Source organism: Nicotiana sylvestris, chromosome 12, assembly GCF_000393655.2.
Source record: "Nicotiana sylvestris chromosome 12, ASM39365v2, whole genome shotgun sequence".
Lineage (NCBI taxonomy): Eukaryota > Viridiplantae > Streptophyta > Magnoliopsida > Solanales > Solanaceae > Nicotiana > Nicotiana sylvestris.
The window spans coordinates 57,554,988-57,627,076 of record NC_091068.1 but is presented as its reverse complement, the minus strand read 5'-3'; positions in this window follow the sequence as shown (position 1 = coordinate 57,627,076).

Sequence of the window (72,089 nt, the reverse complement as noted above, 5' to 3'; positions counted from 1 at the left end):
TCGGTAGGCAAAATGATATCTCTCGTATGTATGTCACCAAAAGTCTACCTCCGAGATCCCAATTGAGCACACTCCACAGCCCGAGTCAATTTCAACTCGGCCTCCTCGGGCGCCCTCCCATCTTGAGCATTTGTCACAATAGCATCCTCTCTATGCAAAGATATAAGCTCCTCAGCATCATCTTTGATCCCGAATAATACAACTACCAACTCAAAATGGAGGCCTCTGTACTTGTCACTATCCTCTCTCGCGTCACTAAGCTCATGCCCAACTAAGGTCACCTTCTCCTAAAGGGAATCCCTTTCGGAAGTTCTCTCTCTCACGTGTCGTTTGAGTTCGGAGACTCCGGAGTCTCTGGCCCAAAGCTCCTCCCTCAGCAGGGCACCTTCCTTCTCAAACTGCACGAATCAGGTCCAGGATGTTAAAACACTAGGACCTGGCAAAACATTCAGATAATGGCAAACGGGGACTAGTTAACCTGTTCAGTAAGGTGAGCCTTCTCGCGCTCATGACGGGTCACCTTGACCTGATACCAGGTGAAAGTCTGAATGTAAATCACCTTGTCCTGAAGCCACGTAAAAAGACAAGTTAGAATGACAAAGGTCAGAGCAACTGAGGCCTGAGCAACATATAGAATTCGTAAAAATTACCTACTCACAAAGCTTGCTCATCTCACCAAAGACGAGTGAAGCATTGATCTCAGGGATTCCCTCAGGAACGGTTGGATGCCTTTTGAGCACATTTCCACCTTTGACGGGCATCCCCACATCAGAAGATTCTTCAAGTGGGGTGCCTCGCACTCTCTTAGGAGGTAGGGTCGTTCCTTTAAGGGAATCAATCACGACCATCCCTTGTCCATTCAGGGCCCCAAAACTAGGCCCCTCCGAACCACCCACCAAAGGCACCCTAGCCCGAGGCAAATTTTTTCCACTGGCCAACTTGGGGGTAGAACCTGATACTCTTCAATTGTCTCTCCGCTACGAATTCGGACCGCAACGACATCAGACTCCGGCTCGAAAGCCACCATCTATACGGCCCAAGGATTAGCCAGGTTTATCCCTCCCTCGGGCGCTATCGAGAAGCTATTTTCCCCCTCACCTTCAACTAGAGGGTTTCCCGCCTTTTCAAGAGTTAGGGCTGCCGGGTCGGCTTTAGTTTCTTCCACCTTAATCTTCTTAGATTTCGAAGGCCCATCCGACGAATCCCTTTGTCTCTTCTTCCATTCATCGGGTACCAAATCACTCTCCCCGCCAGGTAATGCTCCCTTCATCAAGGGGACTTCCCCCAGACCTATACAGATACAACAGGTAAGAACATGGAATGAGAGCGCTGCCAGTAGCAATTTAGGACGAAAAAAATGATTACAGTAGGGGTAGAGGCTCACCATGATACTTAGCTTCCCACCGAGCTTGGGATAAATCATGCCACACTCGCTCAGCATACGAGCAAATCAAATCTAGATGGTTGAACCCAATTCCGGAGGTTCGGAACCACGCTAGGATAGATTGATGGAGCTGTATTAGCAAGAAAAATTAAATGCCTAGAAGAACATAGTCAAAAAGAAGCAATGCAATGCTAGATAACGTGTCTACTTATGTTGCACATTCCACCTATCGGGAAACGACATCCTTTCCACCGGGATCAGGTCAGAAGTCCTTACTCGGACAAAACGGCTTATCCAACCCGCATTCTCGAGCTCCTTGGTATAGGCGAAGAGGACCCTCGTGGCTTGATAGTGGTGTTTGATTAGACCCCCACATAAGAGACAGGGGTTGTACATCCTGATTAGATGGTCGAGGGTGAAGGGAATCTCCTCGATCATGTTCACATAGTACCTAATCATGTAAACAACACGCTAGAATGAAGGATAAATTTGGCCAAGGGTCACTTGATACCGTTGGCAGAAGTTTAGAATCACTGGATCGATCGGAGGCAAAGATGGCCCCATCGGCCCTAGGGTAAACATGTAAGTATACACACTGTGAAAATGGTCTTTGTATGTCGTAATATCCTCTTCCCAAGTAGGGATCTCCACAAGCACCGCATGCCCCCAGCGGCAATCAGCTCTCACTCTTTCGACATCTGTTATCGAGCTAATATACTGAGTCACAGGCTCACAGCGCCCGACTTCGAGAAAGGCCTCTTGGACTTGAAATCATAAGCCATCGCAAAAAATCCTGCAACGCATTCCTCAGCACGAGGAGGCATTGCCGCTTCACCTTGAGATAAAAAAGAAGAAGATGAGGCCACATTCTCCTAAGAAATAGAGGCAGAAGTTTTCATCATTACTGGAAAATTCCGGAAGATAAAGGGAAGTCCCCTCCCTAGGAAAGAACAAAAGTTAAGGAAGAAGGAACCTTTTTTGGGGCTTGGAAATGTAGTGGGTTGGAATGAACGAGAAGGGGAGTATTTATAGAAGCCCCGCGTGCACGTTGAAGGAGGCCAAGGGGCAGCTAAATTCCATAATCAATGTGGAGGCCTTCTAGGGTTGCGCGTGGATCTTCTTTTGGCACCTTATGACTGTCGTCGTTACAAAAGTATCAGAGGGGCAAAGGTTCAAGGTCGTTTCTTGTCACTTTTACTCCAAGAAACGCAGAGACTATCTGTGCACAGTAAAATCGGAGGGTCCAATTTCCTCGTCATTATGATCCCCGCGAACACACTTCCCAAGGATCGAGACTGGGGTGGAGATTCAACTTCGAGGGCTGTCGATGCTCCACCTTAAGGCAATGCAGGCCAACGGCTATATTGGAAAAGAGGGGAGTTTCCAAAGGGTGCAGCTAGAGCCGACAAAGTCTGTCAGGCTAGTCTGAGCCCACATAATGACGTCGACTAGCTGCCCCATCTCCATATCTTTGTAATAAATGTGTTTGTACTATGATAGGATCCCCCAGTTTTCTATATAAAGGGGGTCCTTGCCACATTGTAAGGATTTATTGCTCCATATTAAATAAACAAGAACATACTCTCTACTATCTAATAAACTCTCTTGATATTATTACTTCCATTTATTATCTTCATCATTGTTCTTCATTTATCTCTTATCATTGGCCGTACAGAGACTTTGTTGATTTTATTATATCTGTTAGACATACTCCGACCACCTTCGATAGCTCACAGTCGAGCTCCGGAATCGACCTCCAGATCCCCGAATCCACAAGCTCGAGGCCCCGACTATTAACCTATCAGTTTAGTTATCGCTTTACTCATTACTCTTATCTCGTTTCTAAACCTTACACATAGCATCATCTGCTTAACAACTAGCTTAAAAATAGATCAGATATTTTTAGAGTCCCATAATCAAATTTAATTGTTATTACCATTTTCATGGTAAACAAGAATGGTGTGGCTTTGAGTCGTATTTTAAATGAAAATTAGTATACCAATTGGGTGAGGAAAACTCGATATGCCTAATACTCCTAATTGCTCCTATGTGTACCTAATGTCATCATTGAGTATGTCTTATAGTTGATAATCTTTAAAGATATTTAAAAATGAAATAAGTAAACTGGGGAAATAATGTGTGGCCAATGTACCAAGAATATAAGTTATAATTGTGGCTAGTGGTACCAAGGAAATGAGAAGATGGGAGAAAGTTTATAAAATGAGCCTTGACTCAACTGGTTTAAAATGTCTTCTAAAAATAGAATTTGTCTAAAAGCTCTTATACTCAATGTAAGCCCATAAATAGTTGTTTTTAACAAATGACTTGCCTCATAAATATATCCAATTTTATTCGAGCCCTTACACACTCCAGTGTTGAAATCGTGCATTGTCGTGATTGGGAAAGAGTAATTCAAGAATAATTGGTATAGTGCGTTTTATGACTTTGATGTGTGTTTCTAATTTTTGGTTGGCATATCCCCTTCTTTGGGAAGAAACCTTTGTGTTTAAAGTTTCCATTACTAATGAACTTGAGGTATATGATTTCTGAAATATTCTATATGTTGGTATTTGGTGGTGATCCTTGAAATTACAAGAAGTTAATGTATAGAATATAAAATGTGGCTATCGTTCCATGAATAAAGAATCTTGTGAAAGGCTTAAAGAGCTAAGGAAATATTGTTAATGCGATTGGTTGAAAATACTAATAAAGATCTATACAATGTAAAATATTCTGAGATAAATCTCATGGAAAACGAATTTGGGCCATGCGCAATCGAAATCGACTTATTTTGTTCACCATGCACGCGTTAATATAATCTCAAACATGTAGCTTGAGTTAATATATAGTCTCGTGCATAATGAGGTGTTCTGTGAACCCTATGGATGGGCTATGAAACACGTAGGTGTATAATATAATATGTGAAACCTATGGACGGTCTATGAAACACGTAGGTGTATAATATAATATGTGAACCCTATAGACGGGCTATGAAATGCATAGGTTTATAATATAACATGTGAACCCTATGGACGGGCCATGAAGCGCATACGTGTATAATATAATATGTGAACCCTATATATATATATATATATGTGTGTGTGTGTGTGTGTGTGTATGTGTGTTTGTGTGTGTGTGTGTGTATGTGTGTGTGTGTAATATAATATGGGAACCCCATGGACAGGATATTAAATGCATAGGTGTATAATATAATATGTGAACCCTATGGACGGGCTATGAAACGCATAGGTGTATAATATAATATGTGAACCCTATGGACGAGTTATGAAACACATAGGTGTATGATATAATATGTGAACCCTATAGAGGATCTGTGAAACACATATCCAGTATGAATAATAGATGCATTGTTCCATTGACCTTGTTTGTACATGTTGTTACATTTACATTATATTTTTTGTCTCACGCATAGTTCATATGGCACACTTGATCCCAAAAGATGATCAGAATGAAGTAAGTATAATAACTCTCCAAATGTGATTTAATGGGATGTTTCATAGTTTCTTGATGTACTTCATTTGCCTCTTATTTAAGTTACTGTATTTCCATATGTGGACATTTGGATATTGTAGATTGTGACGTGTTGTTTCTATGGTTTTCCTTTATTACATGGTCATTCTATTTTGAAAGAGGACTTGTAGTTATACATACTAGTTCTATTCGATGGCAATAATGTCCCTTTTGCCGGGGGTGCTGTAACTTTGAGTGATATAGGTGGTTCCACAGCAAGCGGCATCGACCAGTGATAGCGGTATACTCTTTTCAGCTGACTCGGTGAGCCCCACTTAATTTCGGGGTCTTGTATATTCGTTTCTCAAATATCTTTAACTCATTTCCTTATCATGTTTTGTGGTATAGCCGGAGCATTGTTGCATGCATTCCCTTATTACTCTTCAGTTGTACTTAGAGGCTCCGTAGACAGTTTGTGGGTGGTGGTTGCTATTTTTCATTATATCTATAAACTTGTAATATTTTGGAAACTATGATTGAAGTTTCTAATTGAAATTAAATGGAAGTCGTAATGCAATTTTTTCCGAATTTGATTAATGGAGTACATCTCCTCTTTATTCATGAATTAGTTTGGGGTATAAGGAAATCTAATAGGCTTGCTCGGGCGGGTTCACTCGGTTGAGTGCCAGTCGCGCTCCCTGAGTTTGGGGTGTGACATGAGTTTAGCCAACATACCTTAAATTCACCCCTTAATGATATTATACTGGTCCACCATACTAAGCAACTTCAATCTACAATAATGCACAAAATTGTACCAATATTAGTAAGGATGTTTTACATTTTGCTCACTTAGGCATTATGTCAAGCATCTAGTGTGTACATTTCTCTACCACCTTCATCAATGACATTTCATCGTTCAATACCCACTCTTTACCCCACTAATTCATACCACAACCAACTTTAAATAGTTTAGGACTTCCAACAACATATTCATGTCTTACCATCCACTCTCAGCCAAGCAATTCATTAAACAAATCACTTTTTATTCTCTTCAAATTCTCAAAATTCTAATTGGTGAACTTATGGCTTCCAATCACCATCCCATAAGTTATATTTCTAATTTCCAACTCATATATTCATTTTTAAGCCATGCATGCAAGTCCAAGGAGATTGAATTACCTTTTGGGAGTAAATCTTTCAAATTCCTCACTTGAGCTCTTGGAAAGATTCCTTGAAAATATAATGGTTCCATGGGGATTGAATTAGTTATACGGTGGAATTGATTGAATGAAATATCAAATTAGTAGGAATTACTCACCTTGAATATGGGAGGAGTTGGGGTCTTGAGAGAGTGGAGAGGAGCCCCAAGAATTGGCCAAGAGGAGTGGGAGAAGTGAGTTACCAAAATGCCATTTATAGAGGCTTTAGGCCTAGCTTGTCCATCCTCGCGCATCGCACGGACATGGGCGAGCTCTCATTCAAGTTCGCATGCTAGGGCAATACTTCACTATTTGCTGAAATAGCTGGGGGTCTTGGCTCGTTCAAACCTGCATGGCGCATGACTTCAGATGATCCCCCCAGTTGCATCCTTCTGTATTTCATGTTTTCCAAGTTACCCTCCGTCGATACCTTGCTATGATGTAGACCCCAATTCACATCAAAATTTTCATATAAGTATGAAACCATGATTATATGATTTTACCCTCATCCTTGTCCATTTGGGGTACACAAGCAAAAATAAGAGGTCTCGAGAGCGATTTAAGGCCTTAAACCCTTAGCAAAACTCTCCTTGTTCTGTTTGCCTTACTTTTGTAATGTGATCATAACATTTTGTAGAAATATCCAAATGATAAATTGTTTGATGCATTGAAAACTACACTCGAAGGACTATGATTGAGTGAAACTATTCAATTAAATTTCTTTGTATCATAAGATTTGTACCCATTCAAAAAAGGTTATGTGCAGATTAGGTCATCTTTTCCCCTTAATATTCCCAACTCCTTCCAACCAACTTTTTCCCACTCACAAACTTCCTTAATACGTTCCAAAACACCTTAAACATATGTTTTTATTTCAAAATAATTTTGTTCAATCCCATAGATCTCCTTTAATACTCGAAAAGATTATTCCCAAATACTGTTGGTGCACATTAAAATCTTAAATCATTAGAAATGTTTTATAGGGCCTTACAGGGGACGAGGCCGATGTAGGGCTAGAGCATGCACTGCAACTAGAACCCCTATTTGTGCAGCGGCTGTGGAGCAACCAGTAGCTCATATTGAGGAGCAGGTTCATGATTATGTAGAGCCAAAGATTCCTAAGGGTTTTTTGTCTTGCAAGTTTTTAAGGACCCTTTGATCCGCATGGTTGTCTGTTCGAGAGTTTGACTCAGGCCAAAGCATTTCCTATAGTACCAACTACTTCCCAGGTAGGGGACAGAGTAGACTCCATCTACTCGTACCCTAGAGTAGATGGACCATGGTTATCAAAATCTCATAGTGTTACAAGTCGGGGGAATTCATCCTACCATTGTTGCGAAGCCTGAGGATAGGCCTGCAATGTGAGCTGATGAGCTAAAGAGGTTAGATGAGTTCACAAAGTTTCATCCTTCTCACTTTAGTGCTACACCTTCAGAAGATGCTTATGGATTCTTGGACCGTTATTATGAGATTTTGTGCAACTTGGGACTAGTAGAGTCTAATCGAGTTGACTTCACTGCTTTCCAGATGCAGGGTCCAGCCAAGAGGTGGTGGAAGGTTTATGAGTTGGGGCAGATCAGTAGGATCACCTCCTCTGACATGAGCTTACTTTTCTAGGGTCTTTTTGGAGCAGTTTGTGCCACACACCAACACAGAGTAGCTGAGGAGGCAAGTGGAGTACCTCCAACAGGGTCATATGTCCTCTGATCACAGAGTTGTCTCGCCATGCTACTACTTTGATTCCCACTAAGGAGGAGAGAGTGAGGAGATTAATTAATGGTCTTCACTAAATTATTCGCTTTGTTATGGCTAGAGAGACCAATAGTGGACTTCATTTCACCAGGTGGTAGAGTAAAGTGTAATGTCAAGCGAATATGCAGTGAGACTGGGGATATGTTGTAGGGTAGGGACAAGAAGTCCCGACATTTAGTAGCTTGAGTGGTGTCTCATCTAGAGGCCAAGGTCAATTTGGGAGAGGCCATTATAGCAGGACAGTTTATCATCCACCACCTAGTCGGGGAGCTTCTATGCAGGGTTCATTCAGTGCAATTCTCACAAAGAGTTCTTATCACGCTACATCTGTTCAGGGTTCGTCGACCGAGTTCTTTTAGTGGTAATATTGGTTCACGGGGTCCCACTCAGGCCCTACAATCATTTTCAGTCAAAGGTTGATATGAGTTTGGAGAGTTGGGGCTTGTCAAGAAATACTGCCCTCCTCTTCCAAAGGTCCAATACATCATAGAGGTTAGATTATGATTCCCACACTAGTTGTTACACCACTCGCTCTACCAGCTAAAGGTAGAGGTATCCAGGATATGGCTGTCATAGAAGGGGACCTCAGTCTTATGGAGGCTGGGCTAGATGTTATGCATTCCCAGGGAGGACCGAGGTTGTTGCTTTTAACATAGTTATTATAGGTATTGTTTCTGTGAGCCACAAGGATACTTCAGTGCTATTTGATCCTTGTTCTACATATTCATATGTGTCATCATACTTTGCTTCTTTTCTGGATATGTCTCGTGGTTCTCTTGATGATCATGTGCATGTATCCATACTTGTTAGTGATTCTATTGGGGAGGATCGAGTTTATCGATGATGTGTAGTCAATATTTGTGGTTTTGATACGAGGGTGGACATTGTATCAGTAGATATAGTGGAATTTGATGTGATCTTGGGTATGGATTGGTTATCTCCATATCATGTTATTCTTGTCATGACCCAAATCGATGGGCTGCAACGGGCACCCGGTACCTTACTCAACCGAGTACCTACATAACGTATCTTTCATATCATTCAATCATAGGTAAATGAATCGAAGTAAAGAATGATGGAATACAAACTTATACATACGAAGTACGAGCCTATAAGGCCGGCATGATTCTTTATATACTCGAAACATTGGCCGACAAGGCCATACAAGTATCCGTATACATGACATCTATCTACAAGCCTCTAAGAACACATAATATCATAAAGGTCGGGATAGGGTCCCGCCATACCAATCAATACATATACTAATAGTATCGATCAAAGAAGCAACTCCGGAGCAAATGGAGCACACCAACACCTTCCGCTGAGCTGATAGCCTATGGGCATAAAACACAGCATCCCCAAGCAAAAAGGACATCACTACAAATAATGTACCGAGTATGTAAGGAATGAAAATCAGTAACTAGTATACATGAGAGAAACATGGAGTAAAAGATTCAACATGTATATCTGAATAACTCCGTGAATCATTTAATATTATAATATGTTGCATATGTGTATGAATGTCATACCATGCATGGGCATATGCTTTCATAACATCATCAAGCTTCTGAGGGCATTATTTACCATAAAAATGGTAATAACAATTAAATTTGTTGATGGGACTCTAAAAATACGTGATCTATTTTTATGCCAGTTCTTAAGTACTTGATGCTAGATAAATGAATATAAAAGATGAACTGCGAGCTAAAATGGAATTGTAATCGAACCGGGGATTTAGCAATTCGAGCCTCGAACTAACCGATGAGAGGCCTCGAGGCTGATGCTTGGGCTCGCGCTCGAGCTATTGGGGATAATCGGGAAAGGGCTAACAGTTAGGATATGATTAAGGGAGGCTCTTTATGGCCAATGACAATCAATAAATGAAGAACAAGTATGAAGGCAATAAATATGAGCAATAATATCGAGAGAATAAGTTAGAGAGAAAAGAGAGAGAGAGAAAGAGAGACTCATTATTTATCTCATGTAGAATAGTTGGAGCAACAACCGGAAAACATACAAAATGGAAAGGATCTCCTTTACATATGAGGGGAATCCCAACATAGTACAAAATGTATTAATTGTAAAGGTATGGAGATGGGACGGCTAGACGTGACACCAAGCTCTGTTAATTCTATCTGCTTGTCTTGGGAACTCCACGTCCCCAGCATCGTCGCTGGGTCGGGCGTAAATGGACGTCGAGGGAGAGAACTCGACTGCGATCTTGCAGCCTCAAGATCTCGAGATGGCGTCCCAAAATGCCTTAATGACGTGGGAATTGGACTCCCCGATTTTACCGTATACAGATAGTCTTTGCGTTTCTTAGAACGAAGTAATAGGAAACGATTTTGAGCCGCCATTCCAAGGGCATTATTTCCATGTTTTCAGCCTGCAAGAGCATTAAATGCCATGCCCCAGAAAATCGTGCAAGGGTCGCCGTCAAATACAATTATCAAGGAACCCACGAACCGCAATTGGCTCGCCCTTTCCGCTGCCCAAGCGGTTCCTATAATTATATTGACTGTTTGATAATCCATATCTTCATAGCATCTTCAAATTCACGAGTCCATACCCATCGTCTTTTACACTCTTCTATCTTGCTTTCTGAGAGAAAATTTTACCATTGCTATGGCCAAGGCTTTTAAAACGAATCCCCGGCAGAATGAAGCTGCATCTTCATCTCGGTCATCTAAGGAGCGAGCCAAAGTGATACCCACTTTAGAATAGTGCACTCCCTTCAAGCTTGATATGTCAAAAGATTTTACCATCGATGCCACTTTATCTGCATCGCGAAGATGTGAACATGTGTCCCGATACAATAGTGTTGTGACCAATATAGACGCGGTGAGGACAGACTGCCGATGGAGCGAGGCAGTGGAGGTGGAGATCCCTAGCCCCGATAAAAATATAACGGATTACAAGTCCGGCTTCCTTCATGTGTATACCTACCCATTCACCTTGGGTCCTGATGATTCCTCTGAATCCCCATCCCCGGTAATAGATCCGATTATCCTTGATTTTTATGGCAAGTATCAAGTGACGCTCAGCCAGATCTATCCTTCTGTTTGGAGGATAGTATTGATTCTTCATAATTTTAATGAAGGGGTTGTTGGCGAGATTTTTACCCTCAGCCATTTGATTAGGTTGTACAGACCTCAATTTTATTGAGGTTTGATCAGGCTCCATAATCGATCCAAAAAATCATTTTTCTCAAGCTTCGACGAGGGGAGGGATCAAGGATGGATGAGCAGGTTCGTCCGGGTAAAGACCTCAGACATCATTCCGGCCCAGAGGATGCCTTTATCGGAGAGATGGAACACACAGCATAAGCGGTTTTCCCTTAACTATGTTTTGTAATTTTCTTCCCTTTCCCCTGAAATAATGACCTCTTTGCCATTTCACGCAGCCGCCGCTTGGTACCTCGATATGGTTTTGGATTTGCCGAGGTGTATCAAACAGTTGGACACTGCGTTCCCGTAGTACATCTGGTCTTGGACCGACCTGGCCAAGGATCAATAGGTGGCCAAGAATCATGGTAGAACTTCTTTGTCGTCTATATCTTAGATTTACGTTTCTCCCCGTGTCCCTTATGCTGACAAATTATGGTTATCACGCTTGTCTAGGCCTCAGTGAGAATATGGAGATGAGGTCGCCCCATGGTGGTAAAACGGAGGCTTCGGAGCCCAGCAAGAGCAAGAAGAGGGAAGGTAAGGCATCTACCGATCCTCCTATGGCTAAGAAACCCAAGTCGTTTGAGCATCAAACTGCTACTAGGACCTCTGCTTCAACTTCAAGGGGAAAATCCCGGCGCTGAGGATGGGGATGACGATGAAGGCCAGTTAGTGCGGAGGATGAGGTCGAGTGCGGGAGCCTCACAGGTACCTCGAGCGGAGGTTACTAAGTCTGGAACGGCCGACTCAGGTCGGGCCTGTAGACCGAAGACCCTTAAGAAGGGTGTTAATGTGACCTCAGATCGCATGACCGGGTTTGGTGCAGTTTTTGTTGGCTGGACCGTTGTTATCGATCTTGAGGGGTTGGGGAACGGAACTTTTCAAGAGAAGGGGTTGCCTCTTGGGGAAATTGGCGACATGTATGATTTCATCTCGTGCTGTCAGGTCTCGTCAGGGAAACTGAGGGATACTCAAGAAGTGAACGCCGCAAAAGCGGGGATTCCTCTCAAAGGGGGAGGCTCACTTGCCAACATCTTTGAGGGTGTTAGCGACAGTGTCGGTCTTGATGTTCATGGCACCATCAAGGTGGTGGAGAGATTAATGTAATAGGTGATATATATCTTTCATGTATTTCTTTTAGACTTGGGCATCACTCTTCGTTTTCTAACTCTTCCGTTATGCCACAATGCAAGGATATGTATGATTATGCCCTCTTTTGGCTTCGCAGGGAGATTTCTTATCATGAAAAAGAGTGTACGAAGCTTACCTTGATGCTGCGGGATTTGGAGGCTCACTCTACCAAGGAGAGGAAGAATTAGGGGAGCTCTGAGCTATTTTGGAGAGAGCATTCCGGGAAAAGGCTGATCTCATTGTGCAGGTATTTCGCCCTGATTGTACCCTACTTTGCTCCCATATTTTAACATTGGTTGGCTTACCTCTCTTTTGTAAGTCGAGCAAGATGGTTTGTGGATTAGTCGACTGAACGCGGGGATCCTCGGGCTGAGTAAGCAAAGTGAGGTAGTGATTGAGGAGTTGGCGTTATCCCATGATCTTCTCAAGAATGCTCGCAAGGAGATTGCTGCCTTGGCCGCGGCCAAGTCCGAGATTGAAAGAAATGCTGCCACTTATCTGGATGATATAGCCTCGGTGCATAAAATAGCTCATGACATATCGATAGCAGTTGAGCAGAAGCTAGTTCGAGCTATTAAACATTCTAAGGCAGAGTAGAGGAGAGAAACCCTAGAGGAGATCGGAGTCAGGGGCGTCGATCTGTCAGTTGATCTCGAGGAAGCCCGCGAATTGGAGAGAGAATTGGCGCTTTAGGTTATTCCAGATGAGGGCGAAGATAGCGATGATGAAGAGTAGTCCCCACATCATTTTGCATCTTTTCCTTTTCCTTTTGTATGCAATCACGGGGGGGGGGGGGGGTGGATTTTGTAAATATGCCTCTTGTGGATATGTTTTTTGGCAATGTAAAAAGAGGGACTTTTTCTTCTTTCAGTTTTTTCGTTCCTTTGCTTTCGCGGATTTAACCTTTTCACTTTTGACGTTGTCCTTTCAAAATTCGTTCTTGGAGAGACCGTGACCCTCAAATTGGGCCATGCCTCGAGGTTAAATCGACAACTTCTAATGGTCCGGTGTCGGCGATATCGAGGATCCCCCGAGGCCCCGTAGTTTCTAGAATTCTATAGGGTAGCAGCATTTGCTCAATCTGGTAAAGGGGACCCTAAGCAATTATATCAGTACGTTTCCCTAAAAGAGGGTGATGTTAATGCAGCTAGCATTAATTGGCCTCTTGGGTAGGCGGGCAGTTGCTGCTTTGCTCCTATATATTCATTCACATGCCCTTCCAATGGTGATGCTCCTGCTTTGAGGGACTACCTCTTCCACATAGCCTTATGCTTTGTGCTAGTTCTTCCGTTGCTTCAACTCAAATTTTTTGCTCAGATCCCCATATTTCTCCTCTAATTTTATCGCAGTCATGACTGCTATGTCAACGTTTGACCGCGAAGGAGAGGGGAGTTCTTCCTACGCTCTGCATTCTGTTGGTGATAGTGATGCACCGCCGGTGCCTAGTGAGCGGGTCTCGAGGTGTCTTTCCTCGAGGAGAGCCATCATGCCGGGGAGGCCTCCCAATGTTACGGGTCACTGGGAGCACGTGTCGAGGATCATCTCATCAGTGGGAGAGGGAAACTTCGAAATGAGCAGACAAGATTGCGGATGGGGAGAAGGTGTGGTATTACAAGTACCTTCTTTCGAGGCGAGCATCATGACATACATTGAGGGGTTTTTGAGTGTATACATGTGTATTTTTGCGTCAGGTCCCACCGACCGGGTCGTGCTTGATTTCTATCAAGATATCGGGTTACCTTGGTGCAGGCTCACCCCTTCCTTTGGAGATGGTGAGATATTTCGCCGATAAGGCTAGGATAGAGTTTATCCTTAGCAATCTTGTGAGGTTATATCGGCCACTGCATTATCGGGGTTTGATCGCTCAGCAGCGTCGATCCACCCGAGCTCCTGTCATTGGTAGTGAAGAGGACAAGGACCGTGGATGGATGAATCGATTCGTTCAAATTCGAATTACCGATGTCATCCCTAAAGAAGTTTTGCCATTTCCTGAGAAATGGAACTTCACAGGTAAGTGTCTCACCCTAACTATCATCGTTTTGACCGGAGGCAAGATCCGTAATGATATTTTTCCGTCCCATATGTGTAGCAACTCATTGGTCGCTGGATGAGGTCCCTGATTTAGCCGAGTGGTCTCGTAAGTTGGCTTATTAACTCAAATACTGTAGGTATCAGAGATATTTTCGAAATGAAGCCGTGTCCTTTGGGAAAGGATGAGAGATTACCGACCTCGGTATCGAGGATCGATGACAAACGAAAAGGGGCTCCGGGGTGTGAAGGGGCTTGCAGTGGGGAGACTCATTCTCAGCGGTTAAGAAGAAGCAATTTGATTGGTCGGCTATCTTTTGAAGGCATTAAGCCATGGGATATTGGCTCGGATTTTGGTGAGGCCCGGCGGCTCGGCCTCATGGTGAGTCTTTGATCACTATAAGATTATTCTAGTACCGTGCCTTTCGTTTTTCATTTAGTTTTCTTTCATAAGCCTTCGACAAGCTCAAATCCGAGTTGTTTCCCTATGAGGCTTCGTTGCGGGAGGCCTTGGATAGGAAAAAATCCCTTAAACTTCTCTGTGCGGAAAAGGAGAACGAGCTGCTTTCCCTATGGTGCGAGGTGGACCGGACCTGGAGCCGTGAGAGCTTCCTAGAAAAACAGTTACCCTGCATTCCATTCTAGTTTGCACTCCCCTTTTCATCTGGGCGGATTAATGTTTTGATAATTCAGTTGGAGAACAAGGCGGAGGAGTTGGGATAGCTCTAGGGCAAGGTTGGTCGAGCCAAACGCAATTTCAATGAGATGAAAGCACATGTAAGTACCCCTTTTGTAGACAAAGAAAGTTCTTTAGCCATGGTATCTGCTCTTGAAGTACAAATTCGGATCGTTCATGCGAATGATTCTGCACAGGCAAATATGATCGCGAGGCTTTCGGCCGAGCTTTTGAAAGAGAAGGCCAAAGTGGTGAATGTCCGGGCCGAGGTCGTGATGAGTAGCACCAGGGTGGGACAGAAAGCGACAGCCTATTCGAAAAATGCTGCCATTTCTAAAGCTGAACTAAAAAAAGCCCTCGATCGTACAAGTAGTAGCAAGGAGTATGCGAAATGCAAATCTCAGAGGGAAATTCTCGAGGATATTTATGCCAGGGGCTTTGATCTCTCGGAAGAGATCGAGCAAGCCAGGGGGAGAAGTATGATGCCAAGTTCCTTCTGTCAGTTGTTGAAGATGGCGAGGAAGGGGCTGTTGGGCCATAGTCACGGAGGGAGGACATTTATTTCATGCCCTGTTCTTGTGTATATAGCTTTCACAGTATGTAGTAAGTGGAGCTTGTATTTTATCACCTGTATGTATAAGGGGGTAAACCTAGCAATTTGTGTCCTCTGTTTGTGAATATTTTAACCAGGTCGATTCGACCTTTGAGCTAGTAGAAATCTTTAGATTCGTGATATGGCCCTGAGGCTCGTTAGTATGGCGACAACGGCTCTTACACTTTGCCTTTGGGCATATACATTTTAACTATTTTGGGCTCGGTCTCCGAGACGGGTTTCGACTCGAGCTCAATCGACCCTCAAGTTTTGTATTTGTGCGGGCTGGCGACAATGGCTCTTATGCCTTGGGTCGAAGCAACTTTTTATGTGTGTGGCCTTGAGACTCATTAAGCTGGGGACAATGGCTTTTACGCTTTGCCCTTAAGCATGTATAGTTAACTATTTTGGGTTTAGTCTCCGAATCGGGTTATGACTCGAGCTCATTTTTCTCTCAAGCTTTCAAACTTTAAGTTGTCAATAGTGGCTCTTACGCTTTTGGTCGTTGCGACTTTTTAGTGTGTGCGGCCCTGGGGCTCATTAGGCTGGCGACAATGGCTCTTACGCTTTGCCCTTAGGCATATGTAGGCTTTGTTTTCCTCTCGTTAAGGACTTTTTGAAATGATTTTGCCTGACTTGTTGTCGGTTCGGGAAGAACCTCGATTTCAAGTCGTTTGTAGCGATGTTTGAGCACCTCAGAAGGTTTGGCTCGTAGGCTGAATAGCTCGAAGCCTTGTGATTTGGAGCTGACATTGTTGAAGCTCTTTTCCCTATCGAGGGTAGCCTGTTTAACTGGTTCTTTTCGAAGTAGAAGGTATGTAAGGTGGTTCTATGTGGGTAACTAGATTCCAATGAGGCTAAGTGGTTTGAAAAGAAACAAAGTGCAAAAAGAAAGACAAATATGAGTAGTGTTCAAGGTGGGTCAAGTCACTTGTATCCAAATGCATATACGACCCTTTCTTAAACCTACATTACAAGGTTAAAAAGTCCTTATGGGATCTCCAACCGAATGTTCTTTATTAGGCGCTGAATTAAAATAAGGGCAAGCTTATGGTATGAGATGTTGTAACACTTGAAATTCTTTGTGAGAGCGAGTGTCTTTGTAAACTTGTCCCTTATGTTGTATTGTAAATATAGTGATTTTGGGACTTTCTTTCTTGTGAGGGCACATGAATTAGGAAGGATTGGTAAAATTGAGTAAGTTGAGCATATGCAGTGGACTAGTGCTTTTGAGTCACTTCTTGAGGCTTATTCTTGTCATTTGATTATCTTGAAACTCCCTTGCACATTCTTGAAGTGGTTTTTAAATGAGGGAGTCATTCGGGAAAGATACACATACTTGAGCCTAATTATTAGTACCATCCAAATCCATAAGTATGGTGCTTAATTGGAGAATGTGATTTGTAAATAATAGCAATACCACTTGTGCTTTATATGGTAAATCCTCATTGAATTATTTGTTTTGATTTGCTTGAGGACAAGCAAAAGCTTTAAGTTGGGGGTGTTGATGAGTGGTGATTTTACCACTCATTCTAGTCTTTTTTCTTTAGCTTTTATGTCCTCTAACTATAATATGAGGTTGTTTATGGTGTGTATTGTTAGATTTTCAGGTAAATGATGCCATGAAGTGATTTGAATTCAATTAGAGTGAAATTGAGCAAAAAAGGGTAAAAACATGCAAAAACTCCCCAGTGATTCCGCATTTGCGGAAGGATGGTTGCAGAAGCGACCCCGATTCTGCATGAAAAGTTCCTTCTCTGCGAAGTTGTATGAGATTTCAAGGAATCACATTTGCGGTTAGATTACCGCTTTTGCGGTGGCGCATCTACGCCTGGTGAACCGCATCAACGGTAATAGAGATTTAGCTGGCAAATCGCTTCTGTAATGGGATCTCCGCATCTGCGGAGTTGCACCTGCGAGGATTCTTCCGCTGGTGCGGTAAACGGGCATCAGATCTGGGCAAATTAGGAATTTCCCATGTTCTCATTTCCAAATCCACAAATATTCGACCTAGCAGAATCTTTGGCATATTTTCAGTTCATGGGCTTGGGAGAAAATGGTTGGAAGCTAGGGCTTTTCACACACACTTTGGTCTTGATGATTTGAAGCTTTTGATTGAGAATTTCTTACCCATTTATGTTGCTTTCTTCACTTCCTTGATTTGTATTGTATATCTAAGTGTGTAGTATTTTATTCAATACTTGAATCTTGTTTATGGAAATATTCATGTTTAAAGTGTGGATTATTTGGGAAATATAATTTGGGGTTGGGAAAGATTAATTAACAAGAACTTGAGGCTTTAAACCTCATTTTGTAGATTCTACCTAGGGATAGGATTGAACTACTTGTAGCCATATCCGGTTGTGCTTAGTCTCTTAATTGGGTTAGGAATAATTCAATTAGAAAGTCTTGTTAGTCTTCGGAAGAAGCTAATTAAGAATTATTATCCGTAGCTAATTAATATAAACTCGCTCATATTTGTAAAATCATGAAATACATTGGATCATTGCTTGAGTGTAATTCCCGATGCATCCATACTTGTAGCCATTGATCATTTTACTTGCTTTCTAGGTTATTTTACATTTCCGCATTTAGATAGAAATATTTTCAAAAAAACAATTCTAAGTGTTTGGCATTGTATAATAAGTGATAATTCTGTCAAATTCCTAATCGCCTACATAATGTTCTCTGTCGGATTCGACCCCGACTCATAGTTGGGTAAATTATATAGCATGCGACCATGTCCATTTACTTTTTAGTAGTGGACTTGGACGTCATCACTTGGCCAGAGCTATTTTTGATCTCGAGTGAAGTAGTTACAATGTCTATATCGAGGGTATGCCTTTTAGGGGTCTTACAAATTTGATATATAGCCTTAACTTTGAGATCGGGTTTACGCCTTTGGTAAGGTCTTACAGTTTTTAGGCACTTGGTACAAGTATGGTTCATGCATTGCTAAAGGTTTTACAAATGCTATTGTTGCCTTATGCAGGTCTTACGAGACCGAGTTTGCCAGCTCGGGGTCTTATGGCCTCAGGTTCTTTAATGAATGGTGATGAACGGCAGTCCCTGAGTTATCGAGGGTATCTTGGCTCGAGAGCCGTTATTTGTAAACTTGGTATTGCCTCATTGAGGGCTTACAATATTTGTGATTCCGACCCTGAGGTCATGCATTTTTTTGAGATTTTGGAGTCAGTCTCCGAGTGTTCGGGACACCTTCAATTTTGGAGACGTTTTATGATCTTGATGTTGCCTCTTTGAGGGCTTATGAGTTTGGAGTTTCGATCTGGGGGTCGTTCAGATGTCGAATTGTTGACACCAGTCTCCGAGTGTTCGAGACATTTTTGATAGAGGAGTCCCTTTCGCTAAAATGTCAAGTTTCTTTTGAAGAGTGAAATGTTTTGATGAAAAGTGTTCTTCAATTACTTGGTACAAGTATGCACGTTTTTGCTGTTAAGGGCTTGGTTGCTCTATATGGGCACGGTTCGTTTGACCGTTTGGCCCGGTACATTACTTTTCCAATCGAGGTCCCATTTGAGGTATCTTGGCTTTCCCAAGTAGATGACCTTTCGGGGGGATGCCCCCCCAATATTCGAGGTGGATTGCAAAAGAAATCTTGAATACTTTGAGTCTCCTTAGGTAGCATATGGTCGTTGCCTCGTTAAAAACCTTGCAGGCAAAACCCTTTTGGGGATAAAATCCGATCAAAGGAAAAGAGTGCAACGCATGCTCGAGGGTGTTTTCAGAATTTTCAATCGGATTCCCTAGAAATAATATCGTTTTAGCATTGATATGTTCCAGTTTCTCCGATGTTGTTCGCCCTCAATAGTACCGAGTTTGTAAGATCCTTTGCCAACTACTCGGAGGACATGGTACAGTCCTTCCCAATTTTGGCCTAGCTTTCCTTCGTTAAGGTTTCGGGTGTTAAGAGTGACTTTCCTCAGGACCACGTCCCCAACTCCGAAATATCGGAGGTTTGTTCTCCTGTTATAATATCTTTCGATCCTTTGCTTTTGGGCGGCCATCCGAACCAGCGAGGCTTCTCATTTTTCATCTAGTAGTTCGAGGGCTGTTGTCAAAGCCTCATTGTTCGACTCTTAGTGGTGTGTTGGAATCTGGCACTCGACTCCCCGACCTCTACTGGTATTAAAGCCTCGGCACCGTACACTAGAGAGAAAGGTGTTTCCCTTGTGCTTGATTTCGAAGTTATTTGGTATGCCCACAGCACTTTGGGCAACATTTCTCTACACTTTCCTTTGGCACTTTTGTTTTATTTGTGGACTCGGCTTGTCCGTTCGTACATGGGTGGTAGGGAGTCGACAGGATTCTCTTGATTTTGTGATCCTCGTGGAATTGTGTTACCTATGCTTCCAATGAACTGTTTCCCGTTATCGCATGTTATCTCTGAAGGGATCCCGACTCGGCACATAATGTCGTCCCAGATGAAGTTGATGACTTTTTTTTTCTCTTACCTTCTCGAAGGCCTGCGCTTCCACCCATTTTGAAAAATAATCAGTCATAACTAAAATGAATTTAGTTTTACTTGGTGCTGTTGGCAGGGGCCCGATGATGTCCATCCCCCATTTCATGAATGGCCATGGCGATAAGACCGAATGTAGTTGTTCGCCGGGTTGGTGAATCATATAGGCAAATCTCTGTAATTTATCGCATTTTTGGAAAAATTCCTTAGTATCTTTTTCCATGTTATCCCAGTAGTAGCCTGCCTTGATTATCTTTCGGAACAAGGAATCGGTGCCGGAGTGATTTCTGCAAGTACCCTCGTGAATTTGTCGGAGTATATAATATGTATCCCCTGGACCTAGACATACTGCTAGGGGGCCAACGAAAGTTCTTATGTACAGAGTCTTGTTTTCATCGAGCGAGAACCAGGCTGCTTCAGTTTGCAAGGCCCTCGATTCCTTTGGATCCGCGGGCAATTGTCTATCTTCAGATAATCAATATATTTATTTCTTCAGTCCCATGTTAGGCTGGTGGAATTAATCTCCGCATGACCTTCTTTGATCACCGATTTAGATTGCTGAATAACAGCCCCAGGGAGTAGGTCATCTTCTTTAACAGATGATCCCAGGCTTGCGGGGGCGTCAGACTCGCTATTCTTCTCTCAAGGTACTTGGACTAAAGTCCATTCTTTGAAGCGACGTAATGCGACATGGATTTTGTCCAAATACCTCTTCATCATGTCTTCTCGGACCTCGTAGCTCCCATTTACCTGGCTTACTACCAGGAGTGAATCGCATTTCGCTTCGATTGTCTCGACTCCCAGGCTTTTGCCCAGTTCTAAACCTGCAATCATAGCCTCGTAATAGGCTTCATTGTTAGTCAATTTTGCAGTTTTTATAGATTTTCTTATCTTGCCGCCCATAGGTGGATTTAGGACTATACCGAGTCTGGATCCTCTCACGTTTGTGGCGCCGTCAGTGAACAGGGTCCATACTCCGGAAGACATACATGATTTTAGTAAAAGTTCCTTCTCTACCTCGAGAAATCGGCGATGAAGTCCGCCAAAATCTGGAACTTATTGGTCATTCGAGGTTGATATTCGATATCATATCCCATGAGTTCGATGGCCCATTTGGCCAATCGACCCGATAGTTCGGGTTTGTGCAATATTCTCCGAATGGGGTATGTCGTTAGAACAAAAATATGGTGTCATTGAAAATAGGGCTTCAATTTTCACGACGAGCTTATTAATGCAAGCATCCCCTAGGGTTCGGCTTACATAATAAACATGGAATTGCGTACCTTGCTCTTCTCAAAGTAGTACGCCGCTTACCGCTATCTCGGATACGGCCAAGTATGGATATAGCGTTTCATCCTCCTTTGGCGTGTGGAGCAGAGGTGGGCTAGTCATATATCGCTTCAGCTCTTCTAAGGCGTGTTGGCATTCTGGAGTCTATTCGAAGTTGTTTTTCCTTTCGAGTAAAGAGAAGAAATGATGGCTCCTGTCGGTTGACCTTGATATGAATCTGCCAAGAGCCGCTATTTGCCCTGTTAGCATTTACATGGCCTTTACAGTATTTACCATTGTGATTTCTTCGATGACCTTGATTTTATCGGTGTTAATATCGATCCCCCTGTTTGATACCACGAAGCCTAAGAATTTGCCTGAACCCACTCTGAAGGCGCATTTCTTGGGGTTGAGCTTCATGTTGTAACTTCTAAGGATGTCGAATGTTTCCTGCAAATGAGTTAAATGGTCCTCTGCGTGTAGGGACTTAACTAGCATATAATGAATATAAACTTCCATGGATTTTCCTACTTGATTCTCAAACAATTTATTAACTAGATGCTGGTACATAGTCCTTGTGTTTTTTAGTCCGAAGGGCATTACATTGTAATAGTAGGTACCATACTTTGTGATGAATGAAGTCTTCTCCTTGTCTTCGGGGTTCATCTGAATTTGATTGTACCTTGAGTAGGCATCGAGAAAGGTGAGGGTCTTGTGGCTGGCCATAGCATCGATCAGACAATCGATGTTAGGAAATGGGAACGAATCTTTGGGACATGCCTTATTTAAGTCTTTATAATCTACGCACATTTTTAGCTTATTTCCCTTTTTGGGTACCACTACTATGTTGGCCAGCCATTCGAGGTACTTTAAGTCTCTAATGGACCATATTTTAAGGAGTTTTGTTACCTCATCCTAGATGAATGCGTGTTTTACCTCGGACTGGGGTCTTCCTTTTTGCTTCACCAGTTTAAACCTGGGGTCGACACTTAGTCAGTGGGAGGTTATTTCCGGCGGGATACCTGTCATATCTAAGTGGTACCAAGCGAAATAGTCGATATTATTAATATGAAAGTGAATGAATTCTTTCTTGAGATCGGGGTTTAATCATCTTCCCAGGTGTACCTTACGATTGGGGAAGTGTTCGATCAAAAGAGCTTTCTCCAGCTCTTCAATTGTTGATTTTGGTGCATCTGACTCTTCGGGGGCAACGAAAGTTCGAGGAGCGAGGAAATATGCTTCATCGTCCTCAGGGGTCTGTATGCTCTTCGACACATCTGAGGTCGGGAGTATGGGGATCGACTCCTCCTGGTAAACTGCGAACATTTCTTTCGCCGCATGCTGTTCTCTATATATGGTTGTTATGCCATCCTTTGTTGGAAAATTGATCATCTGGTGCAAAGTTGATGGTACTGCCTTCATGTTGTGTATCCACGACCTGTCAAGCAATGCATTATACCTTACGTCGCCATTGACGACTTGAAACTTGGTGTTCTGAACCATGCCGGATGTGTCGACTGGAAGGGTGGTTTCTCCTTTTGTTACTTTGCCGGTCATGTTGAAGCCATGGATGACCCGGGAGGCAGGTATGATCTGATCGAGCAACCGAAGCTGTTCTACTACCTATGACTTGATTATGTTGGCCGATCTGCTTGAATCCACGAGCACACACTTAACTTGAATTCTATTTAAAAGAAATGAGATTACCAGCACGTTGTTGTGTTGTTCTGCCAAGGTCTCGAGATCCTCTTCGCTGAATGCGAGGGTGTCTTAAGCCATGCGGTCTCGGATTGGTCCTTTTATTGCGGCAAATAATTTTGTCCATTTGATCATGGGCCCTTGGGGAATGTCAGTCCCTCTAATCATCATATGAACGACATGCCAAAGAATCTCTTTTTTTGCCCAGGTTGGACTTTGCTAGGTTTCCCGCAAAACTTTTCGGCTCGCTTTCTGGTGAATGTGATGAGCAGTGCTAATGCATTGGCATTGCGTGAGGTCGTACCCTTGGAGGTCGGCTCCGGTGCGTTCACAGGGTTCCTTGGTGGTATACCGACACCAAGAACAGCCACACCATTCTCTCCTCGGTTCTCGAGGTAGTTGTTTTCATCTCTATTTACTGAGTTAGGCATTTCAACCTAAAATTTGAAGATCTTGGACAAGAACAGGTGTAAAAGATAACTTGCGTTGTGTCATGAAACCAGCAGGAAAATAATCACTATTCTTTTTAGCCCCACGGTGGGCGCCAAACTGTTTACCGTGAAAATGGTAATAACAATTAAATTTGATTATGGGTCTCTAAAAATACGTGATCTATTTTTATGCTAGTTGTTAAGAAGATGATGCTATGTGTGAGGGTTAGAAACGAGATAAGAGTAAGGTGTAAAGTGATAACCAAACCGATAGGTTAATAATCGGGGCCTCGAGCTTGTCGATTCGGGGATCTCGAGGTCAATTCCAGAGCTCGACTATGAGCTATCAAAGGTGGTCGGAGTATGTCTAACAATTATAATAAAATCAATGAAGGCTCTTTACGGCTAATGATAAACAATAAATGAAGAACAATGATGAAGATAATAAATGGAAGTAATAATATCAAGAGAGTATGTTAGAGAGCAGAGAGAACATTCTTATTTATTCAGTATGGAGCAATCAATCCTTATAATGTGGCGAGGACTCCTTTATATAGAAAAATGGAGGATTCTATCATAGTACAAACACATTTATTACAAAGATATGGAGATCGGACATCTAGTCGATGTCATGATGTGGTCTCAGACTAGCCTGACAGACTTTGTCATCTCTAGCGGCATCCTCTGGGAACTCCCCTCTTTTCCAATATAGCCGTTGGTCTGAATTGACTTGAGGTCGAGTATCGACAGTCCTCAAAGGTGAATCTCAACCCCAATGTCGAGCCTTGGGAAGTATGTTCGCGGGGATCTTAATGACGTGGAAATTGGACGCTCCGATTTTACCGTGCACAATTCTAATAATCAAACCATACTTTGAACATCTATCTTTCGATATAAGGGTCATTTGGAATAAACAAGTTTATTGGGAATAACCCGGAATATATAGAAATTAGGGATTTTGAGCCAACCATACTTGAACTTATGGAAACACTATGGAATTCAATTCTGAGAGAGAAAGTTTGGCCAACATACCTTGTTTGAGATTTCCTTTAATTACTATAATGCATCAACACTTCTAGCAATAACAATCTATCGGAATATAGCAAAAATCGGTTAATAATTAGAAGGATCCCCATGGTGTAACTCTCCTAGAAATTTTGTCAAACACATATCATGAAAAATAGACTACAAGGACCTAAAATTGTAATCCCTTCCTCCTTCAACAAATTTTAACAAGAGACTAACCACAATGGTTCATAAATTGCACATAATACAACCTAGTGCCACATGCATGGCCTATTTCTGACCCCACAATATATTTGGACTCTTAACCTCTTGCATGAAAGCATAGAAGTAGGACTTACCCAGATAGATGATAATGTAGTGGCTAGTTTCCTTGATTCTTGAAGATTTGAGCAAAATTGGATGATCGGAATGCTAGGTTCCCTCTTTCTCTCTGTAAATATCGCTTACCTCTATCTAAAATAATCAGATAAACATCCAAGAATAAGCCCCAAAGGCTATTTATGAAAATGGGTCGGGTTATAAAGATAGAAGAATGGACCCTCCAAATTCTGGACTGGGCTACAGACCAGGCAAGGCACGCTCTGTAGCGAGCTACAAACCAGGCTAGGCACGGTCTATAATAGCTATAGACTAGGCCTCACGAGGGATATAGCACGGCCTAATATGCTACAGACCTGGCCTTACGAGGGATATAGCTCGGTCAAGCGCGCTACAAGCTAGGCGACGCGAGATTGAAAAATTTCAACTCCCCAACGCACAATTCAACCCAAAACTCCGAAAATACAATATATTATCCTACCTTAGCACCACAAAACCTTAAATTTCTTAGCGAAATTTTTCGGGGCCTTACAACTCCCTTTCTAGAATCGGAATCCATGAGTTACTCGTAAGTTTCAAATGTGGTTTGTTCAAACTTCTATTCCTAACGTTTCATATTGCTTCCGATCATTGGTTTACTTAAATGCTTATGTACTCGAGTTATATTGAAATTTCCACTATCATATTATGCTCCCACTTCGTGGGAAAATGTTCAAATATGGTTGTTGTAGCTAATACATATGATTTGAACCCATGTTTCAATTGTAAATCACCATGATCTCCCTTTTATGTATTTCCAATGTATTTGAGTCCTTACCTACTCATGAGTTGAAGCTATAGATGTCATGATCCCCTTTTGGGAAAAGTATTCCAAGAATAAATGGTGTATTAATCGCTTATGTTTTTAATTTGTGCTTTGATTGCCAATCTTTATGCTCCACTCTTTGAAAGAAATTGAATGTGATTAAGTCACTCATTATTAACGAGCTCAAAGCTTTGATTTCCAGAATGTTCTATATATTTATGTTTATGATAATGATCCTTGGAATTAAAGAAATAAAAGTGTAAAATATGAAATGTGGCCATCGTGCCATTGAATAACAATATGTATGGCCAATAATGCCAATGAAATGACAATGTTGTGGATGGTTAAAAGTTCTAATGAAGTGACAGATAGAATGAAAGGCTATGAGATGAATACATTTACATTTCTATTTACTTTATATACAAGAAAACCTTTTTTGGGAGTATCATTAGCAAGCAGAGGAAGGGTGGGTTGTAAAGGCCCACACCCGAAACTGCACGTGCCGATTAGGAGTTGATTAAGGGATGAATACCCGTGGTATATTGTATTGAGATTATTTCCTTTAATTGGGATGAGCTTGTTGCTGGCATTGGTTTATGTTCCCATGTCGACTCACACGGCATATGTGGGGAGATGACCTAGCTGATTGGGTGTCGATCGGACACCATGTTGCGATAGTGGTGGTTCCTCTTTCTTATATCATATTTGCATCGCATGTCGATCTATATTCATTCATGGAGAGATGGCTTAGTCGATCGAGCTATGATCGGACTCCATGCCTCGTGCATGGTGTGATGATCGGTGACTAATGGTATCCCAACCAAAAATGATAATGCTTATTTGAAGATTTATTTTGTTTTAACATGACATTTAGATATTATTGATTTTTCCTTAATGCTTTCATGCTTCTCTTGTCATGAACAAAAATTCATTAAAAGTCGTGATGGAGCCTAACACCGCTATCAGGCAAGCCAAAAATAATTTATTAACTCGATTATTCATTTTAGTATTTTGAAATCATAATTTTCCTTCAATTAAATAATCAGAAATAAAATTTACAGAGAAAATGTTAATATTTTCCAACTACACTACTAAAAACTCATAAATTCCCCCAAAGCCCAGTGTCACAAGTGCATGAGCATCAACTAGCAAGGTAAAATAAAGTACAACATCTATCCATAACACAAATTACACAGGAAGATATATAAATAACTCTGAAGGAGACTCTGCTGGCTGCAGATCGAAATATGGAAATGCAGCTCACTAAGTCCATGCAAATAACCACACCTCTGCTCTCACAGCGCCACTATACACATATGTACCTGCACAAGAAATATGTGCAGCAAGTGTAGTATGTGTACGTAAATCAACGCGTACCCAGTAAGTATCCAGTCTAACGTCGAAGAAGTAGTGACGAGGGTCAACTCTGACACTTACAATGGTCTAAAAATAAAATGCCAATAATATAGTTAAGCATGGAATACATAACATAGCTGAAAATTCAATAACCGGAAATAATCGACAATTCTTTTTACTGACAGAAATTCCCAAATTTCATTTTCGTCATTTAACAATTTACATGTCAAGCCAATAAAGCAACATAAATTATTATTATTTCCAAAGAAATATCATACGCAAGTCTTGCTGAGGTCGTACGACCTGATCCAACATATAAATATAAATTGTGCACTGCCGAGGGTCGAACGGCACGAACCAACATATAAATATAAAATGTGCACTTCCAAGGGTCAAGCGGCACGAACTATAGATGAATATATTTAACCTTCCGAGGTGAACGGCCCGCTCCCATGAGAGTAGTGGAATTTAACCCCGCTCGCAGAATATAGTTGTGACGCGGTTGAACATAGATTTTCTCAAGTTATTATAGTATTTATCCATTCTTTTTCAAAAATACGAAATTCAATTGAATTTTATTTTTAAATCTCAAATTCCTCAATTATTTCTCTTTTCAAAGCAATTTAATAAGCATACTTAATCTCAACTCTTTTCAAGGCAAACATAAGTATAATCAAATAATAATATAAACAAGGTATGGTGTAAACCTATAACTACTTGGGTGTCACGCCCCAAACCTGGAGAGGTGTGGCTGGCACCCGGAGTCGTGCTGGCTCGAGCAAACCACTTTGCAACTCATTCATTCCTTTTGTAATTATCATGGTCCAACATGGCCACAACTCATAATGTATAACTATTAGTGGGCAACACTGTATCACTGACCATTTTTTTTAAAACATAAACACATATAGGCCTTCAAGGCCTCTGACATACTAGACAAAATGAACCTCTGTCTACAAAGCCTATAAGATCATTTAACATCACACAGGATAGGGTACCGGCCTACCTATAAGTGTGTAACAAAATGCTGACAAGATGACTTATAAAATTTGGCTGCACTCCGAATTAGGTGAAGTCTTACCGATCCTTCGCTGAATGTTGACCTCGTCTACTATGAGGGCTTGTCAAACTGATTGTCTATACCTGCAGGAATGAATGCAGCGTCCCCAAAAAAAGGACGCTAGTACGAATAATGTACTGAGTATGTAAGGCGTGTAAATCAGTATATAAAGAACATGGAAGAAACATGTAGTACATGACTCAACCTGTAAGTCAGGATATTAGCTTATAACTTAGCAGTTAGATAAGATTCTCCTATAACATCCAATTTGTTTTACAAATTGGAAGACATAAATGACATAAAATTTGAAACTAAAGAATAATTTTATATTTATCAAGCATTGATGTATTAAGAAAATATGAAAAACACAAATGACATATTTCATCAATTTTACAGATTCTAGTATCCCAAATATATATATATATATATATATATATATATATATATATTCAACTCTTTCCACTTGAGAACAAAGTTCAAAAATTATTCATTGGCTTATTGTTTTCAAGATTTGGAATTAGATGCCAACCAGAAATATTTTGGCAAAATGAATGAGTGGGGGTCAGTGTCCTATCACATAGGATTGACACGGTAGCTGAATTTCAATTATTAAATAAAAGGTAGGACATAACAGTGGTGTTCGGCATGTTGAGAACTAAGTCATGGTATTCAAGTGAAGGTTCATCAGTTTAAGTAAATAAGTAATTGTCACAACCCCAAATACCCGGCCATGATGGCGCCTATCACATTATTAGGCAAGCCAACCCAAACCAACAATCACATCTAATTTCTTTTATAAAACCATGTTTCCAACATAGAATTAAATACCGGTTTTCATAAGAAGTGTTTCAAACAGCTAAAATAATGCGGAATCCAACAAAAACATAAGACAACACAACCCCAAATATCTGGTGTCACGAGTATAGAATCTCTACTATATAACTGACTGTCTGATACAACGAATGTCTAGCAAAATGCGGAAAAAGAGCAAGATAAGAAGGAAATAACAAGGCTGCGGACGCTATGCAGCTACCTTGAAATCTCCGGCAACCTCTGAATCAGCTGAGGACCCTCGCTCTGCCACTCAGGCACCTAGATCTGCACACAAGGTGCACGGAGTAACGTGAGTATGCCAACTCAATAAGTAACTAAAGTAAATAAGGACTGAAAGTTTTGACGAGCAATTCGAATGAAACATATAGCTGAATACTTAACAGAATATCGGATCAAAGTTATAGTTTAAAAACCAATTTTGTCATAAATCAACATTTTCAGTTTAAAACACTTGAAATCATATACTTAGCAATATTTCCAATAGAGGCTTGTTTTAAAGAAGAGTGAAATCAGTGAAATCATCATAAACAGGCCCCTCGGGCAAGGAATTACTCAGAATACGGCCCCTCGGGCACCCTCTGTCACTCGTGAATTAATCCTCGTCACTCAGTACTCACTCTCAGCATTCGGCTCATTAGTATCTCATAATAATAGAAGTCATAATTACCGCTGCGGCGTGTAGCCCGTTCCATAATTTACAGTCAACTATGCTCACTTGGGGTGTGCAGAGTCCGGAGGGGCTCCTACAGCACAAGCGTCATATCGCTGCGACGGGCAGCCCGATCCAATATACATATCACTTCGGCGTGCAGCCCGATCCATAATGTATACATAACATATCCTAACTATTAGGTTCTCAACCTCTCTCAGTCATTAACCTTACAGCCTCTCGGGCACAACAATAGAAATTAGGGAACTCAGCCCAAACAGTCCTCACAATTAGAAATGAAAAGATAAAACCAGCTTTAAACATTTAAACAGGTAAAACATGACTAAGTATATATTTTTAGCAATTAAATTGAGGAAAAATAGTCAAAATACTCCTAAGGGTTTCTACAGGTCGGCACAAGGCACCAAACATGGTATACAACGCATAATACAAGATAAATATCCAAAATATGGAATAATATAATATTTCCAAATCAAATACGTGGCTTAATAGTCTCTACGAGATGAACCAAGGCACAATCCTTACCGGTGCACGCCCACATGCTCGTCACCTAGTACGTGCGTTACCGCATTTATCGAAACAAGTCAAATACCGGGGTTTGTACCCTCAGTTCTAGATTTACAATGGTTACTTACCTCAACCCGGTGAAAATACTACTCCTTGACGCCTTTGCCCCTTGAATCGGCCTCCACTCATGTCGAATTTAACCAAAATCAGAACGAGGACGTCAAAATAGGCCAAGGGAATGAAGCCTAAGCGAAAACAATCAAATAATACCAAGAATCCCAAAATTACCAAAACCCGACCCCCAGATCCACGTTCCGGAATTCGATAATTTTTACATAAACGGAATCCTTATCCTCCCATGAGTCTATACATATCTAGAACACTAAAGTCGGAGTCTAAATGACCCCTCAAATCCCCATTTAAAGGCCTCTTAATCTCAAGCCCTAATCCCCAATTTTTCTTCCTTAATCTCCACTAAAAACATGATTAAACAATGGAAAAATGATCTTAAAACCAAGTAATTAAGCTTAGGGAACTTAACCAACTGATATCCTTTGATTCCTCTCGAAATCCTATGCCTTAGCCTCTTTCCCGTCTTCAAAAATGATGAACTTAGCAAAATTTCGCGAAATGCAGGACATTATCGTGAGGGGATTATGACTTTTGTTGCTGGTGATCAAAATTCTGTGACGCAAGATAAAATATGTATGGGTAAGATGGATTATACAGGAGCTCGAACAAATTTAAAAGAGGCCTTGAAAAGGCCTGATATTGTAGGAACTGTTCCTACTGTTGCATCAGGGGAAGAGGGTGTAGCAGGTTTTGGGCAGAAGGATCTTGAGGTGCAGAAAATTGAGAGAACTAAGGGTGGAGGATCATCTAAAAATCCTAGAGATACAAAGGGTGCAACTGGTGCATCAGGGGTTGGAACTGATAGAGCAACCAGTGCTAAGCATGCAGCTAATATGCTAGTGTTTGATCGAGGTTCAGCTAGTGTTTGTAAGGGTCCAGGTGCCGGGCAAAAAAGTTTAGCTGATGTTGAACTAGCTGATAAATAAGCAGTAGCACTGTCAGAACTGGACAAAGCAGGAGCAGAACCAGTTGATGTTACTGGTGGTAGACCAAATTTTGAGACTGCTTAAATTACTGCTGCACTTAGTGCTAAACCTTCTGTTGCTGCTCAAGTTGAACCTACTGCACAAATTGAGAAGGCAAAGAAGGATCGAGGAGTCTCCAGTAGTACTCAAGCTGCTGGTGTTTTGAATGCAATTGCTGCAAGGTTTGATGCAATAGAAAAACCTGCTGATATATCAACAGGTGTGGAAGCCACTATTGAGGAAAACCATGTAGATGTTATGGAGTTGGAGTATGCAGCTTCAGCAGGGTATAAGGTGGTCAATGTAGAATCCAAACAACCTCAAGTCTCAACTGGAAAGGAGCAGGCTACACCTGGGATTGTGAATCCTACTGCGTCATTGGACACTACTGTAGAGCGAACAACTTCGAGGGCTGATCATTTAATGACTAAAGGTGCTGGCCAGACACTTCATACTCCAAGACTATCAGTCACAGCTCGAAGCAAGATTGATACAAAGAGTAACAACTGGACAATTGTGAATAGATCACCTAGTAAGAAGCAATCTCAACGCCTGCAAAATCAGATTATACCATCTAAAGTCATTGGGGTTTCAAACTCCTTTGATGTGTTGGTGAATGATGGTGAGCATGCTATGAATGTGGATGGAAACAAGGAGCAACAGAAGGATGATGAGTCACAATCATTATTTGCTAGCTCTACATATCGTGAAAAGCAGCAGAAAAATTCAAAGGACGAAGGACTTGCGAACGTTACTGTTGGTGACCACACTGCAGGGGCTGACCAAGTATCTAATGCAGCCTCACCAATTTTACACATCTCTAATCCAGATCTTGCCAAAATGGTCAAGGATGCTCAGGCAGCGATGTGCATAAACACCACTCCAAAAATCAAGGCTCCTTTAGTTACTTTGAATACATCGGTTCATGAGGTTCCATCCAAATCGATGGAGTCTTTTGGTGAGCAAGGAGGTAATTCCGGGCAGCAATTGATATCTACAGGAAACAATCAATAAACCTTAGTAATGATATCTCCAATAACAAAAATGGGAAGAGCTAACCATACAAGACAAGAACATGAAGGCATAATAGGTGAAGCTGAGCTAAGTGATGAACCTGTCCAGTTTTTAAACGATCTTTAAGAGGTAATTAGCTTTAAGCGTAAGCTATGGGCTGACCAAACAGAAGAGTATGAAGAAAATGAAGTTTATGTTGGTGATTCCAAGGAACAAAACACTTGAGAAACATGTTCATCAACACAATGAGGGGATAACACAAAGGAATGGGCAGTAATTGTTTTTGAGCAGGTTTCCAGTAATCCACCAAATGTGCAAACCAAGACGAAACTAAGTCCTAATGCTGCTGCGTTTGTACCAACTGGACAGAATAGAAAAACAGCAACTGCTTCAACATCTCACCATAGTCCTAAAGACATCAACATGTCGTTAATTCAGGGTGGGCAGCAGAAAAAAGCAGAGGTGAATGATGCTGAAATTACAGAAATGTGCAATACAGTAGCAAATGAAAGAACAGCTGGATCAATTTCATTGACTACAAAATTCAACCTGACACCTACCAATATTCTCCATGCTCTTGTTACACATGACATGGATACATTGAGAGCTCTTGATAATCCGAGGAAGGACCATGGTGCATTAGTGATGGCCGGATACAATCAAAGTGACGCGTTTGGAATGGACATGGGTCGAGATTTCTACGAAGAAGGGGAGGAAGAGGAACTACTGGATGTCTCCTTCAAAAATATAGCTAGGGTGGGAGACCTTTCCCCTCGACACATGAGAAGTGGATCAAATAAAAACAAAAATAAGGCACATGAACGGCAACACAGTTGGGATGGAAAAGAAACACAAGAGGTTGTCATTAGGAAGCCGCCAATGAGAAATGCAAAGCATAAGGTGAGTGTATCTACCACCTCCACAAGGTCAAACAAATCAAAAAAGAAATGATAAAGTTTGAAGAATATTTGAAGACGGTGGAACAAGAAGCCAAAGAGCTACAAATTAAAGAATGCACAATATCCAAGAAAGAGGGACAAGATACAATTTTTTACATATTCTTATTTTATCATTTTTTAAGTATTATCATGTGTAATATCATCACAGAATATGTTATAAATTTTATGATGATCATAGAATATTTGGTACGTTCAACTTCATATTTTTTACATGCTTGCTAGTAGGTGAGGTTTTTTATGCTTCAATAGGATTAGTAAGGTAAGGTTTAGCCCGATTTGTGTTGCCTTGATCCTATGCCTTTGAAAATTATCCACACGGCTATGAGATTATATGCCCTCGTGAGACGTTGTCGATAGCTACACCATGAATCCTCTACATGAGGCTGTCATCATAAGGCAGTGTGAGGCGCAGAGGAGTGATTATATAGCCAAGGCATATGGGCAACAATACCGGTGTTATTCTCCCCCTTATTTGTACTTTTCCTAATTGTTGTATTTTCTTTAATTTTTTTAATTAAAAAAATATATATATACCATCTGGGAGGGGATTTTCGCATCTGTGACTCTTTAACCGCTTCTGCGATACCGCATATGCAGCCAATCTCCGTTTCTGCGGTCCTTCACTTAAAAGCCCATTGCCGCATCTGCGCTCAGCCTTCCGCACCAGCGACTCCGCAGGTGCGTTCCCGCACCGCATCTACGGTTCCTGGCAAATCCTCAAAATCCGCTTTTGTGGTTCCTTTCTCACACGTGCGGCGCCGCACCTGCGGTCCTCAATCCACAGGTGCGAAAATATCAGAAGCAGCAAATTCAGCAGCTGCAACAAAAATCCAACTTCTCCATTAACCATCCGAAATCACCCCGAGGCCCCCGAGACTTCAACCAAAAGCACACACATATCCCAATACCTTATCCAAACTTTTTCCGATCATCAAATCACTTCAAACAACATCAATTCACCCAAAACACATCGTATTCAAGCCAAACTTTCTAAAATCTTTCAAATTCCGCTTTTGAACAAAAATCCAACCAAACCACGTCCGAATGACCTAAAAAATTTACACATACATCACAAATGACCCAATGAAACTACTGCAACTCTCGGAATTCCTTTCCGACCCCTATATCAAAATCTCGCCTACCAACCGAAAATCGCCAAAATCTCAACTTCGCCAATTCAAGCCTAAACCTAGTCCGAACCTCCAAAACCCATTCTGATCACACTCCTAAGTCACAATAACCTCCAGAAGCCAACCAAACCCTCGGAATTCACTTCCGAGCCCTCTAACACATAAGTCAACATCCGGTTGAGTTTTCCAATTTAAGCTTCCTTAAAAGAGACTAAGTGTCTCAAACCTTACCAAATCCTTTCCGAATCGATCCGGCCAACCCGATACCACATAACACAGATAAACAAAGAGTAAAGAAGTAGAAATAGGGGAAACGGAGTGGTAACTCATGAGACGACTGGTCGGGTCATCACATCATCCCCAACTTATACAAACGTTCGTCCTCGAACAAGTTAAGAAACATACCTAAATCATCAAATAGGTGAGGATATCTACTCCGCATCTCCCCCTCGGTTTCCCAGGTAGCCTCCTCCACGAGTTGACCTCTCCACTTCACTTTTACTGAAACTATATACTTTGACCTCAACTTTCGAACCTGACGACCCAAAATAGTTACTGGCTCCACATCATAAGTCAAATCATCATCCAACTGAGCCATGCTGAAATCCTAAACATGAGACGGATCCCAATGTATTTCCAGAGCATACAAACATGAAATATCGGATGCACACTCGACATGTTTGGTGGAAAAGCAAGCTCATAAGCCACCTCCACAATCCTCCGAAGCACCTCAAAATCTCCAATGAATCGAGGACTCAATTTCCATTTCTTCCCAAACCTCAGAACACCCTTCATGGGTGAAACCTTCAACAGAACCTTCTCGCCAACCATGTAGGACACATCCCGAACCTTCCTATCAGCATAGCTCTTCTACCTCGACTGCGCTGTGCGAAGCCTCTCCAGAGTCATCTTCACTTTTTCCAAAGCATCCTACACCAAATCCGTCCCCAATAGCCCAGCCTCACCGGGCTCGAACCAACCAACTGGAGATCTACACCACCTCCCATACAAAGCCTCATATGGAGACATCCGAATACTCGACTGGTAGTTATTGTTATAAGCAAACTCTGCAAGCGGTAGAAACAGATCCCATAACCGTCTGAAATCAATGACACAAGCACGCAACATGTCCTCCAATATTTGAATAGTACGCTCAGACTGCTCGTCTGTTTGAGGATGAAAAGTTGTTCTCAACTCAACCTGAGTACCCAACTCTCGCTGCACAGACCTCCAAAACTGCGAGGTAAACTGAGTGCCCCTATCTGAAATGATGGAAACTGGGACACCATGCAAGCAGACAATCTCTCAGATATAGATCCCTGCCAACTACTCCGAAGAATAGGTAGTACATACTGGAATGAAGTGTGTGGACTTGGCCAGCCGATCCACAATCACCCAAATAGCATCGAACTTCTTCAAAGTCCATAGAAGTCCAACTACAAAGTCCATAGTGATCCTCTCCCACTTCCACTCAGGAATAACCATCTGCTGAAGCAAGCCACCCAGTCTCTGGTGCTCATATTTCACCTGCTGACAATTGAGACACCAAGCTACAAATCCCATAATATCTTTCTTCATTCTTCTCCCCAATAGTGCTGCCTCAAATCCTGATACATCTTCGTGGCACCCGGATGAATGGAATACCACGAGCTATGGGCCTCCTCCAGAATTAACTCCCGAAGCCCATCCACGTTAGGCACACAAATTGGGCCCCGCATCCTCAACACCCTATCATCACCAATGGTCACATCTCTGGCATCATCATGCTGAACTTTGTCCTAAAGGGCAAGCAAATGCGGATCATCATACTGGCGCTCTCTGATGCGATCGTATAAGGAAGACCAAAAAACCACACAAGCTAACACTCGACTAGGCTCCGAAACATCTAATCTCATGAACTAATTGTCCAAGGCCTACAAATCAACTGCAAGAGGTCTCTCCCCAACTGGAATATATATCAAACTGCCCATACTCACCGCCTTTCGGCTTAAAGCATCGGCCACCATATTGTTCTTTCTTGGATGGTACAATATAGTGGTAAAATAATCCTTAAGCAACTCCAACCACCTCTGTTGCCTTAAATTAAGGTCCTTCTGTTTGAACAAGTGCTGGAGGCTACGATGATCAGTAAACACCTCACAAGACACACCATACAAGTAGTGCCTCCAATTCTTCAACGCGTACACTATGGCATCCAATTTCAAGTCATGAACAGGGTAGTTCTTCTCATGGGCTTCAACTGACGAGAAGTATAAGCAATAACTCTACCCTCCTACATCAAAACACAACCAATACCAACTCTCAATGCATCACAATACACGGTATATAAATCTGAAGCTGATGGCAAAACTAACACTGGAGCTGTGGTCAAAGCTATCTTGAGCTTCTGAAAGCTCTCCTCACATTCGTCCGACCATACGAATAAAGCACCCTTTTGAGTCAACTTGGTCAAGGGCGATACGATAGATGAGAATCCTTGGCGATAATAGCCCACCAAACCAAGAAAGCTGGGAATCTCTATGGCTAAGGATGGTTTGGGCCAACTCTGAACCGCCTCTATCTTCTTCGGATCAACTTGAATACCTTCGCTAGACACCACGTGCCCCAAGAAAGCCACTGAACTGAGCCAAAAATCACACTTGGAGAATTTTGCATGAAGCTTCTCTGCCCTCAATCTCTGCAACACAACTCTTAAATGCTCCGTGTGTTCCTCCTGACTACGCGAATACACCAGAATATCATCAATGAAGACTATAACAAACGAGTCAAGATAAGGTTGGAACACACTGTTCATCAAATGCATGAATGCTGCTGGGGCATTGGTCAGCCCAAAAGACATCACCAAGAAATCATAATGACCACATCGGGTCCTAAAATCTGTCTTAAGAATATCCGAGTCCCCGATCTTCAACTGGTGATAACCTGAATGGAGATCAATCTCGGAGAACACTCTTGCTCCCTGAAGCTAGTTGAATAAATCATCAATACGAGGCAAAGGATACTTGTTCTTAATTGTTACTTTGTTTAATTGCCTATAATCAATGCACATTCTCATAGTGTCATCATTCTCCTTCACAAATAGAACCGGCGCACCCCAAGATGACACACTATGCCGAATGAACCCTTTACCAAGGAGTTCTTGAAGCTGTTCTTTTAATTCCTTCAACTCCACTGGTGCCATATGATATGGCGGAATAGAAATGGGCTGAGTGCCCGGCACCAGGTCAATACCAAAATCAATATCCCTATCTAGTGGCATGCCCGACAGGTCTGCAGGAAACACGTCGGGAAAATCCCTCATAACCGGGACAGAATCAATACTGGGAGCCTCAGCTCCGACATCCCTCACAAAGGCTAGATATGAAAGACATCCCTTCCCAACCATACGCTGGGCTTTCAAGAATGAGATCGCTCTATTGGGAACATGATCAGTCACACCTCGCCACTCGATCCGTGGCACACCCGATATAGCCAATGTGACTGTCTTTGCATGACAGTCCAGAATAGCACAACACAGAGATTACTAGTCCATGCCCAAAATGATATCAAAATCCACCATACACAATAATAAAAGATCCACTCGGGTCTCCAGACCCCCAATATCACCACACATGACTGGTACATGCAGTCTACGACAATAGTATCGCCTACTGGAGTAGATACATCAACAGGTGAAATAAGAGACTCACGGGGCATATCCAGATAACATGCAAAGTATAATGATGACACATAAGAAAAGGTGGAAACGGGACCAAATAATATAGAGGCATCTCTGTGGCAAACTGAAACAATACCTGAAATCACAGCATCTGAAGCAACAACATCTGATCTACCCGAAATAGCATAGAAACTGGCCTGACCATCACCTAATCGACCTCTCTCTCTAGGGAGACCCCTGGCTGACTTACCTCCACCTCTATCTGGGTGGGTGGGTGGTAAAGTAACTGGAGGAAAAGTCGAAGGTGATCCCTCTGCTGAGACTGACCATCACGAAGACAAAGACACTGCCTCATCATATGCCCAAAATCCCTACACTCATAACAACTCCCCGGTGTTGGAGATGGGGACTGAAGGGAACCCCTGGCACCGGAGTGACCAGTAGAAGGACTTGGCATGGAAGAACCCTGCACTGATGAAGCACGGGACGAACTCTGGGCTGGGAGGGCACTGAATGATGAGTGGCCCTGATGAGAACTGCAGGAACCATAACCCGATGATGCCCCACGATACCCTGGCCGAGCTAAATGAGCCTGTCTAAAGGGACGGCCTCTACCCTGCTAGAATTGACCCCTCGAAGGAGTACCACTAATGCTACCAGATCCCCGAGGCCTCTTGGCCTCTCTCTCCTCTCTCTCCTGGCGGCGAACCGACTCAATCTCACGGGGGATGTCAACAACCTCCTCGAAAGTAGCACCTATCACCCTCTCCCTAGTCATGTGAATCTGAAGCTGATATGTGAGACCATCAACAAGCCTCATAATCCTTTCTCGATCTGTGGGAACCAATAAAACCGCATGACGTGCGCTAACTCGGAGAAACGCATCTCATACTGCGTCACAATCATCTCTCCCTGATGCAACTGCTCAAACTGTCTGCGCAGCTCCTCTCGGCGAGACTATGACATACTTCTCTAGAAAGAGAACAGAGAACTGCTGCCAAGTAAGGGGCGCTGTACCAATAGGCCTACACCTCTCATACTCCTCCCACCAAGTGAAGGCAGCCACGGAAAATTGAAAGGTGGTAAAAGCTACACCACTAGTCTCTAGGATCCCCGCTGTACGAAGAATCCTCTGGAACTTATCCAAGAAATCCTAGGCATCCTCGCCCTCTACACCACTGAAAGAAGGAGGCTGGAGTCTACCAAACCTCTCAAGTCGACGCTGCTCGTCGTCCGACATAACTGGTACTACAAACTCCTAAGTTGGTGCAACCGGTCGGGCTGGAGGTGCCCCCAGTGTCTAGAGTCCCTACACAACCTGCTCAGGTGTGCGAGCAACGGGAGTCTACGTGCCTCCCCCATCCTGAGAAGTAGTTGCGGTCGTAGTAACTGAAATCGCCTGAGCCAAATCGGTACACACTGATAAGATCTGAGCTAAAGCCTCCTACAAGCCTAGAATCACCACGGGGACAACTGGTGCCTGAGCTAGTGCTACTGTAGCGTTCACAACTAGGACCTGAACCTAAACTAGGGCAGCTGGTGGATATGCAGGTGCTGCCCTAGCTGCTCTGCCCCTACCACCGTCTCGACCGCATCCTCGGCCTCTGGTGGCCCCAACTGGTGGAGTAAGTGGTCATCCACCCTACCCGGAAGCACGTGTCCTCACCATCTGTGAGAGAATGGAATAAGAGAAGTTTAGTATTCGGATCAACAAGTTCGCATGACAAGAATTTCAAGAGTATGATGAATTTTTTCTAAAGGTTTTGTAGCCTCTCGAGGATAAATACAGACGTCTCTGTACCGATCCGCGAGATTCTACTAAATCGGCTCATGACTCGCGAGACATATGAAACCTAGGCTCTGATACCAACTTGTCACGACCCCATATACCCGGTCGTGATGGTGCCTATCACATTACTAGGCAAGCCAACCCAAACCATCAATCATATCGAATTTCTTTTATAAAACCATTTTTCCAACATAAGATTAAATATTGGTTTTCATAAGAAGTGTTTAAAACAGCTAAAATAATGCAGAATCTAATAAAAACATAAGACAACACAGCCCCAAATATATGGGTTCACGAGTCTAGAGCCTCTACTACATAACTGACTGTCTGATACAACAAAAGTCTAGCAAATGCGGAAAAATAACAAGATAAGAAGGAGATAACAGGGTTGTGGATGCCATGCAGCTACCTTGAAATCTCCGACAACCTCTGAATTAGCTGAGGACCCTCACTCTGTCACTCGGGCACTTGGATCTGCATACAAGGTGTAGAGAGTAACGTGAGTACGCCAACTCAGTAAGTAACTAAAGTAAATAAGGACTGAAAGAAGTGACGAGCAATTCGAATAAAACATATAACTTAATACTCAATAGAATATCGGATCAATGTTATAGTTTAAAAACCAATTTCGTCATAAATCAACATTTTCAGTTTAAAACACTTGAAATCATATACTTAGCAATATTTCCAATAGAGGCTTGTTTAAAAGAAGAGTGATATCAGTGAAATCGTCATAAACGGGCCCCTCGGGCAAGGAATTACTCAGAATACGGCCCCTCAGGCAGCCTCTCAGTCACTCGTGACTCAACCCTCATCACTCAGCACTCTGCTCATTAGTATCTCATAATAATAGAAATCATAGTAACCGCTGCGGCGTGCAGCCCGGTCCATAATTTACAGTCGACTACGCTCACTGGGGGTGTGCAGACTCCGGAAGGGCTCCTACAGCCCAAACGTCATATTGTTGCGGCGCGCAGCCCGATCCAATATACATATTGTTGTGGCATGCAGCCCAATCCATAAAGTATCGCTGTGGCGTGCAGCTCGATCCATAATGTATACATATCATATTTTCACTATTAGGTTCTTAACCTCTCTCAGTCATTAACCTCACAGCCTCTCGGGCACAACAACAGAAATTAGTGAACTCAACCCAAACAGTCCTCACAATTAGAAGTGGAAAGATAAAACAAGTTTTAAACATTTAAATAGGTAAAACATGACTGAGGATATGTTTTTAGCAAGTAAAGTGAGGAAAATAGTCAAAATGCCCCTAAGGGTTTCTACAGGCAGGCACAAGGCCCCAAACATGGCATACCGCCCATAGTATAGTATAAATATCCAAAATACAAAATAATATAATATTTCCAAATCAAATACCCTGTTTAATAGTCGCTACGGGACGGACCAAGACACAATCCCTACCGGTGCACTCCCACACGCTCGTCACCTAGCATGTGCGCCATCGCATTTATCAAAACAAGTCAAATACTGTGGTTTGTACCCTCAGTTCTAGATTTACAATGGTTACTTACCTCAAACCAGTGAAAATACTACTCGTTGACGCCTTTGCCCCTTGAATCGGCCTCCACTCGTGTCGAATACAAAAATCATAATGAGGACGTCAAAATATGCCAAGGGAACAAAGCCCAAGCGAAAACAATTAAATAATACCAAGAATCTTGAAATTACCAAAACCTGACCCCCCGGGCCCACATCTCAGAATTCGATAATTTTTACATCAACGGAATCCTTATCCTCCCACGAGTCTATACATATTAAGATTACTAAAATCGGAGTCCAAATGGCCCCTCAAATCCCCATTTAAACGTCTCTTAATCACAAGCCCTAATCCCCAATTTTTCTTCCTTATTCTCCACTAAAACCATGATTAAACAATGGAAAAATGATCTTAAACCCAAGTAATTAAGCTTAGGGAACTTACCCAACTGATATCCTTTGATTCCTCTCGAAATCCTATGACTTAGCCTCTTTCCCGTCTTCAAAAATGATTAACTTGGCAAAATTTCGCGAAAAAGACAATATATACCTTCTGGCCAGGGATTTTTGCATCTGCGATCCTTTAACCGCTTATGCGGTACCGCACATGCAGCCAAGTCGCCGCTTCTGCGGTCCTTCACTTAGAAGCCCACTGCCGCCTCTGCGCTCAGCCTTCTGCACCTGCGACTCCGCAGGTGCGGTCCCACACCACATCTGCGTTTCATGGCAAATACTCACATCCGCTTCTGCAATAAAACAACATCCGAACTTAAATCCGTTTCATGGTGCGAAAATATCAGAAGCAAACAGTAGCTGCAATAAAAATCCAACTTATCCGTTACCCATCCGAAATCACCCCGAGGCCCCCAGAACCTCAACCAAAAGAACAAACATATCCTAATACCTCATCCAAACTTATTATGATCATCAAATCACTTCAAACAACATTAATTCACCCAAAACACATCGTATTCAAGCCAAACTTTCTAAAATCTTTCAAATTCCGCTTTTGATAAAAATATCCAACCAAACCACATCCGAATGAGCTGAAAATTTGCACACACATCTCAAATGACCAAATAGAACTACTGCAACTCTCGGGGTTCCATTCCGACCCATATATCAAAATCTCGCGTACCAACCGAAATCTCAACTTCGCCAATTCAAGCCTAAACCTACTCCGAACCTCCAAAACCCATTCCGATCATGCTCCTAAGTCACAAATCACCTCCCAAAGCCAACCGAACCCTCGGAATTTACTTTCGAGCCCTCTAACATATAAGCAACATTCGGTTGACTTTTCCAACTTATGCTTCCTTAAAGGAGACTAAGTGTCTCAAACCTTACCAAATCCTTTCTGAATTCGATCCGATCAACCCGATACCACATAACACGGATAAACAAAGGATAAAGAAGCAGAAATGGAGGAAACATAGCAGTAAATCATGAGACGACTGGCCGGGTCGTCACAGCAATATCTCTAATAAGGAAGCCTAACCCAAAGTAATTGCAACATACTAAAGCTTTTCAATGTATCATAGTGGAAACAGGAAATGACTAATTTTATGTCGTAGTAATCAATCTAACACGAAAGAGCCAAGCCTAGAATGTCTAGTCAGGCATTTTCTTTCTACCACCAGATTGCTTTGCATGAAACAAACTATAACATAGAGAATAACCAAAAAGATCAGTCTGGTCAATTTCTGCATAAAAACGCAATATGTTTCATCTACACTCATATACTGAATTCACCTTCAAAACAACCTTATGGTTCACATTTCATTACAGTTTTCATCGAAGAATAATTCAGACCAAAAATATGTTAGTATTACCATTTAATACTTATAGTGTCATGCATATGCGTATGAATATCATGTCGTTCATAGGTACATGTATTCATAACATCATCAAGCCTCTGAGGGCATCCCATTATATCATCTCAACTACACTGGGCAAAATCATTATCGTATACCAGTTGATCGGGTGGTGGTGCATATATAATGTCGTAACCTTTCCCATATCCCATATATATGTATATGCATATATAAAGACATAACATCATCACGCCTCTGAGAGCATCCATCATATCATCTCAGCCACTGTGGGCAATATCATCATCATATACCAGCTCATCAGGTGGTGGTGCGTATTTAACGCCTTAACCTTTTCCCATATCCGATATACATATATATATATATATACGCGTATATAGTGTCGTCTGAGTCATATTTCAGCCACTGTGGGCAACATCATCATCGTATACCAGCTGATCAGGTGGTGGTGCGTATATAACGCCATAACCTTTTCCCATATACACATATATTAATATATACACCTATATAACTTCATCTGGTCATGGGTCAATATGCATATATAAATGCATAAAATGCATATGAAATACGTTAATAAAATCACTCGGTTTGACCCCTATGCTGACCAAGTAAGCTACTGAAGTACTCATCGTTCCCTAACTTTGGCTATTTCATTAAAACATATCCAATATGAAGCTTCTCGACATCAAGCCCCCGTAAAAAATTGACAACTGGAACAAGCTCCACTACAACACTAGCATTCAAGCATTGTGGATAACTTTTAACAAATTCACCAAGACTTGACCTTTGAATTCCTTTTTTTTTTTCTTTCTGAATATGTCAAAACAGGGATTACATTTTTCCTCTCACTATATCCAAGCATTAAGGGATACTCATTGATATCATCCATTGTTAAACCAATATTCTGCAGAAATTCTACACGTTCACGCATGACTTCAACTGTAGATGGTAAGTCCTTATCCTCTAATTCATTAGTAACTATGCCTATGTTTTTTAAATAGTCAGAAATTATAACTTTTGAGACAACTTTTTCTTCATTCTTTTGCAATATTCCCCATGTTACTGAAGGCATTTCATAGTCAGGGAATTTTTTGGCGACTGGGTTGGAAAGGGTCTCTGATTTATATCATGAAACAAACTCATGAAACAAACTCGTTGCCACCTTATCAAATAGATTTAAGAGTCATCAAATTTTAGCAAGGGGTGATGCCACGTGAAAGATTTAATAATCTTATCTAATAATTAATTAATTAGGTAATATCTCATTACCCGGTAATTACTCAATTACCGTATAATTAAAAATTATTTCAAATTACTTAATATACTATTCACTTTTAATACACTTTATATATCATACTATCATGGTCATGTGGTACCATATAAAATAAATACATACACTATTATTTTATTGAAACATCCATGTAAAAATACATATGTTTTTTCTCAATTTATAATTTTTCTAATCTTATATAAAGAGTAAAAATTCTCATATGCTTAATTCTTAAAATGGTAAAAAAAATAGCCTTCTTTTCTTGTGAGAAAATACTTTCTATTATTAAAATAAAGAAAATCTTATAAACCTTTTCATATTATGTGTATAATTGAAAATAGTAATATTAGTAACTATATAAAATCATAATTTTCAAACTTTTTATAAAAGTATGCCACTCCAAATATCATATCAACTGTATACGATGATAACAAGGTTGTTAACAACAGGGTCTTATAGTCACAATTTCTGTACTCAAAGGTTGTATCAACTAGTAGACAAGAAAGTAGAAGCTAAGAAAATCAATATTGACATTTCCTTGAACTGTTTTATATCACTTTAAAGCTAAAATATCAAACAAGTAATATAACTTGGACGATACATGGGGAAAAAAACGTTTACTTGATGAGGTCCAGAAAATGTAAAGAACATTACCTTATAGTGATTTAAACCAATTCTTCAAGAAAATAGATAATATACCGCCAAGAAGTTATTGAAGTATCAGGAATCGCAAATAAGTTATTTTGGTCATATCAAAAGTCTAACATTGCATAATTACTAGCCAATAAAATTTGAAATCCTAAATGACATGAACGGGCTTCCCGCAACTTGACTAATTCAAGATTACTCATCAACAGGTACACAAATAACCTTCAAGCTCATATAGATTACTACGACTTGTCCTAATATTAAAGTACGAGGTGTAACATCAGATATATGCATAACTAGTAGTTACGTACAGACTCTCGTTACCTCGTGCGTACGTAGCCTCCACAAATAGTAGCACATATATTAATTTAGTTCACCTATGGGGTTAATTCTCTCTTGCAAGGTTAGAAAAGAGTCTTATCTCGCTCCGGAGTTCAATAACCGGCTCCCAAGGCTTTCCAACAACTCAAACGAATGTCCATCGCTCAAAAACTAGTCAATAAAAGTGCAAATCCATAAATATATACTCTATTACTCATTATAATTCAATTCACAATAAATTCCCAACTCCGCTCGAAAAGTCGACAAAAATTACCCTCGGGCCCACGTGCCCAGATTCCAAAAGTTTTTGAAGATAAACTTTACCCATAACACCACAAACTCAAATATATAATTTATTCCAAGTTCCATGCCCAATGTCACGACCCCAAATACCGATCATGATGGCGCCTATCACATTACTAGGCAAGCCAACAAATCAACTAACCACGACTCATTTTCCTTTAACATTAAGTCATTTTCTAACACAAGTTTTAAATATTGAAGTCATTATAAGCGTTAAAACAACAGAAATATACGGAACGTCAAAATAACAATAACTACACAGCGTCAACAATCTGGTGTCACGAGTCTAGAGCCTCTAATACAAATCTGAATACCTAATACATCAATAGTCTAGGAAATGCAGAAAAATAATAAGATAGGAGGGAGAGAACAGGGTTGTGGACACCATGCAACTACCTCGAAGTCTCCGTCAAATACTGAACAGCTGAAAGCCCTCACTCGGTCGCCCGGGCACCTGGATCTGTACACAAGGTGCCGGGAGTAACATGAGTACGCCAACTCAGTAAGTAACTAGAGTAAATAAGGACTGAAAACAGTGACACGCAGTTCAAAAATACATAATTGGATAATCAACATAATATCAGGTCATCTTTACAGTTCAAATTCAGTTTTCGTGATAAAATAAAATTTCCAGTTTAAATATTTGGAATCAAATACTTAGCGGTATATCAAACAGAGGCTTATTTAAAAGAAGAGTGAAATCAGTGAAAAACATCATAACAAGGCCTCTCAGGCAAGGAATCACTCAGAATATGGCCCCTCGTGCAGCCTCTCATTCACTCGTGACTCGACTCTCGTCACACAGTACTCACACTCAGCATTCAGCTCATTAGTATCTCATAATAATAGAAATCATAGTAACCCGTGGGGCGTGCATCCCGATCCATAATTTATAGTCGACTACGCTCACTAGGGGTGTACAGACTCCGGAGGGGCTCCTACAGCCCAAGCGTCATATCGTTGCAGTGTGTAGCTCGATCCAATATATATATCGCTGCGGCGTGCAGCCAGATCCAATATATATATCGCTGTGGCGTGCAGCCCGATCCATATAAGTATTACTGCGGCGTGCAGCTCGATCCATAACTCACATATATATAATTATCCTCATAATTGGGTTCTCAACCACTTTCGGTCTTTAATCTCACAGCCTCTCGGGCACAACAATGAAAATTAGGGAACTTAACCCAAACAGCCCTCACAATTGGGAGTAGAGTAATAAAAATCAGTTATAAATATTTTAGCTAGTAAAACATGACTGAGGATTTGCTTCTGGCAAGTAAAGTGAGGAAAAATAGTCAAAATGCCCCTAAGGGTTTCTACAGGTCGTCACAAGGCCCCAAACATGGCATACAACCCATAATATAGTATAAATGACTGAAATATAGAATGATATAAGATGTTCAAATCAATTACGCGGCTTGATAGTCGCTACGGGACGAACCAAGTCACAATCCCTACCGGTGCACGCACAGACGCTCATTACCTAGCATGTGCATCATCGCATTTATCAAAACAAGTCAAATACCGGGGTTTTTTACACTCAGTTCCAAATTTATAATGGTTACTTACCTCAAACCGGTGAAATACTACTCCGCGACGCCTTTGCCCCTCGAATCGGCCTCCACGCGCGTCGAATCTATCCAAAATCAGAACGAGAATGTCAAAATATGCCAAGGGAACGAAGCCCAAGTGAAAACAATCGAAAAATACCAAAAATCCCGAAATTACCAAAACCCGACCCCCGGGACCACGTCTCGAGATTTAGAAATTTATAAATCAATAGATTCCTCGTCTATGCATATCAAGAACACTAAAATCGGAGTCCAAATGACCCCTCAAATTCTCTTTTAAAGGCCTCTTAAACTCAAGCCCTAATCCTCCATTTTTAGCCCTTAATATCCACTAAAACCATGATTAAACAATGGAAAAATGATCTTAAACCCAAGTAATTAAGCTTAGGGAACTTACCCAACCGATCTCCTTTGATTCCTCTTGAGATCCTATGCCTTAGCCTCTTTCCCGTCTTCAAAAATGGAGTTCTTTGCAAAAATTCGCAAAGGAAGCAATATATACCTTCTGGCCAGGGATTTTCGCATCTGCGACATGCCCACCGCTTCTGCGGTACCGCATATGCGGTCAGATTACCGCTTCTGCGTTTATTCACTTAAAGGACCAACCTTGCATCTGCGGTCAACTCTCCACACCTGCACCTTCGCAGGTGTAGTTAAACTACCACATCTGTGGTTCCTGTCTTTCCCTAAAAAACTGCTTTTGCGGCTCCTGTTCCGCACGTGCGGCATCGCACCAGAAGCAGCTGAGATTCCATAACTTCACAAGTCTAAACCTTTCCGTCAACCATTTGAAATCATCAAGAGGCCCCCAGGACCTCAACCAAAAGTACCAACATATCCTAATACCTTGTTCAAACTTGTTCCAATCATCAAAACACTTTCAAACATCATCAAATCACCCAAAACACATCGGATACAAGCCAAACTTTCTAAAATCTTCCAAATTACGTTTTCTATTAAAAACCCAAACAAACCATGTCCGAATGACCTGAAATTTTACACACACATCCCAAATGACACAACGGAACTACTACAACTCTCGGAATTCCATTCTGACCTCTACATCAAAAAATTTCCTATCAATCGGAAATCGCCAAAATATCAAGTTCGCCCATTCAAGCCTAAATCTACTACATACCACCAAAATTCATTTTGATCGCGCTCCTAAGCCACAAATCACCTCGCGAAGCTAACCGAACCATCAGAACTCACATCCGAGCCCTCTAACACATAAGTCAACATCTGGTTGACTTTTTTTTCAACTTAAACTTCCTTAAAAGAGACTAGATGTCTCCAAACTTACCCAAATTCCTTTCGTATTGGATCCGACCAACCTGATACCACAAAACACGAATAACAAAGCATAAAGAAGCAGAAATAGGGAAAACAGAGCGGTAACCCATGAGACGACTGACCGGGTCCTCACATCCTCCCCAACTTAAACAAAATTCGTCCTCGAGCGAGTCAAGAAACATACTTGAAGCCTCAAACAGGTGAGTATATCTGCTCTACATCTCCCGCTCGGTCTCCTAGGTAACCTCCTCCACTGGCCGACCTCTCCACTGCATTTTCACTGAAGCTATATCCTTTTACCTCAACTTTCAAATTTGCTGACCCAAAATAGCTACTGGCTCCACATCATAGGTCAGATCATCATCCACTTGAACCGTGCTGAAATCCAAAACATGAGACGAATCCTCAATATACTTCTGCAGAATAGAAACATGAAATACCATATGCACACTTGACAAGCTGGGTGGCAAAGCAAGCTCATAATCCACCTCCCCAATCCTCCGAAGCACCTTAAAAGGCCCAACGAACCGAGGACTCAATTTCCTTTTCTTCCCGTATCTCATAACACCCTTCATGGGTGGAACCTTCTCGCCAACCATGTAGGACACATATCGAACCTTCCTATCAGCATAACTCTTTTGCCTTGACTGCGTTGTACGAAGCCTCTCCTGAATCACCTTCACCTTCACCTTCTCCAAAGCATCCTACACCAAATCAGTCCCCAATAGCCTAGCCTCACCGGGCTCAAACCAACCAACTGGAGATCTACATCGCCTCCCATACAAAGACTCATATGGAGCCATTTGAATACTCGACTGGTAGCTATCGTTATAGGCAAACTCTGCAAGTAATAGAAACTGATCATATAACCCTCCGAATCAATGACACAAGCACGCAACATGTCCTCTTATATCTAAATAGTGCGCTTGGACTGTCCGTCCATCTAAGGGTGAAAAGCTATGCTCAACTCAACCTGAGTACCCAATTCTTGCTACACAGACCTCCAAAACTGCGAAGTAAACTGCTTGCCCCTATCTGAAATGATGAAAACTGGGACACCATGCAAACAAACGATCTCCCGGTTATAGATCCCTGCCAACCGCTCTGAAGAATAGGTACACATGGGAATGAAGTGCGCGGACATGGTCAACCGATCCACAATCACCAAAATAGCATCAAACCTCTTCAAAGTCTATGGAAGTGCAACTACAAAGTCAAGGTGATCCTCTCCTACTTCCACTCGGGAATATCCATCTGCTGAAGCAAGCCACCCGGTCTCTGATGCTCAAATTTCACCTGCTGACAATTGAGACACCAAGCTACAAATCCCACAATGTCGTTCTTCATTCTTCTCCACAAATAATACTGCCTCAAATACTGATACATCTTCATGGCACCCGGATGAATGGAATACCACGAGCTGTGGGCCTCCTCCAAAATCAACTCCCGAAGACCATCCACATTGGGCACACAAATCCGGCCCTGCATCCTCAATACCCCATCAGCATCAATAGTCACATCTCTGGCATCATCATGTTGAACTCTACCTTTAAGGACCAGCAAATGCGGATCATCATACTGGCGCTCTCTGATGCGGTCATATAAGGAAGACCAAAAAACCACGCAAGCCAATACCTGACTGGTCTCCGAAATATCTAACCTCATGAACTGATTAGCCAAAGATTGAACATCAACTACAAGAGGTCTCTCCCCAACTAGGATATATTCCAAACTCCCCACACTCACTGTCTTTCGGCTCAAAGCATCGGCCACCACATTGGCCTTTCCCGGATGGTACAATATATGATATCATAATCTTTATGCAACTCCAACCATCTCCGTTGCATCAAATTAAGATCGTTTTGCTTGAACAAATGCTGAAGACTATGATGATTAGTGAACACCTCACAAGATACGCCATACAAGTAATGACTCCAAATCTTCAATGCATTAACTATGGCAGCCAACTCCAAATCATGAACGGGGTAGTTATTCTCATGGGGCTTTAGCTGACGAGAAGCATAAGCAATAACTCTACCCTCCTACATCAACACAAAACCAATCCCAACTCTCGAAGCATCACAATACATAGTATATGAACCTAAAACTAATGGAAAAACTAACACTGGAACTGTGGTCAAAGCTGTCTTGAGTTTCCGAAAGCTCTTCTCACACTCGTCCAACCATACAAATGAAGCAAACTTCTAAGTCAGCATAGTCAAGGGCGAAGCGATAGATGAGAATCCCTAAACAAACCGGGGATAATAGCCTGCCAAACCAAGAAAGCTACGAATCTTTGTAGCTGAGGACGGTCTGGGCCAACTCTAAATCGCTTTTATCTTCTTCGGATCAACCTGAATACCCTCGCTGGACACCACTGCCCCAAGAAAGCCACTGAACTGAGCCAGAACTCAAATTTGAAGAATTTTGCATAAAGCTTCTCCTCCATCAATCTCTGTAACACGACTCTCAAATGCTCCACGTGGTCCTCTTGACTACGTGAATACACCAGAATATCATCAATGAAGGCTATGACAAACGAGTTAAGATAAGGTCGGAACACGCTATTCATCAAATACATGAACGCTCCTGGGGCATTGGTCAGCCCAAAGGACATCACCAAGAACTCATAATGGCCGTATCGGGTCCTGAAAGCGGTCTGAAGAATATCTTGTTACACCCCGCAATATTATGGTGATGTTACGCTTCGCAGTAATAAGTTACGACGATGTTGCACCCTGCAGTATGTTACGTTGAATTTGTTGTAAAGTAATTGACATCAGTCCAAGGAAAACATTATTTGGAGATTATAAGAATTATAAGTGATGAATAAATTTGTGCAGGTGAGAGGGGAAGCAAGTCGAAAAAAATGAATTTTCGTCCAAGTTTGGCATGTTGGGATAAAATATGGGCCGAGTGTTAATACCCGATACTTACGGACTAGTACCATACAAAGTACCATATGATCATGATAGTAGGGTATATAGTATATTAAAAGTAAGTAGTATTTTAAGTAAATTGAGATAATTCTTAATTATGCGAATAATTATCGGGTAGCGGGGTATTACCTAATTAAAAAAATTAATACATTGTTAGATAAGTCTTGAGCCCCCAACGTGGCAGCCCCTCCCCTTTAAATGTAGATAACTCTTAGTGTAGTTAATCTAGGTGGCAATGTGTTAATCACATAAACACTTCATTTTCCAAGGTTTTCAATATACCAAGAACACTTCAATCAATGTTGGTCTGAATGCTACCAATATAATATGAAAACAGTTAACCAATTTGAGGAACAATTGAATTATAGCTTCATCCAAGCCCAAGAATCCCGTCAACATTACCACCAATATTATTGCTTCTTGCACAACCAAAGACGTGAGCTTTTGCTGTTTAGTTTTGATGGTTATATTTGAAGATGATGCAAAGTTATAAAGTGAAAATAGTGATGGATCTAAAGAAGTTGACAACGGAGACAAAAGTGAAAATGGTGTCATAAAGATATCCTTAAGCTTAATGAATAGCAACAACAAAAGTACATGAGCAATTCTATTTTTGGAGTAGATATAACGCCAATCTATATTGTAGTAGCAGCAACGTGAGTGGTATTCTATGGAAGAACAGTGTAATTTTCCTACTTTAATCTGTCGTTACATATTTTCGCAAAAGACGTGTATTAGAGGGATTATCAAGAGAATCATCTCAGGTATATTAAGGCTAAGCCCTTCCTTCATTTTGGTATGATCTTGTTATTATACAAGTTTGATAACGAAGCATAAAGAAAAATCCATATCCCAAAATTTACGTATAATTTTCTAGTCTCGCAAGTTACATATATTTTTTCTAGTTTTGTAACTCCTTATGGGGAATTCATATCAGATGAGTATTTACTTTTTCCAGTCAAGAGAGCCGAGAGTTTACATGTATACAGTATTAAAAGTATCTTCATTATCATCGAGCTATAATAGATGGGCAGGCCCTTATTGGGCAACCTCTGATCAAATGGTAAGTTATATACCGATCCTACTATGGCCGAGCGCTTATGAACGAGCCTAGTTTGTCGAGATACAGAGCCTAGTATGGCTGATTGCATATGAGCAAGCCTACTACGACAGTGCAATTATATATATACCGAGCCTACTGTGGTCGAGCGCGTATGAGCGAGCCTAGCATGGTCGAGATACAGAGCCTAGTACGGCCGAGCGCTTATAACCAAGCCTACTACGGCAGAGCAGATATATATATATGTATAATGAGCCTTATAGGGTCGGACAACAATTTTACTTAATATATTGAGAGAATTGAGTCAGTATCAGCAGGTAAGCATATCTTCATATTATCTTTGACTTCCAGCTACTTGCAGTTATTATATTATCAATTCAGTTTCAGCTTTCAGTATATTCCCTTACATACTCAGTACATTATTTCCTACAGATGTCCCTTTTCTGGGGGCACTGCATTTCATGCATGCAGGTCAGACAGACAGACGAGCAGGCCTCTTCAATAAGTGTTGCCCGAGTTCAGCTTGATCGGTAAACTCCATGCCTTTTGGATTTTCCGGGTCTAGAGCCTTATGTATATCTTGTATATATACGTATATATATATGTCATGAGTAGGTCGGAGAGATGTTCCGATCACAGTATATCCATCAGTAGAGGCTTGTAGACATATCTTGTCAGTTAGTGCAGTATGTTGGGCTTTCAAGCCTTGTATGTATATTTGGTTGGTTTGTCAGCTGTAATAAATATGACGGCCTTGTCGGCCAAATTTTATATTGATATTTAGTCAGCATTCGCTATCGTCTTGAAATGTGGATCATGGCCTAAAGTATGACATCATATGTTCAGAGTCCATTAGTTGCAAGTCGGTATGCAAGGGTAGGTGAGGTACTGGGTGCCGGTCTCACCCCCCCCCCCCAAATTCGGGGCGTGACAATAGTGGTATCAGAGCAGTTCTGTCCTAGGGAGTTTACAAGCCGTGTCTAGTATAGTCTTGTTTATGGGTGTGTCGTGCACCACACTTATAAGTAGGAGACTATTGGGCATTTAGGATTGTCACTCTTTCTTCTTACTCTTGATCGTGTGCAAGAGCTCACTTATAAGAATCCAAGTTCCAAAATTCTATTTTATTCGAAATAAGACGATGCCTACATCCGGAAAGAAGGTTGGAAAGAGAGATAGTTGTGGAAGAGTAGAGTCAGAGGAGTTGGATTTTTGTATGATGCCTACGATAAGTAAATATGAGGTCTTGAGCAGATCATGGGTGTACTGAAAGGTGTAAGCTTCCTGATAAGAAACCTTAAGGAAAGAATGTCTATCCATATTTATGGTGAAGGACAATGAGAGATTAAGAAGATAAGTACAAGTTTCAGCAAGTAAAAGGAGCAAGGTGAAAAAGGGTACGAGGTACCCAGTTAATGAAGATTAACAACGTTTATAATTGAGGCAGAGGAACATAAGCTTTTTGAGTTGTATTCAATAGTAACATAGGTATGTACAATAGAGCACACCCATTTCAGTTATGCCTTGTGGAGGTTAACAAGTATAGTTACACATGGGAATGAAGTGCGCGGACTTGGTCAACCGAACCACAATCACCCAAATAGCATCGAACCTCTTCAAAGTTCGTGGAAATGCAACTACAAAGTCATGGTGATCCTCACCTACTTCCACTCGAGAATATCCGTCTGCTGAAGCAAGCCACCCGGTCTTTGATGCTCAAATTTCACCTGCTGACAATTGAGACACCAAGCTACAAATCCCACAATGTCGTTCTTCATTCTTCTCCACCAATAATGCTGCCTCAAATACTGATACATCTTCATGGCACCCGGATGAATGGAATACCACGAGCTGTGGGCCTCCTCCAAAATCAACTCCCGAAGACCATCCACATTGGGCACACAAATCCGGCCCTGCATCCTCAATACCCCATCAGCATCAATAGTCACATCTCTGGCATTATCATGCTGAACTCTACCTTTAAGGACCAGCAAATGCGGATCATCATACTGGCGCTCTCTGATGCAGTCATATAAGGAAGATCGATAAACCACGCAAGCAAATACTTGACTGGGCTCCGAAATATCTAACCTTATGAACTGATTAGCCAAAGATTGAACATCAACTACAAGAGGTCTCTCCCCAACTAGGATATATGCCAAACTCCCCACACTCATTGTCTTTCGGCTCAAAGCATCGGCCACCATATTGGCCTTACCCGTATGGTACAATATATGATATCATAATCTTTATGCAACTCCAACCATCTCCGTTGCATCAAATTAAGATCCTTTTGCTTGAACAAATGTTGAAGACTGTGATGATCAGTGAACACCTCACAAGATACATCATACAAGTAATGCCTCCAAATCTTCAATGCATTAACTATGGCAGCCAACTTCAAATCATGAACGGGGTAGTTCTTCTCATGGGGCTTTAGCTGACGAGAAGCATAAGCAATAACTCTACCCTCCTACATCAACACAAAACCAATCCCAACTCTCGAAGCATCACAATATATAGTATATGAACCTGAAACAGATGGAAAAACTAACACTGGAACTGTGGTCAAAGCTGTCTTGAGCTTCTGAAAGCTCTCCTCACACTCGTTCAACCATACAAATGAAGCAAACTTCTAAGTCAACATAGTCAAGGGCGAAGCGATAGATGAGAATCCCTGAACAAACCGGGGATAATAGCCTGCCAAACCAAGAAAGCAGCGAATCTCTGTAGCTGAGGACGGTCTAGGCCAACTCTAAATCGCCTTTATCTTTTTTAGATCAACCTGAATACCCTCGCTGGACACCACTGCCCCAAGAAAGCCACTGAACTGAGCCAGAACTCGAATTTGAAGAATTTTGCATAAAGCTTCTCCTCCCACAATCTCTGTAACACGACTCTCAAATTCTCCACGTGGTCCTCTTGACTACGCGAATACACCAGAATATCATCAATAAAGGCTATGACAAACGAGTTAAGATAAGGTCGGAACACGCTATTCATCAAATGCATGAACGCTCCTGGGGCATTGGTCAGCCCAAAAGACATCACCAAGAAATCATAATGACTGTATCGGGTCCTAAAAGTCATCTGAAGAATATCTTGTTACACCCCGCAATATTATGGTGATGTTACGCTTCGCAGTAATAAGTTACGACGATGTTGCACCCTGCAGTATGTTACGTTGAATTTGTTGTAAAGTAATTGACATCAGTCCAAGGAAAAGATTATTTGGAGACTATAAGAATTATAAGTGATGAATAAATTTGTGCAGGTGAGAGGGGAAGCAAGTCGAAAAAAATGAATTTTCGTCCAAGTTTGGCATATTGGGATAAAATATGGGCCGAGTGTTAATACCCGATACTTACGGACTACTACCATACAAAGTACCATATGATCATGATAGTAGGGTATATATTATATTAAAAGTAAGTAGTATTTTAAGTAAATTGAGATAATTCTTAATTATGCGAATAATTATCGGGTAGCGGGGTATTACCTAATTAAAAAAATTAATACATTGTTAGATAAGTCTTGAGCCCCCAACGTGGCAGCCCCTCCCCTTTAAATGTAGATGACTCTTAGTGTAGTTAATCTAGGTGGCAATGTGTTAATCACATAAACACTTCATTTTCCAAGGTTTTCAATATACCAAGAACACTTCAATCAATGTTTGGTCAGAATCCTACCAATATATTATGAAAACAGTTAACCAATTTGAGGAACAATTGAATTATAGCTCCATCCAAGCCCAAGAATCCCGTCAACATTACCACAAATATTATTGCTTCTTGCACAACCAAATACGTGAGCTTTTGCTGTTTAGTTTTGATGGTTATATTTGAAGATGATGCAAAGTTATAAAGTGAAAACAGTGATGGATCTAAAGAAGTTGACAACGGAGACAAAAGTGAAAATGGTGTCATAAAGATATCCTTAAGCTTAATGAATAGCAACAACAAAAGTACATGAGCAATTCTATTTTTGGAGGAGATATAACGTCAATCTATATTTTAGTAGCAGCAACGTGAGTGGTATTCTATGGAAGAACAGTGTAATCTTCCTACTTCGATCTGTCGTTACGTATTTTCGCAAAAGACGTGTATTAGAGGGATTATCAAGAGAATCATCTCAGGTATGTTAAGGCTAAGCCCTTCCTTCATTATGGTATGATCTTGTTATTATACAAGTTTGATAACGAAGCATAAAGAAAAATCCATATCCCAAAATTTACGTATAATTTGCTAGTCTCGCAAGTTACGTATATTTTTTCTAGTTTTGTAACTCCTTATGGGGAATTCATCAGATGAGTATTTACTTCTTCCAGTCAAGTGAGCCGAGAGTTTATATGTATACAGTATTAAAAGTATCTTCATTGCCATCGAGCTATAATCGATAGGCAGGCCCCGATTGGGCAACCTCTGATCAAATGGTAAGTTATATACCGATCCTACTGTGGCCGAGCGCTTATGAACGAGCCTAGTTGGTCGAGATACAGAGCCTAGTATTGGCGATTTCATATGAGCGAGACTACTACGACAGAGCAGTTATATATATACCGAGCCTACTGTGGTCGAGCGCGTATGAGCGAGCCTAGCATGGTCGAGATACAGAGCGTAGTATGGCCAAGCGTTTATGATGAAGCCTACTACGGCAGAGCAGATATATATATGTATACTGAGCCTTATAGGGCCGGACGACTATTTTACTTAATATATTGAGAGAATTGAGTCAGTATCAGTAGGTAAGCATATCTTCATATTATCTTTGACTTCCAGCTACTTGCAGTTATTATATTATCAATTCAGTTTCAGCTTTCAGTATATTGCCTTACATACTCAGTACATTATTTCCTACAGATGTCCCTTTTCTGGGGGCACTGCATTTCATGCATGCAGGTCAGACAGACAGACGAGCAGGCCTCTTCAATAAGTGTTGCCCGAGTTCAGCTTGATCGGTAAACTCCATGCCTTTTGGATTTTCTGGGTCTAGAGCCTTATGTATATCTTGTATATATATGTATATATATATGTCATGAGTAGGTCGGAGAGATGTTCCGATCACAGTATATCCATCAGTAGAGGCTTGTAGACATATCTTGTCAGTTAGTGCAGTATGTTGGGCTTTCAAGCCTTGTATGTATATTTGGTTGGTTTGTCAGCTGTAATAAATATGACGGCCTTGTCGGCCAAATTTTATATTGATATTTAGTCAGCATTCGCTATCGTCTTGAAATGTTGCACATGGCCTAAAGTATGACATCATATGTTTAGAGTCCCTTAATTTCAAGTTGGTACGCAAGGGTAGGTGAGGTACTGGGTGCCGGTCTCACCCCCCCCCCTCCAAGTTCGGGGCGTGACAATAGTGGTACAGAGCAGTTCTGTCCTAGGGAGTTTACAAGCCGTGTCTAGTATAGTCTTGTTTATGGGTGTGTCGTGCACCACACTTATAAGTAGGAGGCTACAGGGCATTTAGGATTGTCACTCTTTCTTATTACTCTAGATCGTGTGCAAGAGCTCACTTATAAGAATTCAGGTTCCAAAATTCTATTTTATTCGAAATAAGACGATGCCTACATCCGGAAAGAAGGTTGGAAAGAGAGATAATTGTGGAAGAGTAGAGTCAGAGGAGTTGGATTTTTGTATGATGCCTACGATAAGTAAATATGAGGTCTTGAGCAGATCATGGGTGTACTGAAAGGTGTAAGTTTCCTGATAAGAAGCCTTAAGGAAAGAATGCCTATCCATATTTATGGTGAAGGACAATGAGAGATTAAGAAGATAAGTACAAGTTTCAGCAAGTAAAAGGAGCAAGGTGAAAAAGGGTACGAGGTACCTAGTTAATGAAGGTTAACAACGTTTATAATTGAGGCAGAGGAACATAAGCTTTTTGAGTTGTATTCAATAGTAACCGAGGTATGTACAATAGATCACACCCATTTCAGTTATGCCTTGTGGAGGTTAACAAGTATAGTTAAGAGAAGGACGGAATATCAAGATCCAACTGGGGTTAGAGTAACCCAAATTGGTGAATGGATTACTTGTATTAGTTGACATTGCAGAAGGATATTGCAAATGTGCTAATAGATCTCTTTGTGAGACACTCAGATGATGCACTCTAGAATATTACAATTAGATGTGAATACTGGCATGATAAAAAAAATCAGATGATAGGCACTGAAAGCCTGGAAGAGATAAATATTACCTTAGTATGACTCTTGTCCCTAGTAGAGCAAGGACGTTGAGCAACCCGAAGAGTGAAGGAATAAAGAAAGGAGAGCTAAAAGCGAAAGAATGTCGTGTTGAAGTTTTCACAAGAAAAGGGATATGCAGAAATATTAGCAGAGTAATGAGAAGAAAGATAACAAAGCATTATGGATAAGGTGTGATACATGTATAACGACGGTAGGAAAAAAAAGAAGAAGAAGAAATGACAGTATTATAGAGTTTAATCAAGTGAATGAAGAGATGAGAGGTGACAGGCCTTAGGACAACAAAAGAGTATATGCCATAAAGTCATATCCTCATCTCAAGGAATAATTTTGTGACTCTAACGTGATTACCAGAAGGGAGAATTAAGCCCTAGGATAATAAAAATCAGTATGGGCTGGTAAACAAGATAAACTAAATATGAATTAGGGATTGAGTGATTTGATAATAATCAGCATCATGAGATATTCAGATCGCATTCCGGCAATAATAGGACGGACAACAGAAGAAGATTCATGAGAAATTCAGAGAATGGTCATTCAGGAAGACGCTTCCCTAAAAGCAAGCAATGTTAGCAAAGTTAAGCTTAAGGGACTGTATGTACCAGTTACATTAAGTGTCACCCTCGCAAGTAAGGGAATTTGTCATCTTTGATACAGAAGGATTCCCGCAAGGCGAGTAATGATCATTGGTGTTGTGAAACAACGCCAAAGGTGAAGAGGTAAAACATCTATAGGTAAATCCTCGTGGCTTCAACTCTTAGTACACCTCAAAGGGGGGAATATGAAGTGATGTGGTACTTATCCAAATCTTACAAGTGTCACCCTAGTGACTATGGCATGGTAAAGGAAGAATTCCATAAATGAAAGAGGAATGAGATGGCACTTATCCAAATCTTACAAATACGCTACAATTCAAGAATATTATGCAAGCACGACATCAAGGAGAGGAAGTAAAGGTTCCTGCCCGAGCTGCTATTAATAGATAAGGAGCTAATGCGAGACGTAAGTTAAGACAAAGAAAATAACCCAAGAAAAATTATGAGGAATACTGATATGAGAATGGGCCAACGAGTAATTAGTTTTTGTCAGAGAGATCCTAGTTATGTCTAAACAGAAGGTTACAGATGAGTCATCGGATCGTGTATGTTAAACATAGTAGAACCCAATATAGGGAATTCAGCCTCGAAGATTATCATTATAATACTTGAGATATATTCAGACAAAAGTAAGGGTAGTTAAAGGTACCTTATGAGTGTTTCGGGGATAAAAGAAAGTGCCACTAGGAAGGTAGTAAAAATATCGGTTCAGAAGCAACCATACAAGCACAAGGGCATGGAAGTAAGAAACTACGGATGATTATAGGCAAGTAAGGACATCAAAAAGGTCCGTAATAAGCTCACAGCTTTATGAGAGTCAAGGGTTCTCCCTAAGTACTACAATGAAAGACTATCTGAGGAGATAAGAAAGAAGGCTTCAACCTAAGCACAACGACCTAAAGAGGAAATGGGTGTGTAACAACAATCTCGCAACAACATTGTAAGCATTTCAAAAGAAAATGGCACCTACCATGGCTAATGAACGGGAAGTAAAATTAAAAGTAATATCCGAGATCATATGAGTTGCACACAAACTCGGGCATGTGTGGGCACTAAGATAACCTAAGTATGGACGCAACAATGGGGCAGAAATACCATAAAATAGCTTACGTTGAAAGAAAGCTAAGGAGGAATGAAAGATATTATTCGATCAATGATCCAGAATTGGTTACGTTATGGATGCACTTAAGGGTTCGGAGATTTATGCATGCAGCATATACAGCCGTAGAAGATTCTGGTATATGTTAAAAGAAAGAATTGAACCCAGGTCATGAACGAGAGATTAAATTGTTAAAGGATTGTATCATGCATATTCCTTAGCACCCATTAAAGGCTAAACAAAATAACTAATACCATGAACCCCAGATCGGAAGATAGCTTAAGCCGACGTAAAGTCCGGATAAAAGAAGGAGGAGACTAAAGAGTTATATCACCCAAGTAAATCAGGAGTTTGTTTATTGGACATAGAAAAATAGAAACATCGTGATCGAGAACATTGCAGGATCTCCCTTAAAAATCAAAGGTATGAAAGAGATAGAAGATGTGATGTGAGGCTTTAAGGAAAGTAAGGTAAAGGTGCACAACGTACGAAATACTCAATTATAGAAGGATGAGAGTGGTCCATACTTCAAGCAAAAGACTAGAAGCACTTGGATTTAGTATCCAGGGATGATAGCAGCATCATCAGTAGCATATCTTCTAGCCTATAGTTTCTAAGTACCGAAAGGTCTAATTAGAGAGTAAAAGAAGAGTTAGAGACGTTGCGATGTCTCTCTTGATGTTCTAGAAAAGCCTGAGGTAATCTATCACAATCTAAAGTATGATAGAACGACAAGGTTTTAGAAAGACAAGAGTAAGGATAAGAAGAAGGCAAGGGAGAGGGTGACAAAAATGGATAAGTCCTCGGGATTAAGCCCGTGAATACAAAGGAGCTGATGGTTCCTCTACTTTATCAAAATCTCAATATAGCCTGAATGAGCTCAAAGGAATCTAAGACTAGTGGCATCTAGAAGAAATGGAATGCTGCTCTGGTAATAGAATGAGGGTATAATTTAGGACTTCGATTGAGTAATGATCTGACGAAGAAAAGAAAGGGATCTCATAAATTGGACAGGATTATATACCCACGCAAGGTGAATCATGTTGGGATGCTACGAGATACGTTTATGAAAGCATGATATCGCCCCAGGTGGATCAATCTAATCAATTTAGATGTTCCCCGATAAAACGAGAATCCTAGTAGCAATATTACATAAAGGTTAAGTTATCATTGGTATATTGTAGACCAAAATTGAGGTAAATCAACAATGAATGGATAACCAGGTCTATGACACAAGATGTAGCAATATTCGTAATTTCAATGAAGTACCAAGAAAAGAACTTTAGTATATCTACAAATGCCCAGAGGAACATTTTATCAAGCTCTGTATGTGTTTTCAAAGTCACGTCTAGAGATTTTTTTTTTCAATCCGCTAGGCAAGCGCCTAGGGATAGTTTTTTATTAAAAATAGAAAAGTAAATAAAATAATTAGAAAATTGTCATTGTCTTCCTTCAATGAAAGGAAATAGACTTTGCACTCTAATGTAACGTACTATCAAAATTGAGCATAATACTCAAATTGATATCACATTATGCCTACTAAAACTTTGTAGTTGTCAAAATAGCCCAAGTGAGTCCATGTCGACGTTGTATCCCCAGTCCAAAGCGTCCAAGTTCTAGAGTTAAATTTGATTTGCATAAATAGCCCCTTTTCAGCAACTTCACGTAGACTCCACCAATTCGGTAGCTCGATACTGTAGCATACGGCACTATAGCATACGGCACTATAGCATACGGCATTGTAGCATACGATTATTGTAGCCAGCTGGTACTGTAGCACGTGATCATGTGATGTCCCCTTGAGATTCTCACACTATTCAGGGGGCCAAGGTCCTTGGCATTTGCACCCAAAGTAATGCACATGCCTACAATGTGCTTGTCTGCATTATCAACTTCATTGTTTGGTATTTGAACTCATGCTTCACATGTTTTTGCTCCTTTTGATACATGAGTTTGTATTTCCCAAAAATCATGATTTCCTAGATCAATGTCTTGCCTGTCCCAATTTAAAACCAGCATCATGCGAACGAATAGCATTGGACAGTACATTTTGCATTTGTTTAATGTATCCATAGTCCATAAGGAATCTAGTTTTATCGTCTCCAGGCGTATGGCAGACCTGTGCGTTGTTCCCATGTCAAAATCGACAACAGCTCTAGCTAGCCTTACCCGATTTGTGGACTCCATGCCTCCTTCCCATATTTTATCATAGGCGTGCAATTTAATAATAGTATGGCATTTGTTTAATGCCCATTTTACTCCTCGAAATCCCACCAACTCCACATGTAGCATGCTTCCTTCTTGATCATCAACAATTTGCAGATTCCAAGCGTGCAAACTCATGTGATGGTGTGAGCAGCACCTTGATCCAGCGTTACCCTGTGGACGCATGTGATGGTAATTGTAATGGCCATGTGATTTGAAAAAAAGCTTGCAACAAGTAGACATGTGATGGCATGCGAAATTGCCTATTTTTAAATCCCTTACATTGGAATGAATGCAAAGCATTAATACCACCAATTGAAATTTCATTAAAAATAGATTAAGTTGACATGCCTCCTGCTTTTCCTTTTCTCTTTGCTTCTTATCTCCTGTCCACCTTCACCCTTAGACTTGGACATTGCAGCTTATCTTTATTAACTAACCTCCTTCCCTGTGCATCTAGATGCCAAAATTGTTGGCATTCTATTTCTCCATGATCTAAAGCATAATTAGCCAAGTGATCTATCAGCTTGTTGCCCTCCTTATGAATATGAGTAACTGTGTAATTGCCCCCATTCATTAGTTGCATCATTTCCTCTACCTGCTCAGATATGATCCATGGTGATTTCCAGATCCCACCCATTATCTTTTTTAATAACATTGAGTCAGTTTGAAGCCATACATGACAGTATTGTTGAAATTTGCAGAACCTTAGTGCTTCTACCATGGCCTTCGCTTCAGCTACTGTGTTTGTTGTCTCCTCAATCTCCTTCCCTACTGACTTGACTATGTCACCATTTTCATTTCTTATACAAAAACCTATTGAGCTCCTGCCTGGATTTCCCCTCGATGCACCATCCGTATTAACTTTTAGCCATCCTGCACTTGGAAATTCCCACATGACTTTGGTAACCTTAAGTTTAGGAGTGAAATTTTCCATCATAGCTAATAGATCTTACCATTTGTGAGGTACCATGTCCATCCCAGGCTTTCTCACTTTCACCAATGCTTGCAGATTTGATGAAACTTGATAAATCACCCTGCTAGTTGTCACAGCATCACCATACTTCATAATATTTCTTCTTTTCCAGAGTTCCCAGACTACACATGAGGGGAGTGCTTGCATTACTGGTTTGAGCCTTAAGCACACATTTGCAGTCCAACATTTTGTGATTGCTTGTTGCAATGTTAATCCCTCCACAGCTATTCCTGCCCTCGATAGAAAATACTTCCAAGTTGTCTTTGCAGTTTCTGATCTAAAAACAAGTGCTGAAGAGATTCCTCGTCAGGCTGTACACAACACCAACATTTTGATGGCATGCAGTAGCCTACCCTTTTCATGAAATCATCTAAAGGTAACTTTGCTTTCCACACTTTCCACATGAAAAATGCTATTTTAAAAGGCGGTCCCTTTACCCAAATCATCCTATAAGATGTTCTTGGTTCGTCTCTTCTTCTCATATAATCCCATGCTGACTTAACACTGAAATATCCTCTTGTTTCCAGCATCCAACAAGGCATGTCAAGAACCTGCTGAGGTGAAGGTGGTTTGATTTTCTCCAGAATGTGTACTGTTAAGTCTTCAGGAAGCATTTCAAATAGCCTGTCCACATCCCACTCACCATCTAAGGTAACATCATATACATTATGTACAGTTTCATCAATGCCAAAGTCCTGAGGAACTAAAAAATATAGTGCCCCAAGACCTGTCCAGTTTTCAAACCAAAATAGTGAGGATCCCCTTTTTGGTTGCCAAAAGATTTGATGTTCAATCAGATTTCTGCATTCCAACTTTTTTCTCCAAATGTGAGACCCCTTTTTCCATGGAACAATTACAAAATTCAATTTCTTACAATATTTTTGACATACGAAAGAGCTCCATAGGCTTGGTTTTGTTCTGAAATTCCACCACAACTTGCTGAATAATGACTTTGCTACATCATGTAGTGACCTGAAAACTACTCCTCCTTCCTCAACTGGCATGCATAAGGTATTCCATGAAGCCCAATGCCTACTAGTTCCTCCTACAGAGCTGCTCCAGAAAAATTGAGCAAACAATTTGTGCAACCTATTATCACATAATTTGGAGGGTTTACAGCTGATAATAGATGCATAGGCATGCTTTGCAGTACATGGAATATGAGAACTACCCTGCCCCCTACTGATAATAACTTACCCTGCCATGATTGCAATTTCTCCATTACCTTAGTAATTAGGGGCTGATAGTATTCCAGCTTTCTCCTTGCATAAAATATAGGACAACCTAGATATATGATAGGAAAATCATTCCTATGAATGCCTGTGATCCTTTCTACCTTGCTGACCACTTCCATGTTTGTTAAATGTTGCAGGTACACAACTGATTTGGTCTTTTTAACAAGCTGCCCAGATGCAACTTCATATGCATTCAACACTTGCATAATCAGCATCAGAGATGTTAAATCTGAGGATAAGAAAATAATCATGTCATCTGCATATGCCAAATGATTGATCTTTGGACTCCACTTTGGCATCCCAAATCCACAAAAATACAGGTTAGTATGTAGTGCATTGAGACCCCTAGATAATGCTTCTATTGCTAAGATAAACAAAGTTGGAGATACAGGATCACCTTGTTTTACTCCCCTTGAGGACTTAAAGAACCCATGAGCTTGACCATTGATTAGAATAGAATACAAATTGTTTGAAACTAATCCAAAGACAATCCCTATCAACCTTTCTATGAATCCCATCTTTCTCAGTACCTTGGTTAGGAATAGCCAAGATAATCTATCATATGCTTTGGTCATATCTAGCATCAGGATGACATTAGGTCCAGCCTTAGTTCTAAGCCTAATGTTAGTCACTATCTCCTGAGTTAGAAGGATGTTTTCTACTATATTCCTGCCCTTAACAAAACCTGACTGTTCCACCGATATCAGACTTGGGAGAAATTTCACTAGCCTTTCATGTACCACCCTCGATATAACCTTATTTGAAAAGTTACTGAGGCTTATTGGTCTTAAATCAGAAAAAGTGGTAACTTCTTTTTTCTTTGGTAGCAGAACTAGGTTGTGTGTGTTACACACTTGGGTAGCTCATGACCATTGAAAAAAGCCCTCACCATGTCATACAGGTCATCCCCTATTATCTCCCAACAAGAATGATAGAATTTGCCTGTCATACCATCTGGCCCCCCAGCACTATCACCATTAAGTCCAAGTACTGCCACTATAACCTCCTCTTTTGTTGGCTGCTTAATCAATTCTGCATTTTGATCAGTGTTAATCAGATTAGGAACATGCTCTATGATATCAAATGATGAAGGAGTAGCTGCTTCTGTGAACTGCTCCTCATAGAATTTGATAGCCTCTTCTGCAATTTCATGTTCTTATTCAATCCAGGTTCCTCCACTATTTTGAATTATGTTAAGCTGAAGTCTCTTCCTCCTACCTCTCACTTGTGCATGGAATAACTTAGTGTTCTTATCCCCTTCCTTGAACCAAGTCATGCCTGCCTTTTGTTGCCAATATTTCTCCTCTAGTGAAAGACATTTGATCAATTCTGTTTGAACCTTTTGTAGCCTTTCCCTATTCATCCCTGTAGGATTTGCTTCAAATTCTGCTTCATGAACCAGCACCACCTCCTCCATGCTTGCTATCTTTTGGAAAATATCTCCAAATGTAGCCTTACTCCATAATGAAAGGGTCTTCTTTAATTTTTTAACTTGTGATTAAAAAGAATATAAGGATTTGCACTGAAATCAGCTGTCCAATTCTCTTTCACCACATCTTTAAAAGTCACATGTTCCACCCAAAAATTCAAGAACTTAAAAGGCTTTTTTATTGGTGGACTCTCAATATAACACTTCAGATATATTAGACTATGATTAGAACCAGTCTTTGACAAATGTTGCACCTCTATTCCTGGAAATGTTTGTTGGAACTCAACATTGGCCAAACATCTGTCTAGCCTTTTGAATATACAGTCTTCCTCTGCTCTCCCATTCCACCATGTAAATATGCTGCCTTTAAATCCAAGGTCGAAGAGATTGCAAGTGTTGACGCAGTGTCGAAAGTCATCAATTTCATTCAATGACACAGGTAACCCACCAAACTTCTCTTGTTTGTCCCATATTACATTGAAATCACCTCCTACAAGCCATGGTGCATCCATATCCCTTGCCATTGCATATAATGAATCCCATAATTCTATCCTCTCAATTGCATCACATTTAGCATATATCAATGTTAGGACAAACTCCACATACGATTCAGTATGAAACAATCGTAGTGTTAATTATTGCGCCATATTGTACATAACAGTTACCTCAAATACCTCATCTATGAAAGCCTATACCTTGTTGGAAACATTTGAAATTGCATGTGCAAGTCCTATCTTGTTTCTGTACCTTTCAAGTTTTTTTGCTTGTTGCTTTGGCTCCATTAATCCTACAATTTCATAGTGATTTTGCCTGTGCATTTTTGTCAACCTTTCAAAGGCCTGTTGTGTGTTAACTGATCTTATATTCCAAATGAGAGCATTCATCACTGATTGTTGGATTTAGTTAGCGTTCTCCTTGTGTGCACCCCAGCTTTTGGGGATGCAAAATTATCTTTTTGTTGTTTCTTCTTACCTTTTGCTGCTGATTTTGCCTTTTCCACTTGCGTAGGTGATAAGTCACCTTGCCTTGCAACATTCATAAGGTTTTGGGTAGTTGATTCTTGATCCATGTCGTATCCTAATCTACTAGGTTCTTTTCCTTCTTCATTGTCTTCCTTCCCTCCTGGTGTAGCTCCAAATGCATTCTCTTTAGGGACCAAGGCCTTCTCTTCTCCTCTTTTTAACAGTTGCAACTGCTGTTTCTCCAATGTAACAGTAACATTTACTAATTCTGTTTTTTGTTTTGGCTGTTTCTCCTTCTCTGTTGTGTTGTGTCCTTGTGGGTCTTCTTGTGATTTCTGAAGTTTATCATCTTCTGTTCCTCTAGGATCATTTACCTCTGGGCCTCTTCCTTCATAGTTTCCAATTTCTGTTACTTCAGCTATCTGATAATTATTGTTGTGCTCAACATTTTCTTATCCTCACTTTATTAAAAAATTACCAGTTGTATTGTTGTCATTGGCATGGGGCTCTCCATTTACACTTTGCTCATCTTTTTCTTTGTCCTTCTCATTTGGTTCCTCATCAACTTGTGCTCCTAATGGTACTTCGTTCTCCTCTAAATCGTATTCCCTTTGTGCATCCCATAGTCTGCCTCCACAGCCTATGGATAATTGTTCTCCACAGCCTTGCACTCTTTCTTTAAATGTAGAAGAATTTGACCCTTCTGCTTGAGAATTTGGAGTTTTATTAAGTTCCTTGTTCACTAATGTATCTTGTGATGGGATTTCCTGGCATGATGTATTGATCTTCACTATTCCATCTCCTGTTTTATCCTTGAAACTTCTTTCTATCCATTGTGCATTTTCGTTTTTTGCTTTTGATGCCTCCTTTCCATTGACTAGACCATTAGTCGAACCAATCCCCGATGAGTTAAGATGAAAAGCTTGTGCTGCTGGATTTAGCTTTCCCTCATTATTGACCATATGTTTTGGTTTTTGCTTTGTAGATGCTTGGTTATGAACTGCTGGACTGTTTGTTGCTGCATTAGCTGCCACCATTGCCAATTGATTAATAGGTTCTTCCTCTTCATCCATCCCTTGTAATATTGCAAACTTGTTAGCTACTTGAACATGATCATTATCTTCACTGTCTACTGCCACCAATTCATTACCACTGTTGCTTTGTGCTCCTGCTTGTCTATCTACAATACTTGCACCCTCCTTGTTCTGATTGTTTTCAAGCTGCTTAGCTGGTCCCATCTCCATTCCATTATTATTGAGACTAGTATTTTGATTTACTACATTTCTAACTCTGTTGTCCTTCACTTCCTTCCATTGCTCTTTTGCTGTAACATTCACATTACCGACGACCTTTCCATTAGATAAAATCATTATAGGCTGTGAGTTCCCTATGTCCTGCTTCTTAGCTGTTTCTGCTTGGTTAGCATTCTCCTTCTCCACATATAGTTTAGGGTGTATCCTCCAATATTCAAATTGATCATGCCCTTGAAGTTTACAATGTCTGCAATATTTAGGCAGCATGTCATATTGAATTCTCACCCATTCACTTCTTGTTGTTCCTTTAGCTTCATTGAATATGTCCATCCTCACCTTTTTAGGCAAATCTACAAGTAGATCAACTAGTACCTTCACCCTAGCACAACTAGGTCTAGTTTTATTAATTGTTGCCATGTCTAGATGTTTAAGTTTACCTACTACTGTATCTATAGAAAATAGAGATTCCTTCACAAAAAAGGTTGGCAATAGACCTGGGAATGAAATCCAAGCCATTGCCTTGGGTGTTTCTTCATCTGCTCTAAACTTTGAGTCATAAATCAATGGCCTAAGCTGATATTGATAGCCATCCATGTCCTTTATGTAATGAGTTTTTGATGATAAATGAAGATAGTCCTGCCTTAACATCATTCTAATCAAAATGTGCCTATCCCTTAGAAATCCGATGTTACACTCACCTTTAATTCCGCATTGAATTGGTATTAACTTACGCAGTTGTTGAACATTTACAAACTATTGCATATTGTAATCCTTCGATGATATCCATCCTTTCTACTTCTGCTTCTGTGAACTGAATAATATGCTCTCCATTCAATATTGTAGGTGGACGAATGGGAATTGGCTCAAATTCCTGTTGCTCATGCATTGCAGCATTTAAAGTGCAAGGTTTCAGAATTTTGGAGTAATCCATCGACTATTTGTTGTTATTTGTGTTCCCTGATGTTTATGCAATGTTTGGAGGAGGTTGGGTAGGTAGCGCAGCCACAAAAGGTGGCTGGCCACCTGCCTGTGTGTCCATTACAGTTGTAATTCTTTAGCACTTTAATTACATGACAAAGGTGCAGCAGCTTTGCAAGAAAATGATGCTACTGTAATTCGAATTAGCTTCACGTTACTTACTGCTTATGGCTGTGAATCCAATTTCACAGTCCAAACTGTAAAAAACAGTAATTTCGATTTAAAATGAAGCTTAGAATTCAAACCAATCTTAGAAGAGAAGAGAACACTTTCACGTTATCAAAACAAGCTGTTGTGCTGAAAAGTAGCGCTGGAATTAGCTGAATCACTGAAATTGAATGAAGAACACTGTTTGCTACAGTAACTCATGAAAATGAAATTAAGATCTACAAAAATTGACTATAGATCTGAAGTTGAAACCAATTGGGTATTATTCATAAGGAAATTATGTATCTTTTGACACCAAGTTTTGTTAGTTCCACCACCAGATGCCGGAGTTATGACCGGAAAATGATGACGAAATTACTATTCCTTATCTTCCTAGAGAGAAGGCAGAGAATTTTAGAGGTTTTAGGGTTTTTTTAAGTAATTCTCACGTCTAGAGATTGGCAAGAAGCTAGAGCAAAAAAAAAAGAGGAAGGAAGAGTCCTATAGGTGCACTTACAGGTTGCCTGACAGAAGATAGAAACAGTTATGAGATTAGAAAGATTTCGAACACAAGTCATGATATGAGCAAGAAACCTAAAGAGGCGAATACCCTAGACTTTGGATTTATTCACAGAGCAATTGCTTAAATGGAATGAAGAGTATTAAGGCATCACAAGAGCTATAAGTTATGAATATGATAAGAGCATCAGTCAACATTCGAGGACGAATGTTTCAAAGGGGGGAATGAAGTTACACCCCGCAATATTACGGTGATGTTACGCTTCGCAGTAATAAGTTACAACGGTGTTGCACCCTGCAGTATGTTACGTTGAATTTGTCGTAAAGTAATTGACATCAGTCCAAGGAAAAGATTATTTGGAGATTATAAGGATTATAAGTGATGAATAAATTTTTGAAGGTGAGAGGGCAAGCAAGTCGAAAAAAATGAAGTTTCGTCCAAGTTTGGCATGTTGGGATAAAATACGAGCCAAGTATTAATACTCGATATTTACAGACTAATACCGTACAAGGTACCATATAACTATGATAGTAGGGTATAAAGTATATTAAAAGTATGTAGTATTTTAAGTAAATTGAGATAATTCTTAATTATGTGGATAATTATCGGGTAGCGGAGTATTAACTAATTAAAAAAATTAATACATTGTTAGATAAGACTTGAGCCCCCAACGTGGCAGCCCCTCCCCTTAAAATGTAGATGACTCTTAATGGAGTTAATCTAGGTGGCAATGTGTTAATCACATAAACACTTCATTTTCCAAGGTTTTCAATATACCAAGAACACTTCAATCAATGTTTGGTCAGAATGCTACCAATATAATATGAAAATAATTTACCAATTTGAGGAACAATTAAATTATAGCTCCATCCAAGACCAAGAATCCCGTCAGCATTACCAACAATATTATTGCTTCTTGCACAACCAAAGATGCGAGCTTTTGCTGTTTAGTTTTGATGGTTATATTTGAAGATGATGCAAAGTTATAAAGTGAAAACAGTGATGGATCTAAAGAAGTTGACAACGGAGACAAAAGTGAAAATGGTGTCATAAAGATATCCTTAAGCTTAATGAATAGCAAAAACAAAAGTACATGAGCAATTCTATTTTTGGAGGAGATATAACGTCAATCTATATTGTAGTAGCAGCAACGTGAGTGGTATTCTATGGAAGAACAGTGTAATCTTCCTACTTCGATCTGTCGTTACGTATTTTTGCAAAAGACGTGTATTAGAGGGACTATCAAGAGAATCATCTCAGGTATGTTAAGGCTAAGCCCTTCCTTCATTTTTGTATGATATTGTCATTATAAAGTTTGATAACGAAGCATAAAGAAAAATCCATATCCCAAAATTTACGTATAATTTGCTAGTCTCGTAAGTTACGTATATTTTTTCTAGTTTTGTAACTCCTTATGGGGAATTCATATCAGTTGAGTATTTTCTTCTTCTAGTAAAGAGAGCAGAGAGTTTACATGTATACAGTATTTAAAGTATTTTCATTACCATCGAGCTATAATCGATTGGCAGGCCCCTATTGGGCAACCTCTGATCAGATGGTAAGTTATATACCGATCCTACTGTGGCCGAGCGCTTATGAGCGAGCCTAGTTGGTCAAGATATAGAGCCTAGTATGTCCAAGCACATATGAGTGAGATTACTACGGCAGAGCATATATATATATATCGAGCCTACTGTGGCCGAGTGCGTATGAGCGAGCCCAACATAGTCGAGATACAGACCATAGTATGGCCGAGCGCTTATGAGCGAGTCTACTACGGCAGAGCAGATATATTTGTATATTGAGCCTTATAGGGCCGTACAACTAGTTTACTTAATATATTGAGAGAATTGAGTCAGTATCAACAGGTAATCATATCTTCAGATTATCTTTGACTTCCAGCTACTTGCAGTTATTATATTATCAGTTTAGTTTCAGCTTTCAATATATTTCCTTACATACCCAGCACATTATTTCGTACTGACGTCCCTTTTGTGGGGGCGCTGCATTTCATGCGTGTAGGTTAGACAGACAAACGAGTAGGCCTCTTCAATAAGTGTTGCCTGAGTTCAGCTTGATTGGTAAGCTCCATGCCTTTCGGAGTTTCCAGGTATAGAGCCTTCTGTATATCTTGTATATATACATATATATATGTCATGAGTAGGTCGGAGAGCTGTTCTGATCATAGTATATCCATCAGTAGAGGCTTGTTGACATATCTTATCAGTTAGTGCAGT